At 44.6% G+C, this 72,089-nt stretch overlaps 1 protein-coding gene across 1 annotated transcript; it reads right to left on the bottom strand.

Annotated features, from left to right (window-relative positions):
• Nucleotides 1–29,627: 29,627 nt before the first annotated feature.
• Nucleotides 29,628–71,840, bottom strand: LOC135366438 (insulin receptor substrate 1-like). The gene is made up of 15 exons (XM_064599138.1): nucleotides 71,650–71,840; nucleotides 66,237–66,312; nucleotides 61,588–61,710; nucleotides 58,253–58,568; nucleotides 56,504–56,652; nucleotides 53,406–53,548; nucleotides 50,650–50,871; nucleotides 48,692–48,763; nucleotides 47,564–47,635; nucleotides 45,132–45,238; nucleotides 41,536–41,658; nucleotides 40,119–40,316; nucleotides 37,877–37,992; nucleotides 35,404–35,490; nucleotides 29,628–31,087 (listed from the first exon to the last, which is right to left on the bottom strand). Exons 3-15 carry the CDS (start codon nucleotides 61,684–61,686, stop codon nucleotides 29,951–29,953), a joined length of 2,841 nt encoding a protein of 946 aa, XP_064455208.1. The 5' UTR covers nucleotides 61,687–61,710; nucleotides 66,237–66,312; nucleotides 71,650–71,840; the 3' UTR covers nucleotides 29,628–29,950.
• Nucleotides 71,841–72,089: the final 249 nt, after the last annotated feature.

The raw sequence follows: 72,089 nt of genomic DNA, 5'->3' as shown, positions 1-72,089 counted from the left end.
GGTCTTTGTGGCTCTTCCACTGTGGATCATGCTACTCGGCATATTGGTTAATATATTAACGCATCTCAATGGTCAAAGGTAAAACATTAGTGAACACGCAGGGCATCGTGTGTACAAGTAACGGTTATTCTAGTGTTCTATTATTCTCGTGCGAAACTGTGTGATATGCAGCGCTTGCATGGTTAACATTAGCGTTGCCGGTGTGTTGACATTACGGTGCCGGGAGCTGCGTACCTATCGGGAACCTGCCGCCAAGTGATACAATGAGAGTGCTCGAACAGTTTGCAGTCGCATTAGACCGGGTGGTCCGCCCCATCATGAACGGAAACTTGCGCGTAAAGGCACGTCATTGATAGGGCTTATGGGATATTTCGTCAGGTGGCATCATCTTGTTGCATCAGCCTATAGCCATGTACGTTTCTCTCCAGTAAGCAGTACGTATACTTGAATAACGTAGTCATTCACATTTGCTGGCAATTCAGCCTTTGTTGAGCCTTGATCAACTTGCTACTTTGAAGGTTACTGTTTGCCACGAACGGTACGTGTGCATATATTTTACTGTTGGACTACAATATATTAGCAGTGACACCAACACACTGAGGTGTCGTCACGAGTGGCCCTTCTACCAGTGTGGTTGTAAGCAGAAGGATGAAGTGAAATAACTGCCTTGAGCCATACGGTACTACCAGGATGTTCAATTTTTGCCTATGATGACCTGAGTGATTTACTTACGGCTCAAATTTACGGCACAAACATGCGTGGAGCTAGAATTGTGAAGACAGCGATGACAACTAACACTGCTTTGTATTGCCCATTGTTTACTGTGTCTAATGCTGGGAGGCCCCTCTTCTAGCTCTGCTAGAGGGCCTCCTTTGCTAGGTGCAGCAAGTTTTGGAAAATAAATACAACAATAACAACAACAGCTGCTTTCCCAAATATCTCACAAGTTTCCCACTTTCATTATAGGAATTATCGTGAATCTTCTCTAAAAAGTATTCTAGCAGCATCCCAGAACACTTTGCGGGCCCGACAATTGGTATAGCGACAATATTCACGGAAAGTAGTTTCGACATTCCACTAGAATGCGGGGTGCTTGTTACAGCCTCGAAAACGGTCTCTGATACAGCTTTTACAAACTTTCAGACGTTTAGTTTAATTGTTTCGCATTGTTACGGTAGTCGTTACGCAATCTCACTGAACCACAATCGCAATCCGATGTCGCGGCCCCGCTACAGTCGCTGATCAGATCACCAGACTTCATCTGGACAGAACAGTGCGAACAAGCATTTCAGACTATTCGTCGCGCCGTCACCCAAGTCCCACTTCCGGGCGCCGACAACTCCCGCTACCGACGACTCCAGTACTGCGGTTGGTTCTGTTCTATCTCCGATTCAGAACAACAAGCAAGTGGTCTTCGAACATGCTAGTATACGTAGAAGCCTTCCCCAGAGGACCAATATTTGGCAACGTATATAGAAGTGCACTGTACTATAACTGTCAAGCTCCGCCAGTACATCTTCGCCAAAAAGTTCAAAGTATATAGTAACAGCTAATTGGACTGTTACCTGCCTCGAAAGAAATTTGAAGTTCTCTCGTCGTTTCACCGCAATAATCACGGGCCTTGTTGAGTCCGACTTCACTGTTCAATAGGTCCTAAAACATGCCGACTACCTATCACGTGCATAGGCGCCGACTGCGCGGGGGCGCGGGGGCCCTTGCCCCCCCAGAACATGAACTAGGGAGGGCGCCGCCTCCCCCGGGAAGTCCTGCTAAGAGACTGACACCAACCTTTGGGGCTCGGTGCGCCCAGGTCAAAAGAGCGAAGAGGCACCAACCCAAAAATGCATCTTGCAATTTGTAAAATTTGTATCCGCCCACCATACTCATTATCACAGTAGAAGGTGAGGCGAAGAAACACAGAAGATGACACAACACATAGCCTGAATTTCGCCCAAAGCAATCAGATCAATTAAACAAAGCAGTCGAAAAGGTACCAGCAGCTGCCAGTGAGATGTAACTGTAGGATCTACGGAACGCATATTCGTTGGGAGCGGGTTCAACTCCCGCTGGTCCATTTCATTGACCATATTCATTATATTGCGCGCATTTCAAATTGCGCGCAATTCATATATTGCGCGGTCAAACACAGAGGATTCAATACATTTTGTTCTTTTTGCACTCGGTTTTCAAAGGCGTAATGCCTTCAGTTGTGCACATGTTCACTGTTTACTTTCTCTTTGTTTTTTTCTGTTTTTTTTCTGTTCTTCCTTTCTCTTATTTCTATACCAGTTCTGCATACATCATAGGATCCCGCCAGAGTGTGTGATTCTTCAGCTTTAGTCAGAGCCGTATATAGCTCTTCTTTAGTTTTGTGTTCTTCATTTTTCTTTTCCTTGTCTTTCCTTCTTTTTGTTTTCTTATTTTCTTTGCCTTTTTTTACTTAACCCTTTCACTTTTTATTGGAATAACAAGCCGACATCCATCTGGCTTACCTTTCCTTTCTTTTTTTTCTTAATAAACATATCCCCCCCACCCCCGCCAGAGTACTTACTGCGCGGTGCGCCCTTGCCCCCTCCGGGAAAATGAAAACTCTCCGCCTCTGATCACGTGTGTCGTGCCCTCTCACGCAGTCTGAATTGTTGCTACAGGACATTCAGCGTCAAAATTCGGGATACGTCAGGTTCTTCGCGGAAGCCTTTGACCGACTGATTTGCAAACTGACTTCATCGTCATCAACAAGCTTGGTTGGTTGGTTGGAATAAAAAGGAATATATGGAGATGATGGTTCCTACAAAACACAGAAGCCGGCTACTCCAAAACTCCAAAGTTAAAGGCGCTGCAATGACCACAAGAGATGTCTTTGCGACTTCCACAAGCTTCTTTGCGCCTATACAGGCTGTTTCACCTCAAGCGACAAAAACTTCTAACTGGCGATGTATTCGCCGGAGGATTGTGGGACTCTCGGCAATTACCTTCTGGGGTCTTTTGCCGCCATTTAGGAACGCTTTGGACAATTTTGAATTGAGAAGAATTTATTGTTTGAATCGAACTTTGAAAATTGCCAAGCGAACCTCGCTTTTTTACAGAAACATTAGGTCCTGCAGGATAACCACAGACCCAACAAAAACTATGCACAGCATAGCAAAATAAATAGTCGAAAAAAATTAGTAGAAGTGACGCTATAGCCCCGCCTGCTTTATTCTCGCAAAAAAGTCCGTGCGAAATATGCGGCGAGAGGAGGAAGTGTTCCCGCCTTCATTTCTTTTGCTTTCTTTGTGATAATTAAGACGGTCGTCTCCAGCATCAAGGTCAAACCGGGTGAAAGAAAGGTAAAACAAGACGCGGGAACACTTCCTCTTCTCGCCGCACCTTCCGCGTGCGCTTTTTTGCGACAATCAAGCAGGCGGTGCTAAAACAGCACTTCTGTTGATTTTTTTTATTACACTCTCAGAACAGAACTTCACCGCATAGTACATTGTGCGCAAACCACTGCCACGAATGATAGGGTTATCACATCTAATTTGAAGAGAGAGGGGGCCTTTTTGTAGCAATAATCATATATCCAAATTGCTACAAAAGGGCGTACGCCCCGCTCGCTCTTCGAATCAGAAGCGGTACCCTTCATTCGCGGCAATGGTAGGCGCACAACGTACTATGCAGTGAAGTTCTGTTGTGAGAGTGTATTTCTCAGTGATGGCCTCTAACTACTTCTACAGTAGTTTAACTATAACTACTAACTACTTCGCGATGAAGGAGTTTAACTTGTAGTTCAACTACTTTTTAGGGGAGTAGTTAAAACTACTTCTTTAACTACTGCAATGTAGTTTAACTACATCTATAACTACTTAACGCTCTATTGCTCTGCATCTCAGTTCTCATCAAACAAGGAGCTCAAGGTAAAAGTCGGAAGCACAATCGTGCCGTAAAGCTTGCGGCAAAATCGGAAGTAGTTGGCGCCCACAGTAACCTAACTACTGTAGTTAACTACTTAAAATCGTAGTTTAACTAGTAGTTGCCACTACATTTCTGCAAGTAGTTCATAACTACTTTTTAACTACAATCAGGTAGTTTAACTAGTAGTTTAACTACATATAGTTAACTACTGGCCATCACTGGTATTTCTGTTGCTATACTGTGCATAGTTTTTGTGGTTCTGCGGTTATCCGTGGAGGTCTTCATATTTCTGTATAAAAAAAAGAGAAAGTGAAGTTCCCTTGGCAATTTTCAAATTTGCATTGAAAAAAATTAATTTTCCTGAATTAAAAATTGTCCAAAGCCTTCCTAAATGGCGGCAAAAGTATCCAGAAGGTAATTGCCGAAAGCCCCATAATCCTCCAGCGAGTACGTAGCCAGTTAGAATTTATCTCTTTTAGCGAAACACCCCGTATATGCATGAAAAATTATTGAAATATGCAGTAAAAACTATGAATATGTGCAACGTTCCCTACCGTTCTTGGTATGAAGGCAATGTATCTAGTTTCTGTTTGACAAAATTTGAGTATTGACAGATGACCTCCGTGAGGCGGACAAAGTTGCGCATGACTAACTCGCACAAAGTTTTGAGACAATCTCCACCACACTAAATTTACTTGAATATATTTCAATGAGATATACAGCGAATGAACGCGGAAGCCGTGAAGAATAACAACATGGGCACATTTCAAACGCTTGTGGTCGACGAATACGATTGGTGCGCGTCACTCACTCCGCACACGCGTCCCGTACATTTCAGGTTGTCGTCTCGCGGGCGTTTCTTTGCCGCGCGTGCAAGGCCACGGTGTGCACGCGACGTTTTGCCGCTGGGAAAACGCCCCATGCGTGCAGAGCACTGCCGCGCGCAGTATACGCAGCAGCTACCCCACTGCGAGCTCGCGACCGTGAGACAAGCGCGTGCAAGACGCAGTTTCTATTCTGAGGTGGTGGTGGTTACGGAACTGCTTGCCGTAATCGGCCACGCTCTGGTCCCGGGACCACCATTGCTCAGAGCGTGTAGACCAGTGTTGTGTGACAACACTGAATACTAGAAGAAGCCATCCAATCTCCCTTCGTCAATGAGGACACGCCACTGCGTGTGTCAGGAGAAGGAAGAAGTGCTGTACAGTCTCTGGTCGAAAAAGAAGTGGAAGAAGAAGAAATATCGACGCGTCTTGTTCAAAGGCTCCACTTCCATTCTCCGTGGGGAGACGAAGAAGAAGAAGAAGGCTCGTCTGAGGTGGAAGAAGAAGGAGGAGAAGACTCTCAACTGAGCGTTGAATTGTAGTTGAATGCTGAAGATTTTATTATTGTTGGTGTACGCAGCTGCCTGTCATAAAATGTCTGGATAAACTACGGCAACGACACTTCGGCGGCCCAGTCTGATACCGCCCATAGAGCCACCTTGATGTAACCCGATTTCGGATATTGCCCAATATCGCCGCCGCGTCCCCGCTACTGGTGCTGGGAGAAATATCGTTACCGTGGTTTAGCGAAAGGTCCCGAACGGAGACGAAGAAGGCTCTGAATAGCAGAAGAAACGGAGATAAGCCATTTAGGTCACTTAAGTGTACAAGAAACGAATACTCAATAATAGAAAGCAAAAAAAGCCGACGCTGTTCTCCAAGACACCATGAAGATGTGGGACCCCTTCTTTCCGAAACGGCGTTGACAACCGAGTACCATCACCAGATGTCTATACAATTCACTTCATTCTGCATTTACCAACGCGATGTCCTGCGTTTCGATATTGCCCTCGATCCAGAGCACATCCAACTCAAGGACGGCGGCAAGAAGGACACGACTACACCTTCCCATGTTCCGCGGAGGAGACTTAAGAGCTTGAAGGACACGTATCCTTTCAGTATCATACCCTGGGAGCGTGCAGATGAAGGCAATCGAGAAAGATGTCGATCTGCCTATCATCGACTTATCTACCCCCAATGACATGAGCCAGCTCCATTCGTCTCCAGAGAAATCACCTTTAAGACCACAGTAGGAAAATTCGAGCACGTGTTCGGAAATGCCATTCGTCCAATGCCACACACTGGAATCATGGGGCAGGTGCAAGCTTTTTGTGAACCCCGTGTATATTTGCCCTTCTGTCAAAATGGTGGAAATGTATCTGCACAAAGGATGAACAAGCCATCCGTAAGACAACAGGAGCAAACCCTGAACAGACGTTCGCGCCTATCGTTCAAGCCACTGCCACACTGTGCTTTCCTCAGCCTGGAGCTGATAGTTTCCGAACCAGAGAGAGATCGCTTCACTTCAGCCAAAGTGGCAGATATATCTGCACCGAGAAAGAATGACTATGCTACTCTAAAGACTCCAGGACCCAACCGCAGGAACTTCCCCGATCCCGTCATGTGGCAAATCTCACTTGCCGACGCTGGGTCTGTGCCTGAAACATGAAAAACATGTATCTCCTACGAGTCCTTTATAGTCAATGGCCTGCGACTAATGTACAGTCACTTAAGAATCGGTATACACGGCAATATGGTGGAAATGTAATCTTAGGAACACGCCAGCGATAAAGTGGCATCGTTGACCTTCAGTCCGAACGGCCAAGATTTCGAAATAACAAGGTCCAACCCCTTGCACCTCGAAAAAAAGTCACGTCGTTGACTGTCAGCTTGAAGGGTCACCAGGACGTCGACCATGTAGACGGGAATCGCTTAGCTGGTTGGCGACCAAGCTCTATGACTTTCAGTCGAAATGGTGAAGACGTGCAGTTCATCTCACCTGAAGAGGAACATTTCCCTCGTAGCACCACTGGAATCCATGCCGACTATCCAAGACGAACGTGATGCCCTCAAGGACCATTCTCGTATCGCCACATATCACTTGACTACTGCCGATCTCCATATCCTTCCTCAAAGAGAGAACAAACCTTTCACCTCGCAAGACTTCCGGGCCAAGCATTCGTCTCTAGGTTTCGTCTGTAGCCTGGAAGAGAACTTCAGCCTCAGCAGCAGTGATCACTCTCTCCTACTCTCACAGCATTACTTGGGAATCCTTCGATCGTACGGTTCCTAAGATCTCGAGAACCACTAGCTCAGACAATGTCGATCGTTGGTAACTAGTCGCCGTAAGCTCCAACCAGAGTGGTGCGCACCTCAAACTCTGTTCTCCTGCACTGGTCGAGAGTACGTGTCATAACACTCCACACTGATCCACACCTCCGCCATTCTTGGGAAAAGTTCTTCAACTACGCCTCAACTCGTCTTTCAGACTACTGCGCACCTACAAGAATCTGCATTTCGCGATTGAAGTTTCCCCGACAATAAAGGTGTGAAAACGACATTGTTGTGTCTGAGTCCGTTGTCTACATGTCGATCTTATAGGCTACCTATGTGCTTATGTCTGTGATTCCTTTTCCATCATAAATACCACGACTGCGCAATTCAATGCGGACGTCTGTTCGTTGCCTGACAATGATGGGAGGAGGTGATGTGTGCACACCAATCTTAGTCTGAGAACGATAGGCTACTGTGAGTAACCTGAGGTGCTACGATTGTGTTATATCACATCTTTTGGTATATGTGATGTTGTGATAAGCTTCTATTACCGAAACGGAAGTATGTGGGGCACATAAGTCTCTAGAGACACCTTTTATTTGGATCTTCAGCAGCTTTTATGAAAGCATGGCCAAACCAGATTCCTCGAGATTCGAAGTGTTCATGTAACATAATGGGAAGTGTTTTTCAGTCTATACTACGCCGCTTTCCATTGTTACTGAAGCATGTCCTTATCTGGCATAACGCAACCATATACAAAATGTCAAATACAGGTTGAATCCACATTTTTGTTCCACTTTGCTTTTTTCGTGTGGCGCCTCCATCGACGACTGGCGCATGCCCAGGTCTCTCTGTATAGTTGCAGACCCAACAGCAGAATGAGCGAGCACTCGGCCAACTGAAGCAATTGAATTTGAAAATTGGGCAGGCTCTCTCCGAGGTCCTCGAGGTTTGGGGCGGAAAATTTATTTCGGTTACTTTTGTAATGTTAGTTGACGACGTAGGTATAATCATTCTCTCGCACGGTGGTCGAGGACGTCGGGCATCAAAGAAACTCGTTCACGTCTCACCATGCAAATTCTTCAATGGCGACGTATCACGTATCAACAGGGACCGCCTTCAAGTCGCTTTCAAAGAGCAACTACGGAATAAATCTCCTGTCTTCAGTGTCCTTCCCAAAATATTGTTTCTCTTTGTGAAGCGAAAGTATCACAAAATTAATTTCTGGCTTTGAGAAGATAACGTCATAGCTGTTCATAACTGCCATTTGTACCTGCTGGTGAATGGATGAATTCATGATCAATAGCGCTAAAACCTGAACAATGACGAAATACGGACGATACACATTAGCGCTCTGTGTGTGGTCCGTATTTCGTCCTTGTTTGGATTTTCGCGCTTTTAATTGTTCTTTTTAGCGCTACGTGGGTCTCTGCCTTTGTCAAGCAGCGTTGCTGCTTTTTGTTGAGCCTCCTCGTCGTATCAAGGAAATAAAACAAATTAAAAGGAAATTGAAATTAATAATGAATTTAGCGTCATATAGGATGCACAATTTACAACTGCAGTTGCCATCATATGCAAGTCGACGTCCGTCCTCCTCGGAACTTCTTTATTATATCGCGCACAGACACCATGTGCCTTAATGGCTGATCAACGAGAATTGATGATGGTGCGTTCTCAGGACTCTCAGTACAAGCAAATACATTTGGAATCCCCTTCTGGCTTACTTTTTCGGCTCTCAATTCATCTTCCACTCGTATGAGCTCCTATAATGTTCCTACAATGCTCCTGTGAGCTCAAAAAAAAAAAAAAAAAAACATCCCAGAAAAAGAAAAAGAAAACATCCCCGGCGGGCACGCTTCCGGTCAAGAGATCCAACGAGTCAAGAGATCCATCGAGTCAGGAGATCCAACCGGTCACGTGACAGGCGAGTCAAAAGATCCAAAGCGTCAAGAGTTCCAACCCGGTCAAGAGATCCAACGAGTCAAGAGATCCATCGAGTCAGGAGATCCAACCGGTCACGTGACATGCGAGTCAAGAGATCCAACCAGTCAAAGCGTCATACTGGTCAGGATTCCCGACAGAAAAGAAAGTCTATCCCTTACCATGTTCATTGCAGAACGATTGCGCTGTACGTAGTATTAAGTTAGGAAGTAATATGCCCGGTAACAGTGAAGACTTTTCGGTGTTTTCTCTCTTCTTACCACACACGCACACGCACAAAAAAAAAGTAAGCGAGAAAATCCTGAGGTTGTGCTGTAGGTTACGGCGGCGAGTCCCCCTTTTGCCTTTGCGTCCATTGCCCCTAGCGTCATAACACGCTATGCCAGAATGGATGCTTGTTACCAAGAATATGGAGCTCAACTTACAAAGAATCGTAGGCTGCAGGGCTTAAAACTTATCCTTGTCGCGTTCTTTTCATTGGCCTCCACCCATATCACGTTATTCTATTCTTTTACTGACCGTGCGGGAAAATACTGTCCGACTGCGCTTTCCAATCAACATTGACCTGTCACGTTCATTGACCTCAACCCCAAAATGCAGGATATATTGCTGGACTCAGAGTTGTCTTTGTAGTTTTGTGTCAATTGGCGCAGCCGTCCCCACGTTATGCCAGAACTGAAGTTTGTTACCAATAATAACGGGCCCAGCCGCAAAGTGCTTTGTCTTTGTCCTTTTGTGGACGGCGAGAAAAATTAAGGGAAAACTTGATACAGAAAACACACACACACAAAAAAAAAAAAGATGTTCGGGCATATGAAGCTATCTTTCGTACCCTGAGAGAGTCCATGATCCGCCATGTCGAACGTCTGTCCACAACAGCGACTTGGCTCTTCGACTATGAGCCCGCTGTGATACAAGAAGTGTTTGAATAATCAACGTGTTTGAAACAGCGGCCGGCCCACCCAACGTGAGTGTACGTAGCCTACGCTAACTGTAGAAATAATCTAACACAAAGCGCTGTCAAAAAAAAAAAAAAAAAGATGACCGCACTCCAATAAATCCTGTGTTACAAACAGGTTGATCTTACAATGCAGCCGCCTCTTTTTAACACAAATGACATAAAAGAACTGTCTGCTTTTCTTTGACTGCGTTATGTGTTAGAAAGTAAGTAACTAAGCCAATAAAAATGATATGTTGATTTGCCACCTGCATTTGTATTCTATTTATACCGCACGTAAAACGAGTCCTTCGTATTTCGATACGAATAATTTCTGCGTAGCGATGTTAGAGTTCACGACGTAACACAACGGGGTCAAAAGATCCGAGCCTGGCGAACCCTCAGACGAGTCAAGAGATCCAACCGGGTCAAGAGATCCAGCGGGTCAAAAGATCCTCCGAGTCAAGAGATCCATCGGTGGATCTCTTGACTCGATGGATTTCTTGACACGTTGGATCTCTTGACGTGGAATCCGGCGGGCAGCGCAATTCGCGCTGCCGCCAGTTTCTTTGTAGTTTGATTGTACTACGGCAGTGGTTCCCAAGCTTCGCCTCCCCGCGGCCCATAAAAATACAGTGGACCTCGTGGCGACCCCGGAGCGCTACATTCAGAGCGCGTTCTCTGGGCCAAAAAAGTCTTACACAACGGCATGAGCTCTTGTGCTTTCGGACTCCAAAGATGATTTTCGTTCGACAGCGGTAAAAAATTGTCCCATTATTAAACAGCTGGATGCACGCGAAACCTTGGAACCGCAAATAAGAACGAACGCTCAATCCTGAGCAAATACGGCGCCGTGATCTGTTAACTACTGCGTGCTTCGCGCACCGACAACGCACGCGAAACGGTTTTCTGAGGTTTTTAGCGTCCGCTAAACCTCTACCCGACAAACGTCATCATGACGTTGGAAGAAACACCGACACCAAAACAGATCGGAATGGGAGAGCTGAGTTCCACGAATGGGCAATTGTTCGCTGCCTCCAATTGAAAGGTAAGTGGGACCGAAGGTCGCGTCCTTTTCAGAGACCACCGTTATCCCCTCAAGACCGTGGCTTTCGGGCGCGACCTTGTTCGCCACTAGCTTTGAACGTAGTTCAACTCTACCAAACTCGTGGCGCTGTCGAACATCATGACGTCATTTGTTTACAAACAGGTAGAGGTCTATTCGAGAGGACGCCGCTGCGCGGTGCGCTGTGCAGGCTGGGCGTCCGCGAATGCCGCGATAGACGCAGACGCTGTGTCCTTTAGTGGGAGTGACTGTTGTTCTCACGACATAGATTTTGGTCCTCGTGCACAAGTGAAAGCAGGCGTGAAAGCGAGGCTGCGTAATGGATCCAAAATCGTCGCGTACCCCGCATGCAAGCGCATTTATGAGAAACCTCTGGGTCTACAACCACGGGCTTCCTGGCAACTCAGAATAGCGGCGTGACACTTTTTTTTAATTTGTGTGCCGCTTCGCGATCCCCACCCCCGGGGGTCGCGACCCGCAGTTTGGGAACCACTGTACTACGGAGTTAGCTGTTCTTAAAATGTGAAGGCAGTATAAGGAAATCATCGTGCACTGTAAACTGAGAAACACCCTTACGGGTGTAAGTGGCTTGTCCTATAAGTGACACCTCTTTGTACACCATATGGTCTGGAACACACTTTTTAGAGGGTGCATTCTGTGTGAAACACCCTTTGAAAGGGTGCTTTTCCTTGAAATTGCCTTCTTTTGCACCCTTTAAACGCCCTTTTACTAGGGTGTAAAATTGTTAAACATCCTCCTAAAAGCGTGTATAGAGGGTGCGAAAGACGGCATTTTCAAGGAAAAGCACCCTTTCAAAGGGTGTTTCACACAGAATGCACCCTCTAAAAGGTGTGTTCCAGACCATATGGTGTAAAAAGAGGTGTCACTTATAGGACAAGCCACTTACACCCATAAGGGTGTTTTTCAGTTTACAGTGTGGGAAACTTCTTCGTTTTCCTTTACATTGTTGTTGCCTTTGCATTGCTGTCATACTCGGGTGTAATCATTACGGAACAAAAATATTAGCATAGAGACAAAATAAAACAGAAAAACCGGTAATTAACGGTGCTACCTTTCTTTTTCGTATATTGATGCTCACATTAATCTGCATTAGTTTTTTTTTTTAATTCCGTTTTAGCGCCGCGAAGGAACTGTGGCTATGAGCGGCGTACAGGTGTGGAGAGATGGAGAGAGGACAGCAGGAAGGAGTGGGGAATTGGGGGATTAGTGAGCATCCTGAACCGACCTCAGGGGGAACTGTGCCGACGTTCGTCTGGAAAATCAACCGGAAAACCCAGGGAAAACCCCGGGCAGCACAGTCTGGAAGGCGGTCCTCATAACCACTATAGCACAGCCGTTGGTCCTAGCGGATTCTGCATTGAAAGGAGGAAGCCACTGAAAAGGTCAGCCAGCTGTAGGACTCGAACCCACACCTTCTGGATGGACTTCCTTCTTTCATTGTTCTTAGAAACTCGAGGCTTGTGTGTTGTCCTTTCTTCTGTGTTTCAGCCATGGAGGTAAGAAACTAAGGAGATGCCCTAAGCGCCTCTCCCAATACAAGCGAGCGTGCTGTGACTCGCGCATGGCATTGTGGTTAGTTGCCCACACACGTGACCCATAAACGTCACGGCAAGACGTCATAAAACATGGCGTCCTCCATGTCCGCGGCGTATCTTACCTGAATACAGAGACGAGCTGCGGCCGAATAACTTGTTTCCGCTTTCATAGCATCTTTGGAGTTAGAAGTTATCACACCCGTTGAAACATAAGATAGATAATCTTAGTGTGGATGCAATGGATCACTAAATCGCTAGAAGACGTACGTACGTCATCGTGACATTGCCTGGCTTCTTTTCTGTTTTGCTCAACTTTTGCTGTGATTTATCACGCGGCAAATGTTGAAACAACCCAGTATTGCGCGAATTGACTCCTAAAAGGTAAGACGTTTGCTGAAGATGAGGTTTGCTAAACTTCCAGGCCTCCGCGTAGACCGCCATAACGCCGAAACATGTGGGGATCACGTGATCGGGCAACTAGATGGGCGTGGTATTGCCAGGAGCGACCGCTAGAGGGGTCCCACGGCCCTCCGATCTTATAGCCCTCTCCTTAGTTTCTTACCTCCATGGTTTCAGCCTATACAGAACATGAATTTCCATCGGATTCCGCATGCTTATGTCTCGATGAACTTTTCCCATTGCCTTCTCGTGGTCAGCAGTAACTTCCCCAGAACCTCTGACGTTTGAGGGAGTACCGAGCTTCCTGAAGGGGGGAGGGTTATAGGGGATGTACGTCTGTGGGCATGTGCATTGGAAGCCGAGCTGTATTGGAGTGGTTTTGCTTCCACGAATACGCATGTGCCCATCTTTCTGATTATATTTTGTGCCCACGTGAGTATTGTTTTTTTATCCCTTCCATGTTTTCCAGTTAGGTGACTACTTGGCGATGCGTGCCCCATTGACTCCCATTGTATAAATGTACTTTGTTGTTCCATTAAACTTCGCGGTTGAGAGTCTGCCAGTTGTCCTGTTCCCTCTTCATTCTAACCTCCTTGTCCGTGTCCCTCCATGCTGCAGTGCTACTCTATATGAACGCGTACCAACTCCCTCTTTATATCCCTATATGCTGTATTAATCAATCTCGGAAATTTCGGAGGGGGGGGCGGAGGATGCAAAAACCAAGGGGTAGGAAATAGGGCAATCCCTGGCATATTCCTCCCGAAGATCTCCTAGCCTTATTTGAAGGTATACAACAGCCAATTTCACCCATGTTTCTCGGACAATGATTTTTTTTTGTGTGTGTGTGTGTGTGTGTGTGTGTTACTCTTATTTGAACGTGGCACGCACGACAGCTGACTCCAGCAGTGTCAATAAGTTCGCGCACAGATGGGTGACGACGCTTCCGAACCTGTTCCATGTCAACAAACGATTGTTTCTTCTATGTTCATGATTCGTGCTCGACTGGAGACATTTTTTTCTCGGGGCTGTCCTTTCCGGATCCCGTCCAAAGCATGATGTACTGTAACAGTAGGCCGCAGCCGGAAGAGATTAAAGAAGCGCAAAAAAGCGCTTCAGTCACTTCCCCCTTTTTAATCCATGAGGTTATCCTGCCTATTAAGATGCACTGTGCAAACTCATCCATTCGACCGATGTATAAACATGGCAGAATTTGATTTTAAAAATCGCAACCGTGCGCAACGGTGGCAATGCTCGCGACTAGCTGTCCGAGTTGTTTGACGTCTCTACGGTACAGCGCGCTGACTCGTTTAGGGAAACTTCGTCTGTTGCGCAGAAAGAAATGGGAGAGAAACGAAAAAAAGCGGGAAACGCCGACCCCTGCCGCCGCCCTTGAAACCGAAATGACATCACCGGTGACGCTTTCCTCTTCCTCCTCCTTCGTTTCACCCTGTGGAGCGAGTTGAGCGGTCACGCGCGCGTCGATGTTCGGGTGCGTTCTTTATAAGAAAAATATTGCGCACAGAGATTTTTTTTTTTTTTTTTTTGTATTAGTCGTCAAATCAAGTTGCATCCCTTCACAATGCGTCAGAAACGGAAAATCTTTGAGATCCGCTTTCTGTGCTCCTAGGCACTGAAAACGCACCTGCGGGAGGAAAAATACTACATGTATCAATGCGAGATATCAGGCCAACTATTTCCACTTCTGTAGCCGAAAAACAGATCAGATAGGACAGGCAGGGGATGGAGCCTGTGGCGGAAGGTTGGTTTTGTCTATGAATGAGAATTCAGTGGAAAAGTAATCAACTACTCGGTAATTTAGTGCCCAACATTGTGATAAGATGCAGGGGCGTAGTCAGAGGAGGGTTTCAGGGGTTACACCCCGAAACTAATACCTTTGGTATTGCATTTGGGAGAGGGAAACAGGAGAGATATCCTCTTTCCCCATGTAAAGTCCCCATAGAACCTCTGTCGAAAAAATGTTTCTGGCTACGCCACTACATGAAAAACATCTTGTTGGGGAGTAATCGATTACTCACAGGATTAGTGTACAAACAATTGACTGCAAACACCGTTATTGCCAAAGAAATACTGCATAATTATGACATTTATATTTTTCCTCTGTCGTTTTCCCAAAATGCGAAACGAACACTTCGCACACCTACGTTCTCCGTCAGTGGCACAGGCGGCATGTCGTCCGGCAGATTCGGCGGCGGCACCGTAGAAATGTGCGCTATGTGTGTTAGAGTGCGCCGCCACGCCGCCGCCGCCGGTCAATTTATGCCATTTATGCCATGATTTATGCCGCCGGTTCAGTCGATCGGCGCGTCGCTATCGGCTGGCGAACTTTTAACTTTTCCGTTCGCATTTTTCCCTTCTTTGCATTTTTTCGGTCGTTCGTTGTTTGTAGCAAACCGTAGCTTCGGCTGCAGACATGACGCTCAAAAATAGAAGGTCAGCGACCACGTGCCTTCACAAACACCGAGGAAAATTTGTGGTGGTAAAATGCGTCTGTGTCATCTCCAGTCCATACCCTATCGTCTGGAAAACATGTTCTGAAATGTTTTAAAAATGAAGAAGGTATTTTCCTTTGAAAAACTATATTTGTTAAATAAGGCAAGCGTTTTCGAAAAGTAGCATATTTTGATTGCACTGGACGATTTTGCTGTGAAACGTAACCCGTCCAGATACGTTATCTTTAATGTCTACTGAGCGCTCCGTAGGTGGTGTAGACGTACTAAAAGGTCCGAAGTCACTGAAAGGGGATGTCGTTTATGAAAATGACTCGAGAAGTGCTATATGACAATGAAAAAACGGCTAAGAAGCAAGCGAGCTGGTGAAGATGATTGAAAAAAACGGCTAAGAATCCATCCATCCGTAATCCTCGGTCCGGCCTTGAGCAGACTTCTTGTTCCCCCGAACTGACCCTTTTTGTCCTCAACTGGTTGTTCCCTTCCCTCTGGTTGTATATAATTCTTGTATGTGAAGTAAAATTTTCAGCTGTGTTTGAGACTTCGTGTTTGTGTCTGTCCTTTCGTGTTCCCTAGTCTCGGGGTTTTACATTATGCAAGTGCTATATGTCTGACAGAGGCAGACAGTTTCGCTGTGCCCATTCGTTTACCCTCCAAAATGGTACTGCTCGCATTGAAAATGCCCTCATGGTATAGCATATCCCTTCTTACTATCCCATGCTCCAGTGGTTTTGGCAAACTCCCTGTAAAAACCGAGAAAGCCGGAGAGAATCGGGCAGTTAGGCTTCACTTCAGGTGCCTTGGCCAGGAAAATGTCTCCACGGAAAAAATGCAGCTGATTCTTGTGACAATAAGTGTGGAGAACTTACAGTTGGTTACCAACTGTTATAAAAAAAGAAAGAAAACGGTTCAATAATAAACGCCTGCCCCAGGACTTGGGTCGTGTCGGTATGGATGAACAACTGATGGATGAACAACTTTGTTATCCGACACCAGTTCCACCAGGATTCTCGGGGTAACGGTGAAACATTAAAATAAATAAATAAATATAGACACCAACAACATTAGGAATTGTCGTATGCAGGTGATCGTGTGCCCCGTAAAAGAAAAATTGTCGTAAATTGTAATACATATTTCACTTACATGATGATGTTAGGTTACCTAGTATTGTCAAGTTGCATGCCACGTTTTTGTCAAGTGTGCTAGGTTCAAAGACCGCTATCACTGGAAATGCGAAAGATACTCCTGTCTGAATGGTTGTTTGGTAACGTGCTCCGTTCAGCTCCGTTTAGCAAGAGTGATCTACTTTCTGTCACAGGTATAATAATTGCATAAAATAGACATTGTTGTTCGTGAATCGTGCCTGAGGAACCTGTCTTGAAAGGAGGAAAATGTCTCTATCAGCAGATATTTATTGCGGGGATTACCTTGTAGACATTTGCGGTTGCGAAAAAAAAAAAAAGAAAGAAATGGGGCTCGGATTGGTAGGAATGGGCTTACATATTCATATTTTGTACCAATTTAGGGTTGCCACCTGTCCGGATTTCACCGAACAGTTCGGAAATTCAAGGCTTGCGTTCGGTGTCAAGGTGAAGGTGTAATCCGGACATAAAAATTCGGCAATTGGCCAAGCCGTAGTAAAAGCCTTACGAATTCGAGTTTTTCGTTTGCGTCATCGTCACCAAAGATTGAGCGATAGCTAAAACGAGCAATCAGAGCTACGTTGATCCACATGAAGATACTGAAAGATCATATTATTACAATCCACTGTACCCAGCGCTCAGCTTTCAAGACTCAATAATTTGATACGGTCCTTCACAATTCACTTCGTCCAATTCATGACGGTTCAAAAAAATGGAAGGCGGCGTGGCAGTAACAGCTCCCCATAGAACGCGTAGTTTGAGATAGTTCGCACAACCTAGGCACAACACTGGGAACAACGCAAATAAAATGGACAGGACAAACAAAAATACAACGTTATGCACTCCAGCAGGCCAATCAGCTGCTTTCAGCGTGATCGGGCTGCCATCGACTTCTGGTTTTCCGCCTGACGCCCAGATATTTGTATTGTAAGATTACTGAAGCAAAGTTTGTCGTAAGAAGAAAAGCTTTTCAGACATCGTATTGATTTAAAAAGTCTATCCACACAAATCACGGAAAATGTATGTACGGAAAATCATGCGTTTAGCAGGTATTTTTCAATACAGCCAGTATGTTTCAACCAACTCGCCCTTTTCACTTTATCTTTGCTATGTGGTCAAAGACATTTATTCGTAGAGAGCTTTTGCCATGTACTATAATTAATTTTATCAAATTTTATTTGAAAGAAATTGAATTTCTTGAACGTAACTACGAAATTTGCCAAGATGATGTAACGTTGTTTGCCAGAAAGAGGAAATGTTTCGTGTCAGATTTACCCCATTCCATTACGAAGTACATTCCCTACTACAATGGTATTGAAGTTGGTAATACTTTGATAGCTACAATGGTAATTTGCCAGTCTCCTTACCGAATCTGCGAGTCTCCTTCTCTGCCCGGCGATTTTATTCAGCGATTACCATTGTATCAGGGGGCGGGAATGTACGAGGGGTGTTCAAGTCAAACCGGGACTTAAAGGGACTATGAAACGATTTTTTTCTTGGTTTCGTTCGAAAGAAGACATTTTTCTGAGTCTAGAACCGAAATTTTACTTTCGTCGCGCGAGCGGATTTCTCGGGAGCGAATTTAAACGAAGCGGCGAAGGGAGGACAGCTGGCGCCGCGCCGTGACGAGCTGCCGAGCGGAGACACAACGGGTAACTGGACGCGACCACGGCCGGCTCAGCAGCACGTCATCGTGACGTGTTGCCGAGCCGAGGAATCCCGCCAGGAGTATGCGCCGTAGGATCCCGCGTATGCGTTCATCGGGAGTGGAAATCTCCATGACAGCAGCTTTCGCGCGATCGGCAGATTCGGCAGTGGCGGCAGCCACAGCGCGAGCTCGCGGCATTACTTGCCATTGTGCAACACCGGTGACGTAACGGGGAACCGAAGAGCGGTCCGTACAGTTACACCATCGGCAGGGAAATATGCGCGGGAGAGGAGGAACGCGGAAGAGACATTTCCAGCGCGCGCTCCTCGCAGAGTGGAGCGATTTCGTCCGGAAAAATTTGTGGCATATTAGTTTCTCTGCGGGAAGAACAGTTTCCATCGAAAAAAAGTATGGGGGTTCGGGAAATTTCATAGTCCCTTTAATGTCTCCTGAATGTACAAATGGCTCGCGCTACTTCTTTTTCGTCATTTTCACACGCGACAGGCCTCTGCGTTCACCACGTGGTGGTCCAAAGTTTGTGCAAAACAGAAGACACGTGCTGGACAAGATGGTCGACAACGAGGTGAGCGCGCGCACATCGAACAGCGAATTGTCAGGAAGTTTCTCGTGAATGAAGGCGTAAAGTCATCTGAAATGCACAGAAGACTTTAGGCTCAGTATGGCCACGATACACTTAGCTGCAGCAAAGCGTTTGAGTTGTGCAAACGGTTCCGAGACGGCCGTACATCAGTGCAGGACGATCCCGGCCGGGGCGGCTCAGGGCCCAGTGTCGGAGTTCCTGCGCGTAAGGTCATGGCCACGGTTTTCTGGGACAGGGCTGGCGTTGTTCATGTTGATTTTCTGCCCAGTGGTACCACCATCAATAGTGCATATTACTGCCAGGTTCTCGGGGATGTGCATAAGGCGCTGAAGCAAAAGCGGCCGGGTCTCATCACCAAAGGACTCCCCCTCCTACAGCACAATGCCCGCCCGCATACCGGGCACCTCACGACACGCACCGTACAGGAACTGGGCTGGGAGTTGCTGCCACATCCCCCTTACAGTCCAGACCTCGCCCCCAGCGAGTTCCGTGTCTTCGGGCCACTGAAGGCGTTCCTTGGGGGTCGCCACTTCAGGTGCGACGACGAGGTCAAGAATGCGGTTCAATCATGGCTGCTACGCGCCGGTAAGGATTTATACGCTGCTGACATCCAAGCCCTCGTGAAACGCTGGGACAAGTGCCAGCTGGAGATTACGTTGAAAAATAAAACTAATTTCTCGCCTGTAAGTTCATTTTAGTTTTGCGAAAAATGAAAAGTCCCGGTTTGACTTGAACACCCCTCATATTTTCCAGAAGAATGAGATAAATGTGAGATGCCCTTTCGGTCTATGAGAAAAACGTTACATTCACTTTACAGACTCAATAGACCTCTACCTGTTTATAAACAAATGTCGTCATAATGTTCGACAGCGCCACGAGTTTGGTAGAGTTGAACTACGTTCAATGCTAGTGGCGAACAAGGTCGCGCCCGAAAGCCACGGTCTTGAGGGGATTACGATGGTCTCTGAAAAGGACGCGACCTTTGGTTCTACTTTTCTTTCAATAGGAGGCAGCGAACAATTGCCCATTCGTGGAACCCAGCTCTCCCCTTCCGATCTGTTTTGGTTTCGGTGTGTCTACCAACGTCATGGTGACGTTTCTCGGGTAGAGGTTTATTGACGAGATTGAATAAATTGGTTAAAATGGATAATCGAATTCTACGTGGCGAAAGTTTTCTACAGATCAATATTTTTGCCTGCATATTTCCCACAGAGTTTCCTCTATTTTGGACATGATTACTAAGATATTCTGCCAATTGGCTTTTATACACCCTTTGTTGCGAAATGTTCATTAGCTGCAGCCAACTGTCGGGCTTGCATAGCAAAACCGTAATTTGGATAGCAGAAGCAAAAGTTTTTCAAACCCACCACATCATTATCCCATTTATGGGTGTGTTTTGAAACGTGCGGTTCAGTGTCGACGGTATTCACGTTGAAGTTGCGTACCTCCCATCGTGAGAACGCACGTCAACATATAAGAACGACGCGCACAAACAAGGTCTTGTTGTTGGTGCCTTCTCGCTCCCAGTCTCGGATTTTTCGAACATGAGACAATTGAACCGGTAATCCAGAAGATGTGGGTTCGAGTCCTACAGCTGGCTAACCTTTTTCAGTGACTTCCATATTTCATCGGATTTTTCTTTCTGGAGGTATGATACCAATCGGTGCTTTCTAAGCATTCTATCGCTTATATGTAGTTTAGCACCTACAGAGAAAAGAAACTGAACCGGACACCGTTGTGAGGCCCACCGATATTTCGGGTAGGCCGCAAAACAACGTAATTTTCGAAAAGCGCGGCAGCAGTGATCACGCCGTCGCTAACACCAGCGTCACGCCGACTTGCTCCGATTCGCGTCGCCGCCGCCATGGCCGCCGCTGACAAAAAATGCGCCCAACGCCGCCGCCGAGAAAAACAGCACCGGCGCACACCTCTAGGCGGCGCTTAGGACATTTGTGTGTTTGCACTGGTTTGCACGCTGATATGAACTTTACTCTTTACGGACGCTGAAATGCCTGAACCCTGAACGCTAAAGCACAGCATTGATGGCTGTGTTACACAAAGTTTTGTTGACATGGTTCCTGTTCACGATATTTTTTATACTCTTAGCCTTGAGGTTAGACGAAAAGACAGAATGGAATTGGTTCCTAGTCTTTGTGCCAATGTGGTTATTTGACGTCAAACTGATGCTATACATTGCCGTGCAGCTGCTTTCAATATGCAGAAGACGTCATGACACTCCACCTACAATACGGCGTAAAGTGTGGTGCCTCTTCTGTCTTCTTCTCAAGACTGCATTTCAGCTTGGTGTGTGTATAAGGCTTCAGTACACAGCCAAAATACCGTGGGTCTTCGTGGCCCTTCCACTGTGGATTATGTTACTGAGCATATCTGTTAATATATTAATGCATCTCATTGCTCAGAGGTAGAATTTGGGTGAATACGGCAGGCGTCGTGGCTGATCTGGTGAGAAAATGTCTTCTGTGTGATGTGTAAGACATGTGCATCACTTGCGTGATGAACATCGGCCACGACTGCAGCACCTGCAAGGTGCAGTGCTTACTTTATGATACCGAAGACTGCGTACCCACCGAGAATATTCTGCCAAGTGATACACCGAGTGTGTTGGAGCAGTTCGCATCCACATTAAACTGGGTGTTCCCTAACATCATGAACAGAAACTTGCATATAAAGGCATGTTGATGTCATAGATAGAGGTTCTGTGATATTTCATCAGTGGATGTCTTGTTGAAACATCTTCCTGTCTCGATGAGTGTTTTTCCCACATCAGCATTATATGTCCGTAATCTATATATATTGTATATAGATGACGGATTGAATTTCTTTTCCTTCTTAAGTTGAACACAACTATAGGTTTCCGGTTTGCCACAGGCAGTGCAAGTGCAGTGTTGTACCTTTGCTGTTGGACAAAAATTATTCGGCAGTGACATCAACATTCTGAAGTGCCGTAATGGTGGCCTCGGTATTAGTGACATATTGAGCAGTAAGGATGTGAAATAACTGCCTTCAAGTGGGCTGTACTATCATGATGCCTAATTGGAGCAATGGCCTAAATTATTTGTTTGCAACTCAAACTTGTTTTATGGCAATAAACATGACAGGGCTGTTTGTACAGTAATGGCAGGTAACATTGCCCTGCCCCCCCAAAAAAAGACAAACAAACAAACAACAAAACATGGCCATGTCTCACAAACTTGCCTCCTTTGATTCTATAAACCATTGTGCATTTGCTTCAAAAGCTTTTGTGGTGGCATCTCAGAGTACCTCACTTGAGGAACACCTCCAACTAAATTTGTACAGTTACAAGAAATACCTAGTAAGCTCTTCTCATCATTCCACCGGCACACAACAACATTTTTTTAGAAAAAAGAATACCTGGAATACCCAGTCGTTATATTTTTCTCCATTCATGAATGGACTAAACTATGCGAGCTACAGTTCAACAAACCACTTCTTGTCTGCTACAACCGAAGTCAGACTGACTACGGGAGAGCGACTCAGGTTTATGGGCAAGAACAGGTAAAAAAAAAACTCTCTCTGGGCTTCGAAATGATCGCGTGAGGAGAGGCACAGCAATTCACTGTGAATAAACGACACATCTGCCAAGGCAGAAGCAACCTTCGGCAATCCTGAAGTCTACTACGACTCGAATTTGTCGGGGGGCCAGTCGTTTCATAGTCCACTTTCTGCAGACATTGCAAGAAAACTGATAACGTGGTTCCCACTGGTCCTCGAGGCCCTGGAAATAACTAAAATTCGAAAATGCTGATTTTGAGGTCGGGGGGGGGGGGGGGGGGGGGAAGACCCTGGAAACATTCCACAGGTGGTTCTGATAACCCCCCCACTATGTTACCCCTCTTTACCCCTCTCTACCTGGTTAGCAAAACTATCAGCCATACAGTGTAGGCATGACTTGTGTGTGTGTGTGACTACAGTGTAGCCATACCCCTTTTCACAAGTTTGGAATGGCTAGAACTATACGGGAGAAGAGCCTTGTTCCCTTGAGAAGGGAGGTAGGCCCAGCACACCTTCTGTCTACATCTTCTACGAAAGATGCAGTTGATGTCCAGGAATCTGATTGAACTGTTCTGCATCAACAGAGCATCAGAATCTCCCCCAAGACAAATGAAATACTGTAGTGATCTACAAAACGAAAGGTCTTCAGCTGCAAGCAAATGTTGTTTTGGACGCAATCAAGGCTGGCTTTAGGTCACTAGTGGTGAAGCACAAGTTTCTGCAGGACTGTTCAATCCTTCCTGTTCAGTCCTTCTATGTATGTAAAACCATCCCTTATGACCCACTTGCACGTCAAATTTTAGTGAACTCTTTTTCGTCCTTGTGCGCTATTTTTCTTCATATACTGCCTTTAAAAGAGGCGTTACATATTGCTTGTCTCAAATTCAGTCATCCTCACACGACTTACTTGTTCCTGCTGTCTTCATTTTTGTTGTCTAGTTACCTTGTTTTCTCTTCTTCATTGTATACTCTTTCAGATATCGCCTCCAATATTGCACTTTTGGAGTCTCTTCCCTGTCATTTTGTCATTATGTCCCCCATATGTTTATCATCTGTATGTACATTCTTTTAACCTCCTAGTGCCTCAGATTATTGCCTTCCTGCCATTTCCTTTATATCGTTCACGTGTGTTGCTGTATATATGTACATTACTGTAATTTGATAGTGTGCCAACACCAACGTTTTTGCAGCCATTCTTGGGCACAATAAACTCATTCATTCATTCACGCCTGATAGTTTTGCTAACCAGGTAGAGAGGTTACACAGTGGGGATTTTATCCAAACCACCTGTTAACATCGGTCTGCGGAGGGTTGTTCAGGCAGCTCAATATGTGTAATCAAAACCAGAACCAGGCAGGAATGGGCATGTAATTGTCATATGTTGAAATGGTCTTCTTACTGCTCCCAATAGACTGAGTCAGCTGTGTAGGTGTAGCACATAAAAACACTAACACACAGAGCCGCAAGAACCACCACAGAAACAGCCGATACGTAGAGTGCAAAGAGAACGTTATTTATGAGATTTCTCTCGCATGTGGTAACAGGGTTTTTCGTTTTCGGGTTTTATAATTTTTCAAATTCGGAAGGGAAAAATCGGGTGCTACGATATCTGTTTAATATGTCACCGGGGAATTTTCGGGTGAAACGAAAGGCATACGAAACGAGCCGCTGCTGTGACAATTGGACGAGAAACAAGGATCTTTATATTTCTGCTTGGAACTGGGATAGTGAATGACCTTGCCCGAGCTCCACAAAAGCTAGTCTTTGACTCCTGCAGGAGGGAATCATAAATGGAGGACAAATAGTTCGTCACGAATAGTTCTCTCTGCTGATATGACTTTTTTGCCGGTTTACCTAGAACGACAAGTTGAAGGACCACAAGGATTTCGGGTAGATATCGGGTTTTACCCGAATTCTTGAAAATTTGTTCGGGGGGGGGAACTATGCTGAAAAATCGGGTTTAACCCGAAAACGAAGAACCCTAGGTAAGCAGTGATCAGGCAGACGTTAACGACGTTAACGCAGACGACACGAGCGTCGTAACAACCTGAAGAACAAAAGCAGAGGATGGTTTCAACCAGGCTTATCTGATAGCAGTATAATGGGGAGGCACCGTGACGCATGTACAAGGGAAATTATTGAGGCCGAAGAAATCGGTAGATTGGCCCCACATGTGTTAGTACCCCATCTACAGTGCTAACCGACAAAGAACCAGTTTTCCTTCGTGAACGTGGTTCAGTGTGGGAGTATGACTAGCTTCTTGTAGTTTTCGCAGAGAAATTTTCGGCTGGAAGAGAGCACTCGTCCTCACATGGTTCTGTGTCGTCGTCTTGTTTGTGCACCCTTTAGATAAGCATTTAAAGAGGCTGAAACATTTAAATAATTTATGTTAGTACTAAAGAACAAGCCTTCGGACGCAGTCCGAAAGCTTGTTACGAAGTTGTTGTTGAAAGCTTGTCCGAAAGCTTCTTGTAAGCTTACACACGAAACACCGGTAACTCTGCACCATCTCTTAAGCGAGAGCAGAGGCTTGGGAAGTGCCTGCCCTCCGCGTCCTCCTATTGGCCGGCATCCAGGAAGCGGAGCCTCCCTCGCTCTTGGTCAGCTAACTCAAAGATAGCCGGAATGAAACCCACAGTTGTTAGTCAGGCGCTTCATTTGTTTACTCACGTCCTGTCTCTGCGCTGTTTTTTGTGTCACTATGTACCATCTCGCCCACACCGTTGCTTTGACTCAATCTTCTACCTTACTCAAGTATAAGATCTGGTCATTCTATTCTGGAACACTTGGCTGCTTGTATCCTGGGGTGTCGGATAGTAGAGGGGACCCCTGAACTCAGGCTGCAGGGGCCATGGCCCCTGCTTCCGTACACAGAGATTGAGCAGGGCACATTAAGTCTTATAATGCCAACTTTGATGGGATTTCCACGTTCAACTGTGTCACTTGTCTGCTCTGTATACTTTGAATTTAAAAATTTTTCTGTGTTTCTGGAAATCACAGAAGGAGAGTGAACGGTACGAGAAAAATTCACAAATTTTCATGCTTCCACGTGAACACATTCTGCACCATTACTAGTATATAAAGTTCCACGGTGGAAGAGTTGGTCAGCAAGGAACACGTGAACCACATTTGTCGATTAAAAATTTATTGTTGAAATTTAATATTGGAATGAAACAAAGAAGAGAAAAAGCCCCTTTCGATTTCAACTAAGAGGGTTGGGTTAACCGTTGCAGGAGACAAAGTGCAGGGGAAGTTGGCACTCTAGAATGTGTCAAATGAATCATCATTTTGCACATTATAAAAATCAAGTTGCGTGGCACAACCCATGTACATGTATAGTCATACTTTATTTGTGGCTTTCTGAACAGTGAGGCGATGTTTCGTCGATGGCCCGTCTCCACTGACAATAATCACTAATCATTAGACATTAGGGCTCAGCCTTATTGAAAAAAGTGGTATGAGTGAACTTGTTCAAGTCTGTTAGAAGTTTTCAGCACAAGAAATCACAAATGACTAGATTCCATGACGCTGATGGAACTCTGCCGCTCTATGCTATAATTAGGGTTCCAAGTCTTCGGGTTTACAAAAAAAAAAAAAAAAAGAGCAAAGACCATATGCCGATGAAATTGAATCCGATTCGGATTTATCCGAAACAGTCCGCTTTTGGGTGTTCCAATATCCGAGAGCTCGACAAGAAAAGCCATGCCCTGATGACTGATCCAAGGAGCTAGTTTCCTTTTGTGTCAAGACTGCCTTATTGCATCGCAGACTCCACTCAACATGAGGTCATTTGGGCAATCTCCCAGGTCTACACAAAAAATGTCTAGGGTTTTCTTTTCCCTTTCCTGGTGACTTGTGTTTTCCTTGAAAGTGAAGCTACTTGTTGCAACGCAGACAATAAAAGGTGGGACAGGATGCACTACGTCAAGGAAAGATGTTGTCGTCTGCAAGTTCTGCCACGCATCAATAAGCACTTCTGCGAGGCAACATCTCACTCTTCTTGAGCGCATCTCGTGTCACAGCATGTCTTGTGTGCTTTTTCTCAGAATTTTGGATATTAAATTTGTTGTAAAAGAAATGTAAACCAAGAAAAACACGAAATTCTTGGAAAACAAACTAAAAAAAACAGTGATTCCAAATATGCAAAAACAGAAGCTCCAAAAATCAAGGAGCCCTAGCTGTAATTCAGGAAATGACTGCATTATCCAAAAGTACGGAACATGGAGGTATGGAAGTATAAAGGAGACAGAAATGATGGAGAAAGGGTGCTAATTATGCGAGTAGATATAGTATCCTCATGGGGGGGGGGGGAACCTCAGTCCAATTCAAACCATTGTTGCGATAACGAGTCCAGAAACCAGAATTTTTACTGTTACGTGGTCGCAACATGCAAGCTTTTCCAGTGTACGAAAGCTCACTTGTCACACATCCACATGTTGTTACTCTTTTCTCTGACCTCCTGTGGCACTCGGACTGGTGGGAAACAACGTTGCTGGATAAAAAGTGCTTGGAGTAACCGGTGGGATTCCAACACGTGTCCCAGTTCCGTGAAGGCCCACTTTTATGGTTACAGTCCCGTAGGACAGGATTACAGTAGGAGAACACTCACTATTAAAGGGGTCATCTGACGTTACCCCAGACAAACGTAAAAGACTGTTCTTTGCACAAATGCGACCCTGCATTGAAAGTCTCACATTGAAAAGAGCAACAGAAGCGGAGAAAATGGGCTCCGCGAACACCGAAACTTGTGCGGCTCTGACATCACAGCGCACGAGGAGTCACGTGCTTACGGCTGCCAATAGGAGTGGACGCAACTCCGAACTTTCTGGCGTCGGCGCCGTGTTTGGCGGTGTGTTCGAGGTCTCACGAGGGAAGGCACGCGAAAGAATAATTCTTTTTCTTTGGCATTCTGGTGTACAGTACAACGTGACCATAACGTAATGAACCACATCTATGAAAGTTTCCCAACCCCTTCAAGAGCACTGCACAGGCTTACACGGAATCCCAACACAGCCCACAGGCCAGGCTCAGGTTTGACATGAACGGCCCAGGCTCATACATTGCCAATCCTAGATGGTGACAGAGCCTGTGTTAGCCATGGTGAAGTTTTAAAGCCCACTTCACTGGGCCAGGCTGGATCACGACCAGCTAGATTATAACAGCCATACCATAGTCGGCAACCCCTATGTGGAGCCTGCCCGCACGATCCGCGACTCATCGGCCTGCGAGATCTACAGGGTTCGCAAGATAAACTTCTGTGTTTTTAACAAAGATAAAACAAAGAACATTGTCGGAAAGCAAAAGTAGATGTTAGAGGACGTATTATGCCCCAAAATTTTATGTCGATAATGTCGCTTAGTCGTTTCTCTGCGGATAAATCGTGAAAATTAAAAAACCGACGCTGCCTAAACGGCTATACCTGCGTTTCAGCTTCTTTCCGTCAGATGGCAAAACGGTCGAACGCAGCATTGCAGAGTACGACTCCGCATTCAGTTCCACTTGTTCACTTGGTTTCGATGGTTTCAATGTCGTCTACAACGCCGCGTTCGACCGTTTCGCCATCTGACGGAAAGGAGCCGAAACACAGGTACGCCGGTTAGGCAGCGGCGGTTTTCCAATTTTCACGATTTATCCGCAGAGAAACTGACCAAATGGCAGTATCGGCATAAAATTTTGGGGCATAATACATCCTCCAACATCTACTTTAGCTTCCCCACACTGTTCTTATTTGTTTTATCTTCGTTGCAAACCCCGAAGTTTACCTTGGCGAACCCTGTACATCATGATTAGACAACGGAAATTTGAATGCACGGAAGTGGACACATGACTACCCTACTAGCAGACGACAGCAACAGCTCTTATGAAAACGCGTAGAATGATGACAATGATCAATTTTAGAAAGAAGCCCCTCCCGTGTGACATCCACCGCTTGTACAAAAATACTAAGGTGAGCTGAAGTACAAAGTATTGTAGAAATTGAACTGGGCCGATGAGTAATGCCACCGCTAGCGTCCAAACGCGGTGCTGGGAAGGGGTGCTTATGACATGGTCGTTATAATCTAGTAGGTCGTGGGCTGGATAGCCTAGAAATTTCTCGGGTCGGAAAACCTAACAATTATTCGGGCTAGGGTTGGAACGGTTGGAAAACCTCTAAATTTCTTCAGGCTTGGGCTGGGCCTAATAATGCAGTGCTCGAACTGAGATCTCCTCACTGAACTTTTTTGGAAAATATGATTCTCACATCATTGAACTTATCATGACAGCTCAATTAAGTTTGAAGACCACAGGGATTCCCGGTAGAAATTGGGTTGTACACGAATTTCAGAGCGCGTGTTTGGGGTGCAAATATCGTGAAACACTGGGTTTATCCCGAAAACAAACAACCTACCCAAAGTTATGCTTACACACGGTTATGCAGTCTGTCAATTTGAAATACAGTATCCGAGAGATTTTCCAGACTTGGCGGTGACCGGAAAAGTCTGAATAATGCAGCAGCCTGCAAAATCCGACAATCGCCGAATTGAACTTTATTTCACTTGAACTGCACCAAAGAAGTCTGCAATTGTGCCCCACCACATGTGGTACCTGCATGATGATGATATTCGTCCAGACTCCCAAAAGCGCTGCCAGCGCAAGTCGCATTGCATGCTGGCCACCGCTGTGGCGTCACCTAGCAGCACGGTTCTGATGTTTTAGTGCAGTCTCACCAAGGATTTCTATTAGCAATCCAATCCAAGTGCACAACTCAAAATGATGGTTTTTAAGTTGCCGCCGTAGTGCCGAAAATTGTTGTACTGGCTTGTTTGCAAGTGTTTTAGCCTGGAAAATTGGGCCTTCAGACTTTGATCTGACAGAAAAAATGGTAGCAAAAATGTATTAATCCGGTTAGTATTATTAATTATGCATTAATCCCAGTGGGATTCCAAAAAATCGCGTCCAAAAAATCGTTCGGCTACTGTGTCGGGCTCTTACCACTAGTGACTATGAGGCTTGAAACTACACAGTAGTTTCCTCCATGTTTTCATGTGCACCACCATCGAAAAGCATCCCAGCGATTAATGTCAATACCGGGTTTGTTTCGTTGTAACAATTCTGTTCGCGCCTCGCAAGCGTGACCTCGTACTGAGCCAGTCGTTTTGTTTGTTCTAAAATCTTGGACATCGGACACTGTTTCTGAATTTCCGGACTATACATTGTGCAAAGATCATGGAAACATCGAGAGAGCAGCAAGCCCCAACAGTTTCATGGTAATCTCCCTTTGTGCATGCGCAATTAGGATTACAAACAAAAATGACAAGAATGGGATGTTTAAGGCAGCAAGGTAAGGTCCCTAATCAGTCTCCTTCCATCTAAATCAGGGTATATTTATTGACCGCAAAGAAGAAAAACCTGGAAAAATAGAAAGCGCAAGATTTTTCGGATGAACCTCACGTCACATATAGAAAACATGCATTGGAGACTATGTCCAGTGCAGATACAATTCACATTGCCTTTGAGAAGGCTGTAGCACCAGGAACTCCTGTCGTACATCCGATCCGTTTGTTCCTCGACGCGCGGCCCCAGAGGGCGTCCGGACTTGCGGACTACCTCCGGCAGCAGCACCAAAAACCCATGTCCGAAACCATTGACATTAGGTGAGCCCGGCTAGACTAGCAAGACACCTGTTTTACAGACGTCCTTCACGCAGTGTTCCAGAGACATTTCGCAGTCCCTCGGACTTGGTAAAGTCTATCTCTGCATACATGAACGTGGGGCACTCGTCTTCGACTGTTGGAGGGGGTCCTCCACGCGGTGAGCGGGTGCCATTCCCTTCTTCACTACTGCTCGGCGGAGCCAGGTCCAAAGAAGCGTAGTTGAGCACCCGCTCTACGGGTAGACCATCCCCTAGAGAGATATTTTCGTAGCTCGCTTCCGGGGGTTCCAGCAACGGGTCGACGACGTCTGCCATCGACGCCAGGGGTGCGAGGGCAGGCTGAACCAAAGGCACGCTGCTCCTCACAGGTTGGGTCCACTTCCAAGTTTTACTCAGGTCTAGGTTGACGTACTCCCCTAGTTGACTACTCTCCGGAGTGGACGACAGCCTCGGGGTGTTGGTCGACGGAACACTCGGTCCGACCCGCTCCGACAGCACGTAGTCAGAGTTCCCGTTGCTAGGAGCAGACGCGCTTCCCTCCCTCAGTATGCGTGCCACCGTATCCCTCCTCGTTTCGACGAGCGCGTCGGCGCCCTTGCGGCAGTTCTCCTTGGTGCAGACAGCTTCGGTGATCCCGTTCAACCCTTCGCCGCTGTAGTAAGAAAGGGGCAAGTAGTTGCAGTCCGCAAACGGGGAACGGCCGTCTCCAGCACCCATGTGCATGTAGCTGTAGTCCGCGTTCTTGCGACCCCTCGAAGCGGAGCCTTCTCTCGACCCGGAGCTCAGCTTCCTGGGAGCAAACTCCTTGGGAGTCCCCGCTTCCTCCGCTTTTCGCGACACTCCGAGAGTTGAGGGAGGCGCCGTCGTCCTGACCTTACACTTTTCATCCGTCTTCGTCTCCCATTTCTTGTCGTAGTTAATCTCCATGAGGTCCTCGCTGTAATCGGCGTGAGGCGTGGTCGTCGGGGACGACTTCTCCGACGCCGCTTCGGGGAGCAACGGCACGCTGGATGACTTCTTTGACGAGTTAGAGTTCCGCAGAGAGCTCACTTCGGGGTCCGCTTCTTTGTGATTCCGTCGGCGCAGGGCTGCTGGAGCAGCTTGGCTTCCCACAGAGTATGCTCGCACGCGTGACTGCTCCAGCTGGGCAGACAGGTGGCTCTTCTGCACCTGCAATGAATTGAGGAGCATGTTCTGTAGCGATGAAACCGCAACGTATGATCGCTACACACCAGTAGCCATCCTAGATTGGGATGCACTCTGCAAAAACCTGCGCAAACGGTGCAAGTTCCCGCATTTGATTCAGCGGAGGTGCAGCCCTCGCACTACACCGGACCATTAGACTGGAAAAAGTGCCGCGGTACTGCAGCGCAGGTTCACGAAAATGCTCCACCTTCTCTGACGTGAAGCAGACGACGTGAATAGGCAACACCACCTAGATACAGGAAGCATGCGCGCTTGTTGGCGCGACGTAACAATTAAGAGTCAGCCAATCGGGATCGTGTTTTCAACGGCTGTAGCCAATCACAAACGTGCTTTCAGCGGTCGTGGTCATGGAGAAGAACCACCGTCGTCTGCGAGTTGTGATTGAACGTCCCCGCGTACTAAATGGGAAAACTTGGGAATAAAGCGCAAAACGGCCCCAATCTTTCTCAAAAGGGATTTTCTGGAAAGCGTCTCGCACTTTTCATGTAAATATTTAGATCCGCAGGTTCCAGGTGAGCTGCAATCATTTTTGCGGGTTCTTGAATTCGCAAAACGGTGAATCGCGGTAGCGGATGAATTCTGACTCTTAACTGAAAGAGGGAGGGCAGGCAATGCGCAGGCTTTCTCTATCTAGGTGACGTTAGAATAGGGCAGCCGTGGTTGTTTGCGATGTCTATAATTAGAGCCTGAAGTTTTCGGGAAATATTTTTTTCTACATTCGGGGGGTAAAAATCGGGTAAATAAACGTGTGCACTAAATTCATGTGAATTCGGGTGAAAAAACTTCTAGTATGCTAAATTCGGGGTGAAATCGGGCTCAGTTACTCAACTAACTGTTGTGGTATGGTACAAATGGTGATGTAACTGAATTTTTCTGCCAAACAAGTAAATTAATGCATTCCTACAGACATCCCAGTGAGGGCAATTTGCAAGGTTAAAATCGGGTTTCACCCTAAAGAGGCAACCTTCAATTCGGGGTGCAAATTCGGGGAAGAATTGCGTAAAACCCTAAAACTTCAGGCTCTATCTATAATTGATCTGGAACATACTTTCAGTCCATTCTGTTAAGATTTTATTCCTGCTTGTGCTCCTCAAATAAATTTATGGACAATAATAACTCAAGATGTTGCACAGATGTCTGTGAGAAACTATCTTAGCCTGGCACTTTTCTGTTCGATTGAGAGCAGCACGTGCACTTCAATTGCACTCCTTTACACTGCCTCGCACTTTTTCACAAACTGAAGACAGCTAGCCTCTTTCACATTCTGTACATAGTCTGTAATGAAACTGCACTAGAAGCCAACAAAGTGTTATTTAAACAGGGGGTGTGCGAATGCGAATATTTGAGGTCGAATCGAATCTAATGAAGGAAAAAATGTCGAATTCCGAATCGAATATCGAATAGTCACGTAAAGTTTACGCTCCATGCTTTCTGAACAAAAGTTTGAAATTTCTAGCCCATGGCTTTAGTGTAATTTTTCTGGCACTAACTGTCACAAGAGACACGTAATTCTTTGGGGGAAGCACCTACTCTTTAAAGTGCCACTCCGGACTCAGAAAACAGCGTTTACTTTATTTAGTCCATGAAAAGAAGGTGCCTCAGGGATTCTATACGCAAAATTTCAATCCTGTTTACGAATGCTGTGCCTTTCTGTAAATTTTTGAAGATCGGCTGAGCCTCCGCAAGTTTCGATGACGCATGGAGCGGGTGACGTAATCATAAGCCCGCAAATTGCAATGATGTCATGTTCTGGAGAGGGCACTCGTCTCCTAGCAACGATGCCGGCGTCTGGGGAGGGTCACGTGGTGGAGAAGTCACGTGAGGCTGACTGAAAGAGGGGAAAATGGGAAAGGTGTCTTCTCCCTCCTCTGTGTTTTCTCCAAGGTCGGAGCGGTCGGATGGTATGTCACATGGGGCTCCGCTAACGGACTGCAAAAAGGGGAGCCCCCCGGAAGACGTGAAGGGCAACAACGTTGCCAGATGAGAGCCGGGCGCTCTGTCGGAGCCTAACATGACGTCGCAGTTCTCAAAAATTAAAAATTAAATGTCTCTAGCTTTCGCGTCACGTAGAGCCAAAATATGTTGCAGGAATGTAAAGTACGTGTGACGAGAAGATTTCGGTAACATAACTTTGGTGGGATTCTGAAGACACCAGATTTAGTTCGTGCAGTGGCACCTTAATGTTACATGATAGCGTTTCCTGCTTTTCAGGTGAGTACACACGGGGGTAATTATCTTCATTTGAAAATCTGATGTCATGCATGTTACACAGATGAGGCTGCAATTGTTTCTGAACATCCATAGGTCACTTGTGGAACAAACAAATTGGCGTCTTGCCTCAGCTTTGTCGTGAATGTCTTTTAGCTTCTTTGCTGGAGTGTGTGTCTCACCCGGTAGAGTTATGTTGCTTCAATTTTGAACGTAAGGAACATCTGTAAGACGCCCTCTCTGTTCCTGGGCTGTAGGCATTATTTAAGAGCCTCGACTTTTCAAAGAAATCCCGCACTGGCACCGTTTAACTGCACACGGGAGGGACGCCGCCCCTTCCTCAGGCGAAGTGTGCGCAATAAACTTGGGCTAACGTTATCTTAAGCTAAACTACAATCAGTCTGTGCTGGTCCTGCAGCCCTGACAACTTCCTAAAGCAGGCTTCACCTCATGCAGAGAAGCATCAGATACGACTTTCATATTCGGCGAATAGTCAAATATTCGAATAACTGAATACTGGGTATTCAACTCGCGAATCGAATACTTCGAGTGATTGATATTAGATTCAAATTTGAGAACTCGAATATTTGCTCACCCCTGATTCAAACGAAAGATTTTAAAATATCAATTACGAAGCTTGAAGCTACTCTGAAGGAAACGTATAACACAACTGTGGTAGCAGCCGAGGCTAATGAAACATAGATAGGGCCTGAGTTTTTAGGGTTAAACCCGTATCCGCCCGATATTTACCCCCCGAATGAAATCTGTAAAATTTGGGTTTAACCCGAATCTACCCGAAAACATCCGGGTCGCATGGCATACTCATAAGCGTGCATTAAAATAAAGTTTGATAACATTGCTAAACATTAGTTCCATGTTAAGACAAATTTTTATTAAACAAAAAAAAATCACCCGAATATACCCGAATTCCTGACGACAGAATATGCCGTAATGGGATTTAACCCGAATACACCCGAATTTTCAAATGAAAAATATCACCCGATATTTACCCCCCGAATTTGGCCAAAAATAAAACCCGAAAAAGTCAGGCCCTAAACATAGAATGACAAACACAGCAATGGTACCAACTCAATTTTGGAACAAAAATTCAAGGGGCTTTCAAGGAATTCTTAAGACTCGGCTGTCATCCTGTGTGGGATGTTTATGCAAATATTTAGCAAAAATACAGTGAAACCTCTCTAGTACAGACACTCAAGGGACCAGGAATCATTACGTGGGACTGTGCAATAGTGATTTGTCCTCAATTCTGATGGAGCACTCCTGAATGTGCAATGGGAAGCATCGTTCATTTCTCACACACCTGGCTTCCGCTACCGATTTCCATTGCAATGAGTGCTAACTTACGTCCTTTCAAAACGTTTTACTGACGTTGTATTATTACTAGAGATGGGACGAATACAGCATTTTCGGAATCCGAAGCCAAGGAAGATTCTGCGAATCCACAAATCTCGAATCTTTCAAATCCTTTCTTGTAAGAGAGTTTAAAAAGACAGGGTAAAAAAAAAAACACTTGGAAAGTGTTTTGAGGCAGAATTTGACATCTTTGTTTAATGAAAAACAAATTAAATAATAGTTCACTTTCAGGAGAAAACATACCCATATACTCCTTCTTAAATGTAACTTATTTAACATGTTGGCCATCGACAACATATTTAGTCTGAATCCTTTCCATACTAAGAAACAATCAAAAGCAAAACCATGTTACTTTAAAAGTTCCTGCCTAAACTCTTTCAGCTCAGTTCAGAGCAATGTAAACAAACAAACAAACAAACAAACAAGAAAACACCCACCGGCCAATCAGGCCTTTCGCAGACTCTGGAGGCGCCAATTTTAAAAGGAAACAAACAAATGTGATTGGTGGATTTGAAAGATTTGATTCGTCGTTTTGGGCACTGGGATTCGGATTCCCCAATCTCGAAACCCTGCCCTGGATCGAGGACCCGCGGATTCAGTTGGTGCTATAATTCTTACTGAGGTTACGGGTGGCATATTATTTTTGTTAGTTTCTGCAGAACAGTAAGTTTTGTGTAACAACTGAATTTGGCATGTACCTGTTGCCTGCTTCCAATGGAATATGCACGTACAGGCTTTATGTAATCCTCCGAGTCATCTTCAGAGGGGGAAAAGTAGGACTTGACCTGTGAAAAAAGGATATCTGTGAGACATCAGATATGGCACTTGCAAGGCATTGCATGATGGGATCATCTGTAAAAAAGAAGAGTTGAGCACATAGGCTATATAGAAACACTGTCAAGTCCATGAAAGCTGGCAGTCGAAAATAAAATTCTGCTCATTAGGAGAACCTAGTTGTAATGATAGACTTTCATGCAGAAGCTGCACTTCATCAGACATATTTTATCTGATCAAGTACACTTCACATTATGAAGCATATCATGAAGCATATTATTCACAAAAGCATATAATCAAAGCTAGATGTTCTAAACCAGTTGTGCAAATGTTCAAAGTATGTGATGTGCAGAATGCCTATACCATGCTCATTCATTTTACGTTGGAATAAAATAGCAATTTGCAAAATACTTCCAAATATATTAGAGTTTTGTTATAAATTATAGTATATATTTGTAATATATTAGAGTTTGTCAAGTCACTTCCGGTTACTTTTAGCTTTGCTGTCCCACCATGTAATGTGGTAAACCAATAAATTGAATTGAATTGAGTTCTGGATAAGCTGTTGCAAGCCCTTGGGCAGTTCTCGTTTCCACGAGCTAGGTCTGGCAGACTTTTTTATTCCGACATGTGCCATACTGACATAAATCCAGCCGATTCGTGGTATGTACTATTCTGATTCTCGTGGGACATGCACCGCTTGTATAAAAATACTAAGGTAAGCTGAGGTACAGAGTACTGTAGAAGTTGAGGAAGCAATAACCAGGCCGATGAGTAGCACCACGGCTAGCCTCCAAATGCCGCGCTGGGAAGGGGTGCCTATGACATGGCCGCTATATTCCAGTAAGTCATGCTGCCAACACACGCTTTGGAAGCCACAGTATTTTGCAACGAGGTTTTTGCACCAGCACAAAACCCATCGAGCACGTGCGACTCGGGTCGAGTCATGCGTCTTTCCTCGGCAAAATCGTTTGCCGAGTGGCAGTGTCATGCCCATTTTACCAACATTGGCGTCAGTGCCACGAACGACAACAAGTTAAAAAATGGCAGAAAACCGCAACCTACTGTCATCGGCATCAACAAAAGCAAATCAGACTTTGTGAGAGGCCAGCACTGTGCATTTTCATGTCTAAAAACAGGTGCGAAGAGGCCTCTTGCGACCCCTCGCACTGGTTTCAAAACGGCGGCGTACCGACAATTACCGGCAGCGACGCACATGTCTATGCGCTCCTTTTACGGCCTGGGGAAAGACATGTCCAGAAGGCTTCGTTTTTAGGGCTGTGCGAGTATTCCAAATATTCGATATTTGTACCGAATAACGGTACCCACTATCCGTATTCGAACCGAAAAACATTTTATCGAATACTGGAATATATTCGAAAGTGCGCAAGTTGGCTTCAACTCATGCCTCTGAGCGTTGGGAGAAGCCTACTTTACATTTCGGCGACTCAAATATATCCTGCAAGGTGGCTTCACCTCATGCCTCCGAGTATTAGGTGAAGCTTGTTTTACAATTTTGCGCGTGCAGACGAGAACATATCCTACAGGTTGGCAGGTTGGCTGGTTGGTGGTGGACATGAGGCTTCGCCTCATGTCTCTGAACGTCAGGCGAAGCGTAGTTTACACTTCTGCCAGTTGCAGGAATGGTTCAAAAGAGCGATTTGAGGGATCACTTAAATTTGCCTCTTTTGAGAAATATTTTGGCAAATGTTGGCAGGGAAGTTTAACTTAGTTTATTTTGAGCTTGAGCTGGACCCGCTATGACACCATAGAAAAAGGGATTTCATCACACGGTTGACTACGTCATGTCAGGGTACTAGATACCATCCAGAATTACAATTTTTGGGATAATTCTGGCACAAATGTATTCATCAATGAAATATGTGATACACAAACTAAATGTAACATTTAGAGGGGGGGGTGCAAGCTTTTGCCCTTACAAGTGCTGGTAAGTTTGAGTTTCCTGGTGTAGCGAAGCTAGCCAGGCCATAGTTTGCAGACAAAGTCTCACAAATTACATCTGAGTACCTGGTTTGAATGCAGACTTATGCTTACTATTCAGCAATGAGCACACACTCGTGCGTGGTATTCGACATGATTCGATCCGCTACTATTCGAAGATTTTATGATTCAATCCGCATTTGATTCAAACCCAAAAATTTCTATTTGTAACAACCCTACTTCGTTGCCTAGAGAAGGCGACTGAATGAATGTATTTCGTTAAATCGAGCATAAAAATACGTCTGCGTCTATGGGGACGCGTACGAATGACCGAAATTATTCGGTAAACGAAGGATTTCATTCAATTTACATTCATTATTGAGAGGTTCTGTATCCAGAAGACCGAATTAAGTGAGTTCATAATTAGCGGGATTGCACTGTATGTATGCGACTCACCTTCTCCAGGTGAAAGCCCTCTAAACTGGCCGAAAGCGGCGATGCAGAACTTGGCACATCCTGAAGGCTGTGTGCAGAGCACCAGCTTCCACTGAAGTCTGTGCAGCTGTCACCCACTGCGAATGAAGAGGACAAAATCACTTCATCAATACATCTCTTCTATCACTCTACTCTAGAGCAAAGTAGTAGCAGTATCCAGCTTCCATCTTACCTGGGTTCAGTTGAAAGGCAAGTGAAGACATAATACAGTCGCCGACCGTTCATTCGGACCCTAATAATTCAGACTTTCCGATAGTTCAGACAAAATCTTGGACTCAATCAATAGCCCCCATAGAACCAATGCATTTCAGCTCCCAATAATTCGGACCGTTTTCAGGGCCACGGCTCGATAATTCAGACGGATTTTGGCCGAATTTCCCTACTTTTTGTGAAAATCCACGCTCCTAAATTCAAAATCGGAACCTTGAGCTTCCAACTCCCGCTCGCTGCCGGGCTGCCCCTCCAGTCGCTTCCTTGGAGCTCCGCCTGTGTGGAGGAGAAGCGCGCGCCCGCACAAAGTTCGCGTTCATGTGATTGACGTTCGACAATCAAAACTGTGGAAATGTCATCGTCTCCGTCAACTGACAGTGATGACAATGCGATCCGTGGCATTTTGGATATCAGCGATGTGGATGTGGATTTTTATGATTAACTATTAATTCGGACTGCTCGATAATTTGGAACAATCCCGTGACCATTAGAAGTCCGAATTAACGGTCGGCGACTGTACATTCATGTAGCATATACAGTCACCAACCGATTTTTCGGACTCCTAAAAGCCACAAAATCGGTCCGAATTATCGAGCCTCTGAAGTTTCACTCAATGACACAAATCTCTTCCAAAATGATTTTTATTAGAGAAAACTCAGAGGCACAAAGAAACTATCAATGCGCGTCTGCTTTGCTGCATGTATGCGAGAAATGATGTCGCAATGTATTTCGGCTAATGTCATGTCGTCACGGTAGACATTTCCGAGCGCAGTGAGTGTGCGTAAACTATGCCTCCGCACGCGCCCTCAGCAAAGGCAAAGGGAAAGAAGGAAAAAAAATGGAGGCGAATATGTACGAAAAATTGAACTGTACCTGTGAAAAACGGTCCGAATTTTCGGATGTCAAAATACATTGGCTCAATGGGGCGTCTAATAAAGTCACAACGTTTGTCATAAATATTGAAAAGTCCAAATTTTTGGAGTCCGAAAAATCGATCTGTGACTGTATAGGTCAGACATTTGTGGATCAAATAATTAGCAGATTTGGAAGGGAAGAATTGAGTGCTACTTTTGAATCTGTAACTCGGGGTCAGTGATTTACCCAGAATTTCGTCCTTTGCGAGGGGGGGCTCTGCAAGGGGGTGTCTTTACATACTTTTGACTAAATATTGCACAATTTCACAAAATTTTAGGGGGCGTCTCCTGCAGATTCTAGGGGGGATGCTGGCGGGATTGTAGGGGAGCCTGGATAAATCACTGCTCGGTGTGCAATCAGATGCTATTCATAACATTCGGGCATTATAATGCTTTTGAAAAATCATCTTCTCGAATCTAAGGACCACCTTTCTTTTTTCCAAATGAGGCTGTCCAAAGTGGGGAGGGGTCCTTACATTCGAGGAACAGGGAATTTAGAAACTCTCGCGAAACATTATAACTTAAGTTCAATGCACTAAACAGAACAAACTGTATATTAAACTTAATTACAGCTTTACCGGAGTCGCCACAGCTATCTATTGATGTGGCTGACTAGGCCACTGAGATCATTGTGCTCGCAAAGTTTATTGCTTTCGGAGCCATCCAAACCGTTGCTTCATTGAATGATCCCTCAGTAATTTCTGGCTGTATGTCCTTTTATGCGTCAGATATACACTGCACGATGGCCCCCCACAACACCTTTCTTATATTCCCGGTCAGTATAATTCCGGTCACCCAAAATTTTGGTCGTCCGTAATTTCCGTCGTCCGTAATTTCCGTCGCCCGTAATTTCCGTCGCCCGCAATTTCCGTCGCCCGCAATTTCCGTCGCCCGCAATTTCCGTCGCCCGCAATTTCCGTCGTCCGCAATTTCCGTCGTCCGCAATTTCCGTCGTCCGTAATTTCCGTCGTCCGTAATTTCCGTCGTCCGTAATTTCAGTCGTCCATAATTTCAGTCGTCCATAATTTCAGTTGTCCATACTAACGGGATCCCCATTAACGAAGTACGTCTGTAGTTACCTGATTTTGGCAATGAGGAAGACAGTGGTGCCATATCCATGTACCCCTCGGGTGCCGGGGCTGCGGTATGAGGCACGACGGAAGAACGTGAGCTGCCTTGGGGCTCCATGGACAGGTACCCTACGTGCAACGCTGCTGCACTCCCTTTCTCTGCTGTACTGCCCAGGGATCCTACTGGACTCATTGGGATATAGCCATCTACAAAAAAGAGAGAGAGAGAGAGAACTATGTAGTCACCCCACAAATGCACCAGAGTCATTGCCTTTGAGTTACTTGTTTGCTCTTCACATTATGTTCTCAGCCATCCATGGGTATCCAGTTGGAAACCATGGTTACATGGCTTGAACGTGCTTTGTTGCGAGTGCAAAAGCATTTTATCGGGCTCTAAATTGATACAGCTTTGTGTCAAAAGCTTCTCGGAGGATAACATAACCGTCGATACCATGTCAGGCGCCGCCCCTTTTGAGATTGACGACTTTGTCCATTGCTTGTCATCATCATCATCATTCTCACTATAGGAACTGCATTGTCCGTGAGAACGCGCCTCCCCCACGGGTAATTTGTCGATGCGTGTTTGGGTGGTGACACACAACTGTCTGCCAATACATTTTGGAAGCAACAGTACTTCGCAATGAGGTTTCGCACCATTAGAAAAATCCCTCGTGCATGTGCAACTTCCGGTCGAGCCACGCATCTTTCATTGCCAAAATGCATCCTGGAACAACAAACGCCACAAAAAGGTGAAGTCCCGTGTGAGGTATTGCTGTGACAAAGTAAGCAGACCATGTTTTCTTAGAGTGTACTTCATTGTAGTGAGATGGCAAACAAATATGTCTGTCATATTGGACGCATATGAATTTCTGCTGCACACCTTCAAATAATGAAGCATTGGTAACATTACAAGCATTCTAAGGCCCAGTTTCACCAACGCTGGTTAACTTTGAACCGAGATCAAGCACTGTTTAAACTTGAAGTTAATTAATCGCCGTTGGTGAAACCTGGGCCTAAGCAACTGAAGCAAACAGATTTCGGTAGTACAAGATCATTGAATAAGTGCAAAAGAATGCTTGAAGAAGTGAACGGCTTTGTAAGATGTGTTATCAGACCTAAAATGTGAAAAGCATTGTTAAGAATGCGAGAAATATGTACTGTGAATGTCAGGGTGGATTCAACAGAGACCAAGGTCCCTAACAACACCGTCTGTCGAAGATGGGTAGCGCCTAACTACGTTACTATAGCAACGCATTTGTTCGTCTCGTGAAGGAAATGACAGTACTCTTAGCCAGGTTTACGCGTATGCAAACCAAATAATAAATTCCGTCACTTTCCATGAGAAGTAGAAATTTCACAGCTTTCAACAATATCTCAGAATTCTAAAGAAGAGAACAGTTGCCTGAATCATAAAGCACAAACTCACCACTAGTTTCTGGTATGGAAGAAGTAGGTGACATGGACATCTTGAGGTATTCACTGGGCTCTGAAGTAGGATGACTTTGTGGAAGAGGAGCTGGATGATGAAGGGTACTGTCAGACTGGTTTCCTACAAAACGAGACAGTATATCAACACCAGTTCTCCTTTTTCGTGCTTGCAAGCAGTGTCTTTGGAAATCAATGCTAGAAACAGACTCAATGTTCCATCTGTTTTCAAGTGGCAAAATAAATCCCAAGTGATACAAACCCATTTACAATTGTAATGCTAGGGCCTTTTGATATGCCAGGGAGCTTGTATACACATGGATCACTTTATACTAGGGGTGTGCGAATATTCGAGTTCTCGAATTCGGATCGAATATCAAACGCTCGAACTATCCGATTCGCGAATCGAATATCCAATATTCGAATATTCGACTATTCCACGAATATGAACGACGCAACCCGAAAGTGGGCTTCACCTGATGCTTCCGTGCATGAGGTGAAGCCTCCTTTACGAAATTGCCCTTGCTGCAGGACCAACACAGGCGGGACAGTGTCTAGTTTAAGATAAAGTTATCCAGTTATTTTTGTAGACATCATCTGTAGGAGGGGTGGCGACCCTCCCACATGCAGTTTAGCGGTGCCGACGAGGGACTTTGATTTAATGTCTGTGAGGTAGCCTTTAAAAAGTTAGGACTCTAGAATAATGACTACATCCCAGGAACAAGTAGGGTGTCTTAAAGATGTCCTTTACGTCTAAAATTTAAGTAGTGCAACTTCCTAGGGCGAGTGCAAAGAAACTAAAGGGTGTTCATGGCAAAGCTGAGGCAGGATGCCAATTCGTTTGTTTCACAAATGGCTTGTGGTTGTCTGAAACAATTACAACATCATCCGAATAACATGCTACTGCCTGACATAAAATTTTGAAATGAAGGTAACCACTCCAGTACTCCAGTAAGTGTACGCTCACCTGGAAAGCAGGAAGCACTCATGTAAAATTAAAGAGTAGGGGCTTTTAGCAGAAGAATTGCATGTCTCTCTTGTGACAGTTAATGTCAGAAAAATTGCACTAAAGCCATGGGCTACAAAATGGAAACTTTTGGTGCGAAAGTCACATATTGTAAATTTTGCACGAATATTCGATTCAGTATTCGGAATTTTTTCCTCCATTCGATTCGATATTCGATTCAACTTAAAATACTCGGATTCGCACACCCCTACTTTATACGAAGGGCATAATTCATAGGGCTTGATTTTTTGGGGGGTTATATTTTCCAGCAAAATCAAGGGGTAAATATCGGTTATTTTGCTTCAATAATTTGGGTGTAATCGGGTTGAACAGAGCCTGATGCAACCTAATTCCGGTTGAATCGGGTTGGATGACGCATAAATCTTTGGTTTACTCGGCATAATACACATGACACACCAGTAGACACAGCGCATCAATATTTAGTCTATGCATCTAAGAGGCAGCGGGGTCTCTGTTTTGACAGTTTGTATGAGGATAGTTATGCATTTACAACACAGTTTCCAAAGTTCCGTGTTAGTTGTGATGACTTCGGATTCCCCTGGTCCAGCAGTTTTTGGGGAAATACCGGGTTAAACCCTGTTTTTTCTGATTTGAATTGGGAGGTAAATATCGGGCATAACCCTAAAAAGTCAGGCCCTAATAATTCGCAATCTCTGTCCACACATTACACATGAATCACTTTATACGAAGGGCATAATTCATAATGTCTGTCCACACACCAACTGCTAATGTCCCAACAGCAGTATTCCTATCCATGAAAATGCACATAATGATGATAATTCATGATTTTACATCGCAAGACAACTATCAGAAGCAGCACAACATATTGGCTGGATATTGGCAATACTGAACCAATATTGGGCCGATATTGTGCTGCTTGGGATGAGTGTTCCCACATTGGTTGGCCCATGGATTAATTTTGCCAGGTTCATTAACGTACAACGAAATGTCAGCACATCGTGTTTAACTTCCCTCTCACATGACAATGTGCCTAGGCAACTGCATCCCGCCATTAAGACACTGGCTTCCTGAGCCAGGTTTAAGTCCACAGCAGCCAATTTTGGCGGTTTGAATTGTGACCAAAGTTGTTCGGGCACACACTCACAAAAGGGAAATGCATGAGCAAATGCTATGCAGGTCAAAGAGTTCAATGACGTCACTAGATTTGCTATGCTCTAGTCGAAATATGTTCAAATCGGTGACGTAGCGTGAGGGGGGGGCCATAGGGGTGGTCGCCCCAGGCGCAAGATTTTTGGGGCACCAAACACTGTCAGAGAGAGAAAAAAATGTTGGAAATAAAAATAGTGAAACTATTTATCGCTCGAAAAAGTCTCAATTTTCTAACATTGGGCACTCTTGGAACAATCTTCTGGGCGCCTCAAAGATGGAAGCGATTTAAGCGATGTTCGATATACCACGCCGGTTTAAAATTGCATAATGAGTGCTTCGGCAGCAGACTGTGTGCGTTGAGACAGCAGAGCGAAATGAAGCAAAGTGAAGCAACCAAAGTGCAAAGTCCATGAAACACTATCTGCTTGATGGGGGAATTCTGATGCATTCCCATTATGTGTCCTGTTTGGGGGCGCGATACCTGTTTCGCCCCTGGCACTGAGAACCCACGCTACGCCGCTGGTTCAACCGGCTGCAATGACTACTGAAACTGACAACACACAATGCTGTTGTTGCTGAGTTCTCATGCATATTGGCAATGCAGTTCAGCACCACCAGCAATGTAATGATATTACGTGGTGCAGATGGAAGCTAGCTGGTGGATAAACTCCATGATAAGCGAGAGCCTGAGCTATGGGCGAAAAACACTCAAACACAGTGGCACGTGTTGAGCCGTCGTGTTTGTGTGTTTTCAGCCCATCGCTCAGGCTAGCCTATTATAATGATATTCGCCAACACTAAAACACTATGTAAATTAGGACGCTATATCTGCACATAATGACACATTGCTGCAGTCCTGTGTTGCTACATTGCACCACTCAGAGTAAAATAAAGAGTGACAAGAGAGGGCAAAATTTTCTGAGGATGCTTTTCAAGGAATTAATACTTCCGCGAAAAGGGCATAGGAGTAACGCACCCCATTTGGGCCATTGGCAGAGGAATGGAGAGAGCACATCATCTGAAAACATTTATTGAGCCCAGATGCGGGCGTAAATTGCACCCCTCGTACCCATGACATCTTTTTTTTTCTTTTGAAAGAATGTGTCAAGTTATGCTGTCCATAACGGCAAACCTCAGCGGGACAAAAACACATGGGCGACACAACACTGCTGTGCTTCAGCTGCTGTGCTTGTGTAATGGAGTTCATCCACCAGCTTGCCTGTGTCTATGCAATTTTATCTGTCAAGATATGACGTTCCCTTATTAAAACAGGCTAGTGTGAGGACTGAAACATTTCAGAGTAGCAATCAATGATACATGCGCTATGATCCCCAAACTTTGGACCTTTGGACCTTTGGACCTTTGGACCTTTCCTTTCTTTTTCTTAATAAACATATTCCCCCCCCCCAAACTTTGGTAAAAAAAAAAAGTGATGCCCACTTCAGGGAGACAAAACTTACCAACAGGCGAGGCCATGACCAGGTAGTCATCAGCAGTCCCCTCTTCTTTGATGGTGGGCTCTTTAGGTCCAGCGAGAATATCCACTGGCAATGAGTGGCTGTACCGGCTGAAACGCAACACGAAAAAAAAATTGGATCAGACTCGTTAATTCGTAAATAAATAATGAACGGTAAACGGGCTATGTTCAGCTGAGTTAGGATGGAGAGCAAAGCTTCTTCTGAAATACATCAGCCCCGCAAGAAGGCAGTTACGAAATCGAATTTTGAAAACTGCTTTCACAGGGGCTTTTAAAAGCACTTTCTTTTTGGCACGCATGGCTTCAAAAAAGGTAAATAAACAAATCTCGGTATTTCTGGGACTTTTCTTCCCTTCAATCGCATCATGCACGTGCACTAATGCTCGAGGTAATGCAATGTGAGAGATGCAAAGCACAGCAATGACTGCATTATCATAAGTAATGAGAATACAAAAAAGAACATGTTGGTTGAACAAATACATGGCTGCAGTTGAACACTGTGTTGTCTGTCCTTGTCTTCTCAGCGTTCCTTAAGTATGTATGACAGGGCCCCATATTTTAGGATAAAACCCGCTTTTACCCCCCGATTTGCACCATCGTCACCTCAAGTAAAACTTTAAAAAAAAAAAAAGAACTGAAAACAAACTTGGCAATGTGCCAGTTCAGTCACCACTACAAGCATTGCCAAATTTACTGGCATATTTTGCGTCATCGCATAATCTGGCACACGCGTCTCAGCGACCGCAACGATTGCCTTTCACGACGCCGTCCGTGCTACCAAAGTTATTGTGGTGCTTTTGTTTGATTTGCGCACACTTTCAGGTGATGGTGCAATGACGCGATGGTCAATACAGTCACTCGAACTACAAAACGCAGAAAGAAATGCTGGACAAACACACTATGACAAACCTTACAGCACAACATGACAAAGTTGGTGAGTACGGCGTGCTTCCTGTTGTCAAGTGCGACTAGCGGCGTTTTCCAGTAGAGTCTCGACGTATTTCACCGGTATGCCAGCGGTAGTGGGTCGGCATTTTGCCTTCCGACTATCAGCGTTTGCGTGGTATTTGGGTACTTCTTTAGCACTTCCGCAATGCAGTGATGACGTCAATATCGGCCCTACCTGTATGACTGGCACACTAAAATTTTGCGTAGTTTGAATATCATAACCAATGTTACCGCGCAATTTGTGCCCCCCCCCCCCCAACTTTTCAGACTTTTTTGGGGAGAAAAAGTGCGCAAATTATGCGAGTAAATACATTATTACGTGTACCACACGCCAAGGAATTTCCCAGACGCTATTTAAGACAGAATTTGCTGCTCGTTCGCAGGGATACCAAACATCAGAAATGAGCACTTTTCACTAAAAAATTGCGAGCACCAGTTAGAACTATTTTTTGTTGAATATATTGTTGGCAATTGCAGAACTATCTCTTTCAGGTTAGAGATCATTAAAGAACTGATGTTCTGAGGCTGGAACAACATAGAAGGGACAAATACATACAAAGCCTCAATTTGCCTAAGAAATCAACGATGAAAGATGAAAGTCACTGAAAAGGTTAGCCAGCTGTAGGACTCGAACCCTTACAGTGACTTTCATCTTTCATCGTTAATTTCTTAGGCAAATTGAGGCCTTGTATGTATTTGTCCCTTCTATGTTGTTCCAGCCTCAGAACATCAGTTCTTTCATGTTCAACAGTTGCCGCCTGCGTCGATCCCGTCGTATGATTGTGTGTACGAGTGAGCAAAAATGTAAGAGTGAAAGGAGATTGAGTGAGAAGAGAGTGGCTGGTTTGTCCCTTCAGATGACGCACCGTGGAAGTCGCTGAGAAGGCGTGTTAGCTTAGCTCAATTGGTAGAGCCCTGGACCGGTAATCCAGAAGATGTGGGTTCGAATCCTACAGCTGGCTAACCTTTTTAGTGACTTTCATCTTTCATAGATATTATTACCTCACTTCAAATATTTCACATGAAAAAAAAAAAAAGAAAGAAAGAAAAGAAGCACGCTGGAAAATGTTTAAAATACAGAAACCAACACTGAAGATTTTTGTTTAAGTTTAATTTGTACAAGCTTTCGCGTGGAGGTCCACGCTTCCTCAGGTACAAAGTGAAGTGGTGACACACATAAGTATATATAGTATAGCCATATACACGACTAAACATACTAGTATGTTTAGTCTTCTTTTGTACTAGTATGTTTAGTATGTTTAGTCATGTATATGGCTATACTAATATACTTATGTGTGTCACCACTTCACTTTGTACCTGAGGAAGCGTGGACCTCCACGCGAAAGCTTGTACAAATTAAACTTAAACAAAAATCTTCAGTGTCGGTTTCTGTATTTTGTTTATGTGATCTACAGGACTTGACTCCCCTCTTCATATACGCTTCTAGAAAATGTTTACTGAACATACTTGAAATATTCTGTCTGGCCATCTGGTTCGTCCGTAGAGAAGCTGCTACATGCACTGTCGTAGGAGCCCACTCTAGAAGAGGAAATTTATATGCGGCAGTTTGAACATACATCCCAAAATTGTACAATTATTGGCACCACACTCTAAATTAGCTTGCTTACTTGATTTTCCATGTCTGAATAAACGACATAAACACACCAATTTCACAATCACTAAAAACCTGCTTTGACCCGAAACACCACCACCATCGCCATTGCAGAGTTTGCTAAGTTAACTGTCACATTAATAAAAGCACTCCCTGTGCACAACAATGTGTAACTCAAAGCAGGGTGCCTACCAAACCATAGCCCTCAAATTCCAAGACTTTTCCCATGTTTTCGATGACTATATTTAAAGCATGTTCCTAGAGCCTGAAGTTTTAGGGTTTAACCCGATCCTTCCCCGAATTTGCACCCCGATTTGAAGGTTGCCTCTTTAGGGTGAAACCCAACATTTACCCGTCAAACTGCCCTCACTGATACGTCTGTAAGAATGCACACAAACTTGTTTGGCAGCAAACGCAGTTACTTCACCATGTGTACCGAACCAGTTCAGTTAGGTTCGGTAACTGAGCCCAATTTCTCCCCGAATTTAGCGTGCCGGAAGCTTTTTCCACCCGACTTTGCACGGATTTAGAGCACATGTTTGTTTACCCGATTTTTACTCCCCGAATTTAGAAAAAAAAGAACAATCCCGAAAGCATCAGGCTCTATGAATTATAGAGCCTGAAGTTTTCGGGAAGTATTTTTTTCTAAATTCGGGAGGTAAAAATCGGGTAAATAAACATTCATGCACTAAATTCATGCGAATTCCGGTGAAAAGACTTCCAGTAGGCTAAATTCGGGGAGAAATTGGGCTCAGTTACTCAAAGTAACTGTAGTGGTTTGGTACAAACGGTGATGTAACTGCATTTGCTGCCAAACAAGTAAGCTAGTGCATTCCTACAGACATCCAAGTGAGTTCAATTTGCCAGGCAAAAATCGGGTTTCACCCTAAAGAGGCAACCTTCAATTCGGGGTGCAAATTCGGGGAAGAATCGGGTAAAACCCTAAAACTTCAGGCTCTATCTACGAATGAGGTAATACATACACCATGTGGCTGCTGGATGGTGGAGACGCAGAGTAGACTCTTCCATAGCCTACATGTGCATGACCTGGCACGCTGAAAAGGATCAAGTACGCTCTATTAGCATCACTGATGGCACGTGCTCTCACGCACCAAATAAGCTTGAAGCATTTTATGTCCTTTGCGTATGCCCCCTCCTCGGCGGCCATGGTATGAGGTTTCGTTACGAGTTACCGATTGTTGAACAATAGCCAGCCTCTTTTGTACGATCTAAACCAGCGTCTTCTAGCGCATGGCAACAGGAGATTGCATTGGTTAGCAAGCAGGGTTTACACTTTTCTGCATTCGTTAAAATACAGTTGCCGACAGATTTTTTAGAATTGTTTTTATGTTGTAGTGCAGTTGAGGTAGACTTTACAGACTATACAAACCAGCCAAGGAGGTGACTGTGCACAAGTCGTGCTCCTTCACCTTTTTGAGGAGGGAGGAAGACCCTTATCATCCTCACCACGAACTTCCTTACACCAAGATATGCAATGCAAGCAATGACACTACCTTTGGTGGTGCAGATAAGATAAAAAGGATTACACGGCCCAGAACCTTCTGACGTTGCCTCCATTTTTATCTTTTTTGCGCACGCTGCACTGGCTTAGTGGAGTTCAAAATACGTGGAGGGAACACATAATAACTAGGGCCTGACTTTTTCGGGTTTTATTTTTGGCCAAATTCGGGGGGTAAATATCGGGTGGTATTTTTATTTGAAAATTCGGGTGTATTCGGGTTAAATCCCGTTACGGCATATTCTGTCGCCAGGAATTCGGGTGTATTCGGGTGATTTTTTTTTAAAATAAAAATTTGTCTTAACATGGAACTAATGTTTAGCAATGTTATCAAACTTTATCTTAATGCACGCTTATGAGTGTGCCACGCGACCCGGATGCTTTCGGGTAGATTCGGGTTAAACCCGAATTTTACAGATTTCGTTCGGAGGGTAAATATCGGGCGGATACGGGTTTAACCCTAAAAAGTCAGGCCCTAATAATAACATCTTCTGGCAACATTAGGCGTCACCATTCCGCAAGTCAGCTTCACCTAACGCCTGCGTGCTTTAGGAGAAGCTCCCTTTACGACACTGTCGCGCGACTCGCGGGTGGAATCCACGTGCTGGGCCCCCCTTTTGCATCATCTCGCAAATTTTGGCAGCATTGGCCAAGACAAAAACGCAAAAGCGTTCGGCCGTCCCCTTTCACTAAGAGTAATGAAAAATGAACGGCGTCTAATTTTTTTGCCTCAATTTTTATACTTCGTTTAATTCTTTTGATACGAACTTCAGATGATACGAATAGTTTCCGTCATCCCGAGGGATTCGTATCATCGAGATTCTACTGTAGTAAAATACGCCTACAACAGGTTCATCTATGCCTTAAAAAATATGGCCACTGAGTTCTGACAAGCACTTCTTATCTGATAAGTAGGGCCTGACTTTTTCGGGTTATATTTTTCAACAAAATAGGGGTGGTAAATATCGGGTTACATTTTGCTTCGAGAATTCGGGTGGAATCAGGTTGAACTTAAGCTGATTCAACCTACTTCTGGTTGAATCGGATTGGATCAGGCATAAATCCTTGGTTTACTCGACATAATACACGTGACACACCAGAAGACACAGAGCATCAATATTTAGTCCATGCATCTAAGAGGTGGCATGGTATCTGTTTTCACAGTTTGTATTAGCATATTTATGCATCTACAACAGCATAGTTTCCAAAGTTCTGCGTTAGTTGTGATAACTTTGGATCGCCCCGATCCAGCAGTTTTCAGGGAGATACCGGGTTAAACCCTATTCTTTCAGATTTGAACTGGGAGGTAAATATCGGGCACAATCGGGTGTAACCCTAAAAAGTCGGGCCCTACTGATAAGCAGTCTATTAACGTTAAAGAGTCTAAAGGAGGCTTCCCGCAAGAACCACGTACATACGTACCTGGAGTCCGAATGGGACTCGCTGGTGTTACGGCTCCGAGATGTAGGCATGGAGTCGCTACGGTCTCGGCACCCCACTGACACGCTGCCCGTGGGCACGGAGGAGCCCAAAAGATGGGATGGGCGCTTGTGGCTGATGGGCTTGCTGTTTTCACTCGTGGACGAGCTCCGCGGCCGTGACATGGGACCCAGGTCTTCTTTGTTGTAAGAGGTCTTCATTGCCCTGGGAGAAAACAAAGCATCCTCATTTCCAACAGGTAATGATTAGGGCCTGGTACAAAAAAATGATGAAAATAGCCAGGCAATTAGGCCCTCGAAAACAGCAAAATTGGCAATAAAATACAAAAATATTCACATTAAGCGCAGACCCCATAACAAGCAACACGCGACGCGCTGCAGAATTTGTCGCTGTCGCGTGTGGTCATGGCGCGACTTCCTGGTCCATTTGAGCAGCGACATTTCGTCGCCGAGAAATGATGTTTTTGGAGAAGCAATGCTTATTTTATCCGAGCCAAGTTGTAAATTGCCATAAATATACCAAAAATAGTATTTCATTCGTCAAAACGAGGAGAACTTGTAATGAAGGTGCCATGTAATATTCGCCATAACGCAGTGGTGCTGCGGTTGAAGTTCCCAACGCCCCGCCCACTTCTTCGTCTGCTACTTTTGTTGGTTGCCCTCTCCACCCTTTCTCTTGCCCACGCGTTCAGTTCTTGTTTCACGCCGCCAAATCTAGCTGGTTTTGTCAAGCAACAGGCAACGAACTCGGCGACATGCTACAAATATCTACTGGGAGTAGATGCAGAAATATTCAGCCGCGACAAAGCTTTTTTGACGCTCGTGTGGAGGCAGTGACGTCGATTTTGTCGCTTCTCGCATGTATATGCCTCGTGTCGCTTGTTATGGGATTCGGGCTTTAGTCTGGTACACTCTTTGGCTCTGTTGGTGCTTCAGAATGCTCCATCTAAGAAAAAAGGCTACTGGACCGTAGAAGCTTTGACTTCTTGTACACGAATGCTAAGACGGCCACGCGATACTGAATACTACTGAACAAGAGAGAACTGATGATCTGAGGCTGGAACAACGTAGAAGGACAAATACCGGTAATCCAGAAGATGTGGGTTCGAGTCCTACAGCTGGCTAACCTTTTCAGTGACTTTCTTCTTTCACTGAATACTACTTTCAGTTGTCTGCCCTCGAAGATCTCGAAAGGCCAAGGAAGGCCAAATCTTTTCGTCAAATATACGTGAACCCCTCCTAGCAAACCAAGACGCCGAAGGAAATCAAACACATGCACGCGGAAGCGAAAAAGCAAAATGCAGCACTCGGCATAAGTATGAAAGGTGCTCTTGCAGTTACGCCTAAAAAAAGGCTGTTATGGCATCTAAAAATTTTCAAAAAGTGTACAGTTCAAGAGAGTTGACAAAAAGGCAGGTAACCCCAAAAATATCGCAATCAGTCGTTTATCAGCATTTATAGGCACGTGCCTAACATTCCAGGCACTAGTAATGATCAATGATCTGACTCCTGAGACCAAAGGAGACGTTGCCCATATCACGGGTGACCTTCACCTGGCTCGAATGTCATCTCATCGTAGAAGGGAAAGTTTTTTTTTTTTTCATTTTTCTGCTGCGGAATGTTTTTCTTTTTTACATTTTGTGTTAGTGCCGCGAAGCAACTGTGACTATGAGCAGCGTACAGACGTGGAAAGATGGAGAGAGGACAGCTGGAAGGAGTGGGGGGTTAGTACGCGTCCTGGGCCGACTTCAGGGGTAACTGTGGCCAACATTCGTCTGGAAAGTCTTCAGAAAACCCAGGGAAAAACCTCGGACAGCACAGCCGGTGACAGGATTCGAACCCGTGTCACCTCCCAGTCCCGGCTTGGAAAGCGATTATCCTAACCGCCATGCCACACGAGCTGGTGCTGTGGAATGTGACGGGGAACAGTCCCCGTATACACTGGGCAGACATTACTCATTTAATTTTCTGCGAAGCAACTCCCTTCTTTTATAACAAAGTCAATCGTTACTGGAGACTAAGTCCCGAGCACCTTGGAAAAGCGGCGAGTACGGTTATACGCTCTGCGACTCGCGTGAAAGTTGCCCCGTGAAACTTTCAAGATATAACTAGAGCCTGAAGTTTTAGGGTTCATTAACCCGATTCTTCCCCGAATGTGCACCCCGAATTGAAGGTTGCCTCTCTAGGGCATAACCCAATCTTTACCCGGCAAACTGCCCGCACTGAGACATCTGCAGAAAGGCACCAACTTAATTGTTTGGCAACAAATGCAGTTACATCACCGTCTGTACCAAACCACTGCAGTTTAGTTTGAGTAACTGAGCCCGATTTCTCCCAGAATTTAGCATAGTGGAAGTTTTTCCACCCGAATTCGCATGAATTTAGTGCGCATGTTTATTCCCCCGATTTTTTACCCCCCGAATTTCGAAAAAAAATATTTCCCGAAAACTTCAGGCTCTAGATATAACCTATATCCAGCTGGATCGCTTTACGCTAAAAGTATGTTCAACCTGATGAAACGTGTGAGGCCGGACACTTTTCAAACTTACTTCGCGTGTTTTTCCTCTTGCATCAAATCTTACCAAGGACAAGTGTCCAGCTGGGCACCAGTTTCTTTGCTTCGGCCTTTAGTGTGGCTATCAACGCTTGTGTTTTTTTTGTTTTGTTTTTTGTTTTGTGTGTGTGTACCTGTTTATAATTAGAGCCTTGCGTTCGCCACCGAGTGGAAGCCATACTCACCCCAATATCGTTTCGTGGACGTTCTGGGCGATGACCGTGTCCTCCGTCTGCATCCACAGTTCCCCAGAGCCAGTGACAGAAGAACGGCCCAGCTCCATGAAGAAGAAGCAGTCCGAGTGGCCGCAGCGACGAATACTCATCAGCTGCAATAGTTAGAGATGAATAGTTACAGACAGTGCACGTGCAGGCTCCTGTGTTAACAGAGTTTTGTTTCCTGTCCTTTGCTCTCGTTTTCTTCTTGTTTTCGTTAACTTTGGGGGGGTTAAACCAGTGCATATAATTAGGGGTCAGGGTTTTTCAGGTTTCTCCAATATAAAATCCCAAACACTTACACCGGTAAGATTTGGCGCAAAACTCTGATTTATCCGAAAAACCCCACATTTGTGGGCTCCAGTAATCAAGAACTGAGCAAGAAAAGTCATGCTTTGATGACTGGTTGGAACGTTTCATTTGTTGTCAAGATTACCTCGCATCTTAGGTTGTCAACCCTTGCAACAAGAAAGCGTGGCTCCGTTAAAACAAATCCACCGTGCAGCTTTTGCGAAGCATTCGTGTAATGCGGTGAACTCCAGCCTAGCTTAGAGGTAATTTGTCATCAGAGTCACTGACTAGGGTACCTGATGCAGTAAGACATGAGGGCATTTTGAGGCAATTGCAGCCATTTCCCAGGTCTGTTTGGAAGACATCCAGCACTCAGGGTTTTTCTCTTTCAGTGTATCGTGCTTTCGCCTCAAAGTAGGCAGATGGCATAAAAAATTCTCTTCATGAAAGGGCAGCTTCATGTTGCAACACTGACAGCACGATCAGACACGAGCGAGTGCTGCCTAACGATTATTAGAGCCACACGTTTTCGGGCAAGAGTTTTTTCCCCAAATTCGGGGGGGTAAAAATCGGGGAAATAAACATTCGCTCCAAATTCATGCGGGTTGGAAAACTTCCGCTGTGCAAAAATTCGAGGAGTAATCGGGCTCTACTACCCAAACGAATTGTACTGGCTAGGTACAAACGGTGATGTAACTGAGTTTGCTGCCAAACAAGCTAGTGTGCATTCCTACAGATGTTTCGGTGCGGGCCAATTTGCCGCGTAAAGATCGGGTTCTACCCCCGAAGTGGCAACCTAGAATTTGGGGTGGAAATTCGGGGAAGGATCGGGTTAAACCTTAAAGCTTCAGGCCCTAACGATTATGCAGAGGAATACCCGGATTCCGAGGTGTTCACGCCACCAGGTGATCGTGGCATACGTAGATGTCGTTTTGTAGAAGTTCCGCACCACGACTGGGAGCGTTTGAGACGCAGGCGCAGTTCACACGCAAAAAAAAAATAAACAAAGAGAGAAGTGTTGAACAGTCGCCAGACACCCCTGACAACCCTGCAAGTGGTCTGACGTCACTTACATCCTTCGCTCACACCAACTTTGCACCAAGCTAGTCCGACAGTGGTCAAGGTCGTCTGCCTTTGACGTCACAGCCAGTTTTCTCCATCGTGCCGGTTGGCATCGTGGCAGTGGCCTTTTTTTGAGCCGTGGTTTTTAATTAATACTAGGGGTGTGCAAATCCAAATATTTTAAGTCGAATCGAATCAAATGGGGGAAAAAAAATTCTGAATACCGATTCGAATATCCAATATTAGTGCAAAATTTACAATATGTGACTTTCGCACTAAAAGTTTCCATTTTGTGGCCCATGGCTTTAGTGTAATTTTTCTGGCATTAACTGTCACAAGAGAGATGTGCAATTCTTCTGCTAAAAGCCCCTACACTTTAATTTTACATGAGAGTGCTTCCTGCTTTCCAGGTGAGCGTACACTTACTGGAGTACTGGAGTGGTTACCTTCATTTCAAAATTTTATGTCAGGCAGTAGCATGTTACACGGATGAGGCTGTAATTGCTCCAGACAACCACAGGCAATTTGTGAAACAAACGAATTGGCATCCTGCCTCAGCTTTGCCATGAACACCTTTTAGTTTCTTTGCACTAGGAAGTTGCACTACTGAAATTTTAGACGTAAAGGACATCTTTAAGACACCCTTCTTGTTCGTGGGCTGTAGTCATTATTAGAGAGTCATAACTTTTTAATGGCAACCTCACAGACGTCAAATCAAAGTCCCCCGTCGGCACCACTAAACTGCATGTGGGAGGGGCGCCACCCCTTCCACAGACGATGTTGTACACAACTAACTTTAGACAGATAACTTTAACAGATAACTTTTAACAGATAACTTTATCTTAAACTAAACACCGTCCCGCCTGTGTTGGTCCTGCAGCAAGGGCAATTTCGTAAAGCAGGCTTCACCTCATGCACAGAAGAATCAGGTGAAGCCCACTTTCCGGTTGTGTCGTTCATATTCGCGGAATAGTCGAATATTCGAATATTGGATATTCGATTCGCGAATCGAATAGTTCGAGCGTTTGATATTCGGTTCGAATTCGAGAACTCGAATATTCGCACACCCCTAATTAATACCTCCGCTGTTCTAACCTATGTTTGAGTCACGACCTACTAGATTATAACGACCATGTCACAATCAGCAAACCCTATGAGGAGCCTGTCCGCACGATCCGCCAGGGGCGCTACTGACGCGCCCTGGCAGACTGGCGCACGATTGGACGATGGAAATTTGAATTCTGAACTTGCAGAAGCGTATGTACGACAACCATAGCAGACGACAGCGATAGCTCCTATGAAAACGCGTAGAATGATGATAATAATCAACCTCAGAATGAAACATTTGTGGAAGTCCACCGCTTGTACAGAAATACTAAGGTAAGCTGAAGTACAAAATATTGTAGAAGTTGAGGAAGCAATAACTGGGACGATCAGAAGCGCCACCGCTACCTTCCAAACATGCGGCGCATAGAAGGGGTGCGCCTGACATGGTCGTTATAATCTAGTAGGTCGTGGTTTGAGTTCATAGTCCACGTGGTGAACAGATTAAAGGCCAGGAATGCATATACACATGCTTGTAGAGGTTTCTGAAATCTCCTTTATGGGCCCTTTAATGTTACTCGCTGGAAACGACATTCAATTTCACAGGTTTGGAATCAATGGCGGGGGCATTACATTACGAACTTCAAATGTGAAGGGCTACTTTTACATACAGGGAACTCCAGGGCTTCGGGCTCTTCTTGGTCAGAGGGCATCTTGACTAGGCTGAGAGACTTTGCTGTAAGGCACAGCCGATGGGCGCCCAAGATGTTGCGGCTACTCCCTAATCCTTTAGGCTTGATGTTCACCTGCCATACATGTTCTGTGCACAAAACGACAAGGATGAGCCGACGTTTTACGACGCATGAATGTCTATGCCATCGGTGCAAAAAGGTGGGGCTCACTGGTACATAACCAAAAGCAGAAACAGCACAAACGTAAGATATACAGGATGTCTCAGTTAAATCCCCGGGCTAAATAATTCGTGAACCGGCGTACCAATCGAAGAATTTTTTTTTAATGAGCATCTATCCGATACCGCTTACAAGCTGCACACCGTGTGAATGAGTGGGAGGCGCTCATTATTCATAAAAATTCAAATGTGCTTCGTAAAAAAACAACTTCTAAAGCAGGGCGCTGTCAGCATTAAATGGGTACTACCTGTTTTGGGACCTTCAGTGGACACCTTTTAGAGATCTTTTGGACACCTTTTAGAGATCTTTTGGACACCTTTTAGAGATCTTTTGGACACCTTTCTTATTTTTGTCGTGGCTCGTGGCGGTGAAGTGCACAAGGACACTCTTCCGCTCCCATGTCCACCAATGAATTATTACATTCTTTTGCACTTTGACGTTACCAGCCGCGAGAAAAATATGTAAACCGAAACCAATTAATTACTGCAACAAATGACCAGCTTCGCTGGCAGATTTTTCTCTAAAAGGTGTCCACTGAAGGCCCCAAAAGAGGTAGTATTCATTTTAATGCCGACGGCACCCTGCTTTCGAAGTCATGTTTTTTCACGAAACTCACTTGGATTTTTATATAAATAATGAACAGCTCCAGCTCATTCACAATGTGCGCAGGCGGTATCGGACAGATACTTGTAAAAAAAGAAAGTTCTTCAATTGGTGCGCTGGTTCGCAAATTATTTAGCCTGGGGATCTAACTGAGACGCACAGTATACAGGTGCGTGATAAAACAATTTCATCAGCAGGGTACAAATATTCTGAGGAAAATTAATATTTCCAATCGAATGATGGCTGTTGAAGAAAAGCCACTAGCCTATCTTCAAGTATGAAGCTGGGCATTGTGAGACTCGTGTTGTGTTTGTCCTTCTGTGTCAACTGCCTCATCCACTAATACATAATACTTTCAACAGTGAATTATTCTAAATTAGATTTAGTTTCACATACTGATGTGACTATAATCTGACTCCAAATAAAAGACCCCACTGCATGCTGATCCATTGAAGCAACATATACTTCCACAAGACCAGCTGAAAAGTCAGCAGGAACACCAGCAGCTCCAAATTTGATATAGAAACAGCTAAAAAAAGAATGTAGAAAAGCCCTCAGAGGAACAGCGCATATACGCTTGTTAACAAATGGGCTGGTCGGTACACACTGTACTGAAGCGGCGGTAATTAATGGGGGAAGAAAACTCGGTAGAAAACTCGGTAGAAAACTCGGTAGAAAACTCGGTAGAAAACTCGGTAGAAAACTCGGTAGAAAACTCGGTAGAAAACTCGGAAGACAATGTGTAGTCCAATTTGTGTCTTCCAAGACTTTGTCCTCCTTTGATTACCGCCGCTTCAGTACAAGGACAGCGCATCACTGTAAAAGCACAGGCACCGACTACAGAGAACATGGGGTGGGGCTTGGGGCGTCTGGTCAGTGGGATTCCTGTCGCACACATCGCCTTACCAAATAGGGGTTTAGGCCTGGCCTCTGCATCATCCAGACAGCCCCCGTGCTGTAGGCGCAGGAGTTCTACGAGCCATGACTCTCTCTCTTCCTCGCTTTCAGCCACCAGGGCAAGTGTGTCGTCCCGCGTGTGCAGGGCTAGTACATGTCGCTGCTTGGCGTCTGCCCTGCGGTTGATGTTGAAGCACGTCCGGAGCTCCACACTGCGTTTTGGCAGCACTCCGCACTTCCACTTCTTTTCGCTGTCATAGCACTCCAGCCTCGCAGGCCCCGCCGCTGACTCTCGGCGCATGACGAAAAACTTTTTCCTCATTGTCTGCAACGGTAGAATGCTTGGTTTCACCAATGCCGGTTATCTTTGAATCGAGATCAAAGGTTGCTAAAACTTGAAGTTAAAACTCCATTCTTTTTCTTGCAAATGTTAGCTGGTGACGAAACGTTAGCTGTCATTGAAACGTTCATCACGTACGTGATGACCGTTTCAGTGACAATAACTCGCTTTAACGAAGCAGAGTTAAGCATTAAATTCAAGTTAAGGGACCGCTGATCTCGGTCGATGTTAATCAGCGTTGGTGGCTAATCGGCGTTGGCCTTAGAAATGGGCACCAGCTGAAGAAGAATGCAGCCTTGGTATGGCATTGGCATGACCAGAGCACCATATAAGCCTCATTTACATGAACTCGACAGGAGCGTGTCAGGTTGACTAGCAGGTTGAGTCAAACCAGACCCAAGACTGTTTACATAACACCCCGTGTTTTCAAATTTTATGATTTCTTGAAAATCGGGGATAAAAATCGGGTTTTATTCTAGAAGCTGTAAAACAGGGAAAAATCGGGTGATATCGGGTGGAAAAGTAGATTTTCGGGTAGGAAAACAAAAACAAGAGTGCTTCTCGCATTTTAGATTGACAGAAGGTGCGGAGCAGCTGTGCTGGCAGAGGTGGGCACCCTCACGAGGGCGCGCGAGAGTGAGGGTTTCCTCACCCTCACCTCACAATATTTGAGGTGAGGTGAGGGCCAGTTTTTCTGGTGATGTTTGAGGTGAGGTGAGGAAAATCTTTTATTTTTTATTTTTGAGGTGAGGTGAGGAAAATTTCAATAATTCTAGGTGAGGTGAGGAAATTTTTCAAAAAACATTGAGGTGAGATGAGGTGAGGAAAACTTTATGAACGCGTACTTTGTGAAACTTTTTCCGCGCGTACACGGGATATATTTCCTTCTTTTTGCAGCTTGCATCTCTCACCTGTGCGGGGACTGTCCTCCTCTCCCACCGGTGATACGCGCAACTTTTACGCGTATAACAATCGTTCCACGGAGTGTTTTCTGTGATTGATTAGGTCAAATCTGCCAGCTAAAAAAAAACGTTACATTGACTAAGCAATTTCACGAGTTCATTGGCAGTCACTCAAAGCAAACGCGACTTTACTGATGAAGATTCTTCAAACCCTGCGAATGTCACATCGAATACACAAATAGCTTGAAAAAATTGAGGTGAGGTGAGGAAAATCTCGAAAAAAAATTGAGGTGAGGTGAGATGAGGAAAAGTCCCAGAACTCCTTTGAGGTGAGGTGAGGAAAAAATTTCAAATTTTTTTTGAGGGGAGGTGAGGTGAGGAAAATTTTTCTCCCAGAAAACTGAGGTGAGCGCGAGGCTCGTGAGGACAAACGCCCACCTCTGGTGCTGAGTGTTCGATGCTTAGCGTCCTGCAGTACTGGTGGCTAAATTGGCACTTTTCCCAAGTTCATTTTCGGGTTTTACCGTAAGTGATGATGACGCAAATTGGGTGTAAAAATAGGCTTTACCCTAAAACGAAGGGCCCCAACTAGCTCCAACCAGAAACGATCGCAGTGGTGCACAGCGAGTCGAGCAGCCAGCGTAGCCCCAGCGTGTTGAATTGAGCCAACCTACCCCATTGTTCCCATTAAATTAGGCCACAAAAATTCGAGAGTATTTCAAGGACTTTCTAAGGCCTGAGACATTATTTTGTCTGTGATGTAAAACACAGTCCAAGACCAGGGCTTCAATATTTCATAAAAATATCTATAATCCACAGGTACCACATGAGAGAGTGCACAGGGGCGTTCACAAATGTGACTGATGACTCCTGAACGTTAAAGATCGTAGGACAGAAAGGAAAATGCAGGGTGCCTTTAATTTGCTGTTGAGAAGAGTGCTGACTCCTGTGGTGTCAAAAGTATAGTTATGACTCAGGGTAAGCGGAATTATTTGCAGTAGTGGCTCCATGAGCACGAGATGCTAAATCAAGGGTTGTGAGGGACTGTGAGAAATACCAGGACTTTAGAGACATTGAGAACGTCAATTTCAAATACGAGTGTAATTGAGGGTTTCAAGGACCAATGAGAACCATGTATAGCTCTGGTCAACCTTAATTAACCAACACTAGAAAAAAATTCTCATTTCTCAGCACGATAGCAGCCACCCTTGGAGCACTGGGGGAATGTTAAGTGAACAAAATGCGTGCGTTAAACTAACAGAATAATTTTGTTCAATTAAGATTTCGTCGTGGCCCCAAGGGTTGCTGTAATTGCGCTTGGGAACGAGACCACGTTTTTTTTTCCAGTGTTATTATTAAGGTTGACCGGGGCTGTACCCCATGCCAACGGGTTAACTCAACTCGACGCAACGTGGGGTCAACGCGACCCGACCTGCTTCTTTCGAGTCCACGTAAACGCGGCTATAGTGAGATAGACAGTGAGACACACCCGCGCACCTGTCAGCCCATGTCGCAGAGCGTGAAACTGAAAAGTGGCCCTCTTCCATTTGTGCAAATTTATCAGTATGGTCCCAGTCAACAGCACCATTTTAGCAGAAGGGTTATTCCACACCAAGTAAAAGCAAAAACATTGATTTTAATTATGAAGATCGGGGAAACGTGCGCACAGTAGGGAAATCCATCCAGTTTAGAATTACAATGCCTACTTTGTACCTCTCTGAAGAAGTTTATCAGGGCCTCAAAATCATAAAATGCAAACCCAACAAAGCACAAAAGGTACGACTTCGTTCAATATATTGAATACTATTTAAAACACATCAAAACTATTAAAAAGCATTCCACACCACCGGCCCATTGTGACATCGAGATATGAACTAATTGTACAAAGGTCATGTACTGGAGGGCACACGTTGCCCTAGGAAGTGACGTCAGAGTAGTATGCATTACTGTTCCAAAGTAACCTGGGAACTTGAAGTTCATTTTCATAACACGGTTCCATTTTTTTTTTACACAGTAACTTCACTCGTAACGATTCCCCTTCACTGCGTAATTTCCCCATTTCTCTACCTGGCACTGACAATCGATCAGTCCAAATCAGTTACCTTTAGCTTCTTGAGGTAGCCAACCTTGTGGATATCTGGTGCCTGTTCTATCAGGCCCACATATCCGTTAGTTTTGCTCTCTTTAGCTCGACTTCCCATCGCTCAATCTGGATCCATTCACCTCTGCAAAACAAAATGTTCAACAATTTCCTAAATTTTGTAAAAAATGTACAAGGAACAGAGTCAATAGCAGCAGGATGCCATTTTCCTACATTTGGGCCCAGTAACACCTGCATGGAAACATGGTGCATGGTGTTGGTGGTACTTGTTACATACACTACACCATTTTCATATTGGCACCATACAAATAACACTCACAGCTTGCTTTGCAACTTCTAGGCCTGGTTTCACCAAAACACCAATTAACATTTGAACCGAGATCAACAGTCCCTCAACTTGAATTTAATGCTTAACTCTGCTTCATTAAAGGGAGTTATTCTAACTGAAACATTCATCACATCATCAACTAACATTTGTAAAAAAAGACCTGAGTGTTAGCTTCAGGTTTTGTTGAAACCGTTGATCTCGGTTCAAAGTCAACCAGTGTGGGTGAAACTGGGCCCTAGTCACTTAAAAATCTGTCAATGTGAAGAAAAAAGGGCAAAGATAGTAAAGTTCGGTGGATATGTGAAAATGTGACATCTGATCTGCTTTGGCAATGTGAATGTGCACACTGTCATGCACCACAAAACAGGTCACTATATTTGCATTCCTTCCTTTCAGCCTTAAAGCAACACCCTGGATCCAAAGTAAAGCAAAACAAATGCTGTCAGATGGTTTCTTATGGTGCAAAATATTTTGAGTAAATTTATAACTAACTTCTAAAGGCAGAACTTGAATTGCTACGATGTCAGATTTAGTATGGTAGCTTCTGGCTTTGATTCTGACGAGCCATGATTCGCTTCTTGAGCACATAATCTGTTCTAATGTTATGAATTACTTGGAGCACAATAATATCCTGTGCAGTTACCAGCACGGATTACGCAAGAACAATTCGGGTATTACCCAGCTATTTGAATTTTCTGTAGACCTCCATAACAGCTTACATGCTTCCAAACCGATGCTGTGTTCATTGACTTTCGCAAGGCCTTTGACAAGGTATCTCATCAAGGTGTACTACATAAGTTAAAAACTCTTAAAATCAACATTCAAACTGTTGCCTGGGTAGGGGCATTCCTAACTGGTCGTACTCAGAGCATTATTCTTGATAACAAAACTTCTTCCTGTGTTACTGTAGAATCAAGTGTACCACACGGTTCAGTTCCAGGTCCAATTTTATTTTTACTACTCATCAATGACTTGCCTCACTATGTATCCTCTAAAATGAGATTACACACTGTTGACAACTGTCACATACAGTTGAACCTCTCAATAACGAACGTCGATTTAACGAAATTTTCTGTTTAACGAAGAATTTCCACCGCTTGTCCGCGTCCCCGTAGACGCCAATGCATCTTTGCGCTCGATTTAACGAAATACATTCGTTCGGTCACCTCCATTTAACGAAGTCTCTGGCCGATGAAAGCCTTCTGCACATGTCTTTCCCCTTCACCACAAAGAGGAGGAGGAGGAGGAGGAGGAGGAGGAGGAGGAGGAGGAGGAGGAGGAGGAGAAGCCTTCCCCTCCCTATTGTCCAGTGATGGTCAGTAGTTAACTACATGTAGTTAAACTACCTGATTGTAGTTAAAAAGTAGTTATCAACCACTTGCAGAAATGTAGTGGCAACTACTAGTTAAACTACCATTTCGAGGAGTTAACTACAGTAGTTAGGTTACTGCAGGTACCAACTACTTCCGATAGTGCCGCAAGCTTTACTGTGCTTCCGACTTTTACCTTGAGCTGCTTGTTTGATGAGAACGGAGGTGCAGAGCAATTGTGCCGTGCACGCGTTCTAAATCTTCACTTTTATCGCTGCTTGTGATTAATATTTAGGTGTCCAAGAACACTATAGAATGGGATTGGTGTTGATGGACAACGTTAAGTAGTTAGAGATGTAGTTAAAATACATTGCAGTAGTTAAAGAAGTAGTTTTAACTACCTTCCCTGAAAAATAGTTGAACTACTAGTTAAACTACTCCATTGCAAAGTAGTTAGTAGTTATAGTTAAACTACTGTGGAAGTAGTTAGTGGCCATCACTGCTATTGTACTCATGCGAGTTTTCGCAAAGTCTAACTTGTTTTTGTTAATGCCGATGACAGTAGGTTGCGGTTTTGTGCTGTTTTTTTCACTTCTTTTTGTTCGCGCCGCTGACGGTGGTAAAATGGGCATGATGCCGCCACCGTTCAAAGTTCCATCTACAACGTCTACGTGGTATGTACCTATTTCTCGTTCTTTTTCGGTATTCAACGGCGGTGTACTCTCGTTCTTTCCGGACGTCATGAGTGCATGTGAACCAACCAAGAAACGTCAATACGCGAGCGCGCAGGAGGAAGCAGTAGAGGTCATGAGTTATGAAAGTTATGAACACTCAGAGCGACATTGTGCACAAATTGCGTACTACCTAGCATTATGCGATGAATAACGCTAGATATTTTGTGCCCTTCTTAGCCTGATACCTGTTTTATGACAAACGGCATTTTGCGGTTCGCGTGGCGCAGGTAGTGGCGGCGGCCATCTTTGTTTCACTAGGCGTGTTCCATTTACTGAATTTCTCTATTTAATGAAACAAAGAGCCAGCATTTACAAATTCGTTACAGAGAGGTTCAACTGTATATAGAAATGTAAGTCGCCCCGAGGACAGTCTATTGTTGAAAGCAGATCTGAATAATATAAGCGGATGATGTGCGGACTGGAAAATGGAAATTAATATATCTAAAACCAGACACGTCTCATTTGCAACAAAGAAAAACCCAGTTACAAACAGTTACACTCTAGATGGCAACCTTATAGAGAAAACTGCTTCCTCTATAAATACCTGGGAGTCACATTTACGAGTGATTTCTCGTGGAACATTTACACTGATGGAACGTTAAATGTAACAAATGGAACGTTAAATTCTATTACAGCCAAGGCCAACTCTAAGTTAGGTTTTCTTAGACGACATCTTTACTTAGTATCACCAGAGGTTAAACGTTTAGCATATACAGCACTTGTCCGCCCTTGTTTAGAGTATGCCACCATCATCTGGAACCCTCATCCAAGGTACCTCATCAACCAAATTGAAATGATCCAAAACAGAGCCGTAAGATTTGTAGTTCGTGATTACTCTAGGAGGACAAGTGTGAGCGACCTCAAAAGCAGACTCAGAATTATCACATTTACATGTACGAAGGAAAGCTGACCGGCTTTGTTTTTTCTACAAACTACTTAAACTGGAAAATCAGACTTCAGGGTCCCACTCCCTTGTGAGCATAAACACACCATTCTATCGCACAAGACTCTCCACGCAACTCAGCGTGCCCGTGGCCTTAACTAATCGCTTCCGTTTCTCTCCATTGGTATCGGCAATCTCGAACTGGAATGCCCTCCCCGAAACAATAAGATGTCAAACTGATGTGGTGTGCTGTAGCAGAGAACGTGAAATTCATATTGTTACAGCACTGGATTTCATATAACTATAGGAGTGTTTTGCTGTGCCAGGCATATTCTTTTTACTTTTCTTGCCCTTTTCTTTCATGTTTTCATAGAAACATACAAGTGTGTGTTTTGAAATTGCTTCATTTGTTTGCTACGTATCCCCCTTACGTAATACCCTGTGAGGGGTGCTTCAGGTATTAAAAATGAAATGAAATGAAATTATTCATGCTGTGATTCAAGACAAACAGCATTCAAGACACTTTTACAATATCGCAAAATATGTTTTCAACCAGCTTAATCTGAATCTCACACCTTCGTAAACTCTGTCAAGATGTGGGGGCTGATGCAAAACAAAAACCGGATGCGAGTATGCCACACACTTTTCTTGCTTATCTCAAAAGCTACGACGCTCTGCAGGATGAAATCATGCATTTGGCACCCACGGGTAACTTACATTTGAATACAACTCTTTATGCAGAATCAGTCAACAGCTCCCAACTGTCCCAATAACACTTTCGCTCTACAGCTCAGGACTGCCAGGCAAATAGCTTTCGACGAAGAACGAAGTATCGCGACACATTCCAAATATTCTCTTACATGCACATGAGGCAAGTGATAAGGAGTCTAGCGTGTCTTTCCCACTGTTGCGCTCCGGGATGCAATTCAGGCTCACAGCAGAAGCCTTCCAAGGATCTCACGTGGCCAGTAATGTTCTTTGCTAGCGCCTCACCCATATATCACACCAGCATATCAACAGTTGGATCTCCTATATTTAGGGAGTGACTTTTTCGGGTTAAACCCGATTTCTCCCCGAATTCCAGTCACTATGAAATCCTCAAGTGACGAAGTTTCCACTGAAGACGAACAAAGGTCGCCACGTGCAACACATTTAAGAATGGGTCACTTACGTTCCAGCAATACACCCATGTGTGTCAACACTGTCTTATGCCTTTGGGGATTACCCCTGGAAGGTCACAATCCCGCAGAAAACAACAACAACAACAAAAAAAAAGGGAGATTAGGAAAGGACTTAATAGACAAGGGGAGAAACAATCCACCATGCAGCATGTATACAGAACAATCTTGTCAAACAGAATCAGCGAACGTTAGATAATGGAGAGCATCGACGTACCAAAGCTCAACTATAGCTGTGGAGACAGCACCGCCTGCAAGTACACCGAGTTTTCCGTGGCATCTTCGAGCAGCACCTGTAAAAATTTTTGTTATAATACAGTTTTCATGACAAGGAGCGTAGCATGGTCAAGACACAAACGAATTGGTCACCCACTTAGTGTAGTGTTCCGGTACTAATCTTCTGCTATAACAGCCAATGGAGATTATATATTTCTGGGCATTCCGTGCTGCTTTTTGAAATACGTACAACATGGTTAAAAAAAGAATATGAAGAAAGTAAACAAGGATGAAGCACAATGTAAGCCATCATTTTGATACGACTGTGATCTGCAGCAATGTAATCCATCTGACCAATAAAGAAAAAAAAAAGGAAAATGTAAAAATGAAAGCACGTGTGTATTTCAGAGTGTTCATCATATTGAAAGATGGAAGAACATCAATTGTCTCACGTTCATCATGTAATGCAATAACACATTGTGATATAAAATGATTATTAATTGCCAATGAGGGAAACAACATAAAAAAGCATAGAACCCTGCATTGGGAGAACTGAAATGACAACTGACCAAGTCATTGTGCTACCAGTTGCAGTGTCATAATTTGTGCGTGTCTTTGCACTCCATTCGTTTTACATAATCATAGAAGCATCGATACTTTTTCAACATTTCAATCCTCTCAACAATAAATTTGCTTCAACAAATATGCTCTTTAACAGCACAACAATCCTTTTTGGTAAAATGTCAGACTAGGACTCTTGGTACTGCATCCCACTAAAAGCGCTAAAATGAGGGCAAGACGACGAAAACACACAGATAATGCTATCTGTGTGCAACAACAACAACGTTATTGCGAGATGATGAATGGGGGCACTATCTGTGTGTTTTCGTTTTCTTGTTGTCATTTTAGCGCTTTTAGTAGGGTGCATTTTCGATACTCTTTTGTGATTTTTTTGTCTGGAGTCCAAGTTTGGGTACTTGATGGGAAAGTACTTGTAAAAAAGTACTTTAGGTACGGTACAAAGTAGACGATTTAAAATGTACTTAACGTAAAGTACAAGTACACAGAAATGTACTTAAAGTATTACTTGAGTACTTGTAGGAAGGGAGTCGCCTCAGGACAGAAGCCGCCGATATTTCGAACGCAGATTGTTCTTCTTCTGGGCCTCAGGAGGTAAGCAACTCGTCCTCTCTTCCGCCCAGAAGAAGAACAGTCTCTGTTCAAAATATCGGCGGCTTCTGTCCTGAGGCAACTCCCTTCCTACATCTCTACCGGTTCGCTGGATTTCTACCCATCTACTTGAGTACTTGGTACTTCAAGTACTGCCCACCACTGAACCTGAACACCGCTCCAGCCTGCAAAGAACACTGCACCCTGGCAGCTGAACCAAACCGAACCCGAAAAATTTTTTGCTTGTCCTGAGTCGAAAAAAAATTAATACGGTTACCGGTTCCGGAATCGGTTCAGAGGTGAAATCACTGTACTACTGACAAACCTTTTTTTGACTCCACCGAAACCGTTATTTGCACACCTTTCTCTTACAACCGTGTTTTTTGTGAGCATAAGCTCGCTGTCATGCAACATAATTACTGCCCATGAACTGGTTAAACCAGGACCGAAAAAAGTAATGGTTCCAATCCCTGTAAATGTCCCGACCGCTGAAGTTTTTTTTTTCTCTGTGTGTGCGGGGGGGGGGGGGTTCTCCCTGAGACAAACCCGAACCAAACCATTACGCCTGAACCCGAACCGGACCGAAAAAAATGTCGGTTCTGATCCCTGGTAACAGGGCCCACCTAACAGTCCCTTATCTGATTCTGTACTGTACCAAATCGTCTATCAAATAAATAAATAAAGAAAGAACAGAAATAAATAAAATGACACTGTAGTTTCAAAGTCGACTGGAATGGACGTGACCGCCCCTTTAAAGGGGGCACGTGGCACTTGGAAAGGTTAAAAAAAAAGGCCCAAAACTTGATTTTTTTTTCAAAAGCAGCTTTAGTGCATAGTTTGTTAGGTGAACTATTAATTCCCAAAGAATTTTGTAAAACAATCCTAAAATAACAATAAAAACAATATTTGCATTTGGAGGACTGCACCAAGACCCAGACTTTTCCTCGAACTTCGAATGGGGGACTTCTCGGTTTGTGTTTTTCAGCCCATCTGACCGGTATTACCTGTTTCTCTCCACCGTTACTGGAGTAATTCTGAAGTGTCTCGTACCATTGTTCCTAAATAAATTCCCTAGGTGAGTGAGGCTGTTTTGATCGCTTGGAATTTAGAGGGCAATTTGTCGTGCTCAGGAAAAGGACACCAACCAGCCCAACAATTTTCAAACTTTCAAGTTTTGAGTGCCTGCTGCAAAGAAATTTGACATGTAAAAAGAATAATGATAAAACCCCGTTCATGATACTTTCCTAATATTCTGACGATTATCAATCAAATTCCTTATTTCTTGTAACATTTTGCTGTAATGAAGCTATTTCAAACTTGATGCCAGATTTGGAATCAGCGTGTCAAAAATAGTTATGACTGCAAAGTTTCATTAAGATGTCTTAAAAAAATGTTGTTTTCAGTTTTAAGTGCCTCATCTGCCCATTGGGCAGAGTGCGTGCGAGAAATCTATGATGAATATCATCTTCCTCAACGGGCACCATTACGAAATGCCCATTGTGACGCTATATTTCCCAGGCTGCTTTTCGAAAGCAGACTGGCAACCCCATGGGCTTGGAACCTTGTCAGGCCTAATGACCATTTGCTCCATAGTCCATCAGTGTACACTGTGAATAAATTCAATTCAATTAAAATTTGTCCCAAAGTGAACTTTTATTGCCCTTGCACATTCCAAAGTGTTCTGAGGGAGTAGTGGATGAAACAGCTTAGTATAACATAAATTCAGCAAAAATATTTGAGAACGGAACTTGTACCCTTCAAATTAAATTAATTTCATGCACCAAAAGAACTACTTGATGGTGCTTGCACTTTGGATTGAAGCAGGAAAACCTAATTCTAAAACTATTGCGGATTTGCAAATTTTTGCGTCTGCCTATGTCCAGTTTTTAGATATGCTAAAATTATATTGTAACAGTGCCCACTCTGAAACTTTCTACTGTTTCGATATCGGTCAACCAGTTCTCCACAGGGCTCAGAAGACACCCTTTGATAGCAGAAGATTCCCATACTCAGGTATGGCTGCAGCGGTGCAGCCATTTGGAGAAGCTTTTGATGAACTTGTTCTGTGATCAGATTTTTGAGAAATTTTGTGATAATACCCAACAACAAATTTTTATGCATGCTACACTTTCAACATAATTGTTGCATTTTTCATGAAAGGGAAATAAACATTTTTTATTCCACTTCACAATGCGCTCAGATATTTTTACAGGTCATTTTTCGCTTTCAAACATTCAAGTGAATTTCATCTTCTCGTTCATGATCTTTCTCATCCTATGCGATGTCACAGAAAGCAAAATCTCTTAGGTCACCCACATTGCAACTTGCAGCTGTGGTTTAGATAAAGTGCATGCAATAGGGCATGACAAAAAAAAAGAAAAGCTCTGTGACCCACAGAGTAGCATGCACCTGCCATATGAACTCCAGCATGAATCAGGCCAGAAAAAATCGAAGCAGTACAAAGTTTGAAGTAACAGAAACAAGATTTTCCCGAATGTAACCTGTTGGTGACTAGCTCGAATTAGTTACAAAATTGGTTGGCAAACTCCGTCTTAGAATGTCACAATATTTTATCGTACTTGACATATCGCAGTTTAACTCAAAGCATTCCATTCATGCACATGAGTGATGTACGACTGCAAGGACAAAGAGTGAAACGCAGTCCCCACTTTGTGAGGTTCATTTAGCCCCGTGTGTTTAGTCCATTAGTCCAGAAAGGGCCTAATTTTTGTGGCAATTCATTTAGACCAAAAAAGTACTAAATTTGCTCACAGTGTAAATCGCCTAATTTCAGCTAGCTCACAGCCTTTGCAATGCTCCTATGGGTGCTACATGGTGCGGCACATTCCATGGGCCATAATTTAAATTTCTGGCACAGTTGGTAATTTGATCAAGTGTGAATCATTATGTGACCTGGTTACTGAATTTCTTTTTCTAACGGTTCAGCTAAAAATAATGGTTTTTCAGTTCTGGTTCCGGTTCGACTCTCTGCTTACAAACGCAAGACCTGTAGCAGAATGCCTCCAACTGTTATCATTTTTTATTGTTTCTTTATAGGAAAAATATTGATAACACATTTCCTCAAGGATAAAAAATATGTTGAGACAACCAGACACCTCGACTGTCAACTAGCAAAGATTTATTACAACAAATTCAAGCGTGGGAACGTTCGATGGAATAAAGGACGTGAAAAAAATTAAGCATGAGGATGAAAGGACAGATTTACAGCAAAGTTTCCTATTTCGTTTCATACAATCCGATTTTTTTTTTTTTTCTTTGCCAACGTGTTTTCCCACGTAGCTGACGACTGCGAACCGAAGTGCTTGGGGAGCAAACAGAAGAGTTATTTAAAGACGGCGAATTACACAAAAAGACCAGCGCGCCGATTTGTGTGTTCGTTTGGGATGGAAATACTATTCACACAGAATAACAAGCTCACGGGTGGTCTGATACGTCGCAACGTCTTGCGCGCCCTCTGTACCTCACTCCTGAAAAATCGTAGCAGACACAAAAAACACAACGTACGTAAGAGCAGACAGCTATCAAGTTAGTCGAGAACATATCAATCGTGAAGTCGCGGATGTCGTGCACAACTGCAACGACACGTTCACCCAAATGAAATAGTTTTTACCACCGCGCACGCTATACTTCTGAAAGCAACTTGATGTCCACATCGAATCTCATAACTGGGAGGTCGATTACCCCGCAGTGCATTTCCGGGTCCATTTCTTAATCTTCGCTTATCCGATCCGGAGCTCAACAGCCGCCTCACTGCCAACTGCAGCATTATGATCCCATTCCGAGTTCCGGTTATTTTCGCTACACACTGACCAACATGAAATCGGCAGAAGTGAAATGGTATGCCGTTACGCGATACGTGGTCACCACTATCTGATTTGGCGGTGCATCTTCAGACGACAGCTAACATTCCGAAGCTAAGTGGTGTAGTATATTAATCGAGTAGGCCATATCATTGACCTCCCACAGGAATTTGGTCTCGCGACCGTTCCTCATACGATGCAGCGATAGTAATGGCGTGTGTCACGTGGTAATGAAAAACAGTTTGCCCTATGTGGCACGAGTGTGAGCTATTCCAGCGTGGAATCGTGCAATGAAACGTGAAGTTCTCCAGCACTGACACTGTCACGCGAGTAATCGCGAGCGAAACAGAGGCACTGCCGCTTTCCTATCCGACGATGAGAGAAGTGACCATGTTTCACAGCGAAAGCAAGGGAAACACTTACTATTTGTTCGCGTCGCCTCGTTCCCGTCAGATCAGACCTCACAACGACACCACACGATTGCCGATGCAGTGGAAATACACAGGCAAAACAGTTATAGGCCTTACGGAAAGCAAAGCCAAAGCCAGCAATGATGAGCAGAGGAGTTCACGTATGTTTACGTTTTCGTTCTCTGAGAAGGCGCTTGGTGGCGTATGCTCCGCGGCGGCGGCGGCGAACGAGAGCAAAACAGAAAGGGCGTAGGTCATGTTGTCGTTCTGCTGTCACACTCTCTCTCAGTTTTAAGAGGCGGTGACGCAGCGCCATGGGTTATTAGTTGCGCAGGTAGTAAACAAGTGTGCCCGTTCGTCGTTATACACCCACGCGGGGATGCCATTTCCTGCTTTCTACGTGCAGACGGTGGAATTTTGTAGCATTCACTGATTCCACTTTTGACGTGGTGG

This window comes from Ornithodoros turicata, chromosome 8 (assembly GCF_037126465.1).
Source record: "Ornithodoros turicata isolate Travis chromosome 8, ASM3712646v1, whole genome shotgun sequence".
Classification (NCBI taxonomy): domain Eukaryota; kingdom Metazoa; phylum Arthropoda; class Arachnida; order Ixodida; family Argasidae; genus Ornithodoros; species Ornithodoros turicata.
The sequence above is the reverse complement of the archived record's forward strand: the minus strand, read 5'-3'. Positions and strand labels throughout refer to the sequence as shown.

Excerpts from the sequence above, each read along its gene's own strand:
- LOC135366438 (XM_064599138.1), bottom strand. The coding sequence starts at position 61,686 with ATGGGAAGTCGAGCTAAAGAGAGCAAAACTAACGGATATGTGGGCCTG. Across the intron at positions 56,653-58,252 it reads CAGGCCTAAACCCCTATTTG|AACATGTATGGCAGGTGAAC; the intron begins GTAAGGCGATGT and ends TTTTGTGCACAG. Across the intron at positions 41,659-45,131 it reads GGTCATGGCCTCGCCTGTTG|GAAACCAGTCTGACAGTACC; the intron begins GTAAGTTTTGTC and ends CTCGTTTTGTAG.